At 43.1% G+C, this 72,089-nt stretch overlaps 1 protein-coding gene across 1 annotated transcript; it reads right to left on the reverse strand.

The window, feature by feature from the left end:
• Window positions 1–24,934: 24,934 nt before the first annotated feature.
• On the reverse strand, window positions 24,935–56,942 carry lrig3 (leucine-rich repeats and immunoglobulin-like domains 3; the record flags this gene model as incomplete). Its single annotated transcript, XM_083902411.1, has 20 exons — window positions 24,935–25,179; window positions 25,266–25,520; window positions 26,228–26,368; window positions 26,453–26,608; window positions 26,688–27,164; window positions 27,275–27,556; window positions 27,661–27,996; window positions 28,274–28,437; window positions 29,150–29,221; window positions 29,784–29,855; window positions 29,958–30,038; window positions 32,364–32,507; window positions 33,960–34,103; window positions 34,216–34,359; window positions 35,070–35,213; window positions 35,865–35,999; window positions 49,995–50,069; window positions 50,735–50,806; window positions 56,394–56,632; window positions 56,748–56,942. The coding sequence occupies 20 exons, from the start codon at window positions 56,940–56,942 to the stop codon at window positions 24,935–24,937; spliced, it is 3,573 nt and encodes a 1,190-aa protein (XP_083758537.1).
• Between the last annotated feature and the right edge of the window lie 15,147 nt (window positions 56,943–72,089).

The following is a 72,089-nucleotide window of genomic DNA, read 5'->3' on the forward strand; positions in this document are numbered from 1 at the left end:
TACACTAACAGACGGCATAGAAATAATGGAAATAATCTCTGGGTCCAGAAATGAAGCCACTGATGAAGTGCCTGAAACCTGAATTGTCTTCTTCCAGCCAATCAGAGGAGCAAGTCAACCAAGAGTTCTATTATGTTCTCCTCTATTGTATGTGAATTTACTTTGGACATTTGGACATGAATACAACTCCATCATGGTCATCTGGTGCCAGCATCAACATAAACAGACTCTGAAGTTTATAGGTCCATTCTTATTTTCACCTGTTGGTAAGGAAAGTCATTTCCTCTCATTTAGGTGCAGAAAGTAAATGCCCGAATACATTTATGTTACATGTGGTTTCATTAAACCAGGGTTTCTCACTCCTGGTCCTGAGGAGCCACTGTCCTGCATGTGTTAGATGTTTCCCTGCTCAAACACACCTGATTGAAATGGTCAGTTCGTCAGTCAGATCTGCTGAAGCCTGATAATCACCCATTTATTTGAATCAGGTGTGTTTGAGCAGGGAAACAGGAGATAGAGAAACCCTGCTCTTAGGGCACTTTCACACCAACAGCAGTTGGTGCGCACCAAACGATCCATTCCAACCAAAAACTCTAGTTAGTTTGGTTTTCGTTGGTGTGAAAGCATCAATCGCACTCAGGTCCGCACCAAATCAAGTGGTCTCGGTCCGCTTGACTCTGCACCAAATGTCAGACTCTGGTGCGGTCCCTCTGGTGAGAACGCCAACTCGGGTCCAAACCATATTCTGCAGTAAATGCCATGGACATAGTCTACCTTGTAGGTCTTTGGAGCAATCTTCGTCTCATAGTTAGCACGACCACATTCATGAAAATAGCGCGTCTCCTCTGCCTGAAATGACGCGCTATACGTCTTCGGCGACTCCAGTGCATCAGCAGATTGTTCTCCAGACGCAGCCGCGACTCATTCTCAAATTGGATATTTTGCCAAAAATGGCCAATACAGAGAATGTAATAAACGAAGATCAGAGCAAGTAGCAATGTGCGAACTAACATAACACAATGAACCTGTTATTATTCCAGTTCAGAGACGTGTTTTGAAGGACGGGCTTGACTCTGACAGCCTTTAATCCAAATCCTCTCCTGTCATTCAGAACTCCAAGGACGCTGTCGGATCACCTCGTCCTCTTCGCTCCACTTCAGAGATGTGACCTGGTCTTCTGGAAGCTGAGCAGCCAAGAGTCCAGAGGGACGTCTGCTGCAGTGTAGGGAGGAGCTGGAGAACGCCTGCAGGTTGTTCTCCTCTCTCTGGTGACACAATTTAGTTTGACCTCTCATCTGAGTCCAGATAACTGTCCTCCAATCTGACGGCTTTGTCACGGATGTGTGGTTGAGCTCGGGCAGCGGCAGCGGCAGCAGCAGCTGAACCTGAACATCCACAACCAGAGGGATTACTGTCCATGCTGAGGATCTGTGTGTGTGTGTGGAGGACGGACATCTACAGACAGGCCTGCTTACCCGTGACTGGAAGGACAATGGTTTTCGGTCCCTTATACTGACGTGGATGCAAAGACTTTGCCAACATTGCATCACGAATTAGGACAAGACAAGTGAGTCTCTTACAGCATTCTGTCTAATGAGTTGTTGTACTTATGTGTAATTGGTCTATTACACACAGAAGACGGCGTAGACGGAGACCAGAGAGCCTCAGCAGAGAAGCCACCTGAGAAAAAGAACAGCATTCTAATTATATGTTGTCAGCCAGTCCTTATGTTGTGTAGGATTAAACTTTCAAAGTACTGGCAACATGGTAAACAACAGAATATTGCGTACAGTAAAGGTCACATTATACTTCTCCGACTGCGTAACCACGGCGACCCCTCCAGCCTTCATACTTCTCCGTCGTGGTGCCAGATACGCACTGCAATTTCCCGCCCGAACAGTAGGGGTCGCTACGCAAGGTTGTTGTGCTTCTGGCTACAGTGAGAGAGAGACTGTTGTTGTTGTTGTTGTTGCAGCTGAATAACATTGAAACAGTGGCCGTTTCTCACCTGAAATAAATATTTTTCTGATCATTTGAGGTGATAAATTGTCCATTTAGAGTCTAAACATGTGCTGTGTGTGTTAAGATATGACATATTTATAGTTTGGCAGCGACAGAGTGACGGATACAAACTATTTCGTGCAGCCGGAAACGACACAGAGGGCATACAATACAGTATACATTGGGTTTAAGAATTTGATTGATACTTTTCAGGTGAGTTTCCTTAGACTCATGGTCTTTACTATCCCCATTAATATCAAAACCATGTGTAAATCCTGTTCCAGCTCTCTTGTCGTCCTCTTGAAATGGGCAACACCCTAAATCCTTCTTCTACTGCATCAAACAAAGTAGCGACCACGGAGAATGGCTCCAGTCGGACTATACCATCTGTAAATCAACGTGTCCACTCATATGTGACGTTCTTTATCGACTCTTTTCCTTTTTTAATTTCATTTACAAAATCCACACAATGTTCAATTGAAAAAGACATGAAACTATGGATCAGGACCATTAACTTGTCAGGAAAATGTTTACAGATGCTATTAATTAAAGTGAGAATTAGAAGCTCTTTCATCTGTATGCATCCATTTAAATTGATTTAGCAAATAGTGGAGTCGCCCCCTAGTGGCTCTTCAATATACTCTCATTTCCTGGTTGGCTTTAGATGGAACCCAGAGTCCATTTTTTATATATGATCTAAAACCTAAACAAGCCCTTAAAGCTAACTCTAGTGCAGCATGTTGTTTTTCATGTAGAGCAACATTCTACATGAAAAACAAGCAAAATATACACATATACATAAGCAGTATGATTAGGATGGTGGCATTAAAGCACATAAACACAAAGCATTAACAATAAAAAGAAAAAAAACAGATAAATAATGCAGTAACTTTAATTAAAATGTCTTATATCATCACTGAAAATATAATCTTTTCTCCTTTTTTTTGTAAATTGCATATTTATGTGGGCAACAGAAATGCATGATGACAGATATTTATAAATGTTTGAGTAAAATGATGCTTTTAAACGACAAAAACCTGAGAGAGAAACTAGAGCTTCTTTTTAAAAACTGGTGCAAAGAGAAGTTCTGTGTGAAAGTTAATGAGGTGATTGACAGGAGACAGGTGACAGGTGTGCAGGTGAGTCCATTAGCAGCTGAGTGTCGTTAGCTCGTCACATCCTGGCTCTTAAAAGCAGAAGTTCGGTTGTCTGTGGAGCAGACGTCATCTGATTTATGTAGAGCTGCTTAGACTTAAGGGTGTACTCAATAATCACTGTCTTTGGTTTGGTTGGTTATTTTGTTGTCAAACGCTTCTACAATTTACACCAGTAAAGATTTCTGCCGTGTAGTTTAGGGATTTCCTTAATTCCTTAATTTTCCGAGCAGAAGACGAGAGTTTGTGTTCATTTCTCGCCGTTTCCCTGTAATGAAGAGCAGTCGTGTGCTGGTTTGTGCTCGATAACCGTCAGTGGCAGGAGAGGGAAAAGAAATCTGGGCAAAGCTTTCACTGAGGTGCTGACAGAGGCGTGCACAGACATTTGGGGGGCCAACATTAAAAGTGGGCAGTCGACACCAGCATGAAACCAAAGACTTATTCTTATGTTTTGTCACCTTTTTAAAGTGCTGTGTCTTTCAAGATTTAAGATACTCCAATTAACTGTTTTTCTTAAGGTTTAATATATAACTCTTTTTTAATTATTATTAATTTTTTTTACTTGATGCATGAAGCAGCTGGACCCCCACACATTTTTACACGACCTAATCTGACCTCCAGTCAAAACCCTTGCTTGTGACTCAAGAGAACAGAGATTGTTTTTGTCCATTACGGCACCTAATGGATGCCCCTGGACACTGATTTGTGCTTTGTTTAGAGGCAAGGAGGGCGGCTACAGGGCTGAACACCTACATTTCATACTGAAATCACAATAGGAACACAAAAATCATAAAAGCTGCAATTAATTTACCCTATTTTTGGGGTAAATTAGGGTATTTTTTTGGCTTGAATTAGAAAACGTATTGCAAGTCAAACTGTAATCGCAGCATCTTTCAGAATACTACTCCCCCAAAGTAGAAGGCAGCAATGCTGCAGGATGTGGTTTTAATGTGAAATGAAGTGATTTATTTAAAATCCAAGTGTACTTGGCCGTACGGCCACTAGAGGTCACTCTGATGCTGCAGCCTGTTTCTCAAAAGAAACCTTCTGGGCAACATTTCACTGTACAATCACCTCTCGACCCAATTCACTTTCCTGCGAATTAACCGACAGTGAATTAAATCTTGTATTTACAAAGGCAGGTGTGTGTGTGTTTGTGTGTGTGTGTAGAGGAAGACCTTGCAAACCTCTGCTTGCATATTTAAATATGAACTTGAAGTCAGAACAAGACAAAACATTCCTTCCTAATAAAAAAAAATGTCACCTCCTTTTTAATTTGAGTTTGTGTGAATCACTTCATAATAAAACAGCCTCTTTTGTTCCCTTTTAGTCGTGATAATCTTGTTCAAGTTGCAGTAAATCTTTGTCTGCATGATTCAGAACTGTTGCTCATAAACAGTGTGTTGTATACACTGAGTATGAGGCGCATCTCACTTTTATCTGCAGCCCAGTCTCCCAATCCCCCCGATCCTGATCCTGGTCCTGATCCTGGTCCTGATCCTGTCACTCCCCTCTCCTCACTCAGGATGACGATGGGGGGAAAAAACCCACACATCATCCAGAAACCACTTCTGATGGAAAACGCAGCTGTTTGCAAGTTTTCTCGCTGAGAGAGAGAGAGAGAGAGAGAGAGAGAGAGAGCATGGAAAGGGCTTGTAAGGCACGCTCCTGCAGTCCTGCAGACTCCTGGCAGACTCACACGAGGGCACAGAGCTGTGGTTTCACATGGTTCAACGTGCTGCATGAGTCACTGACCAGAAACATGTCTGTGCCACACAGGCATGGTGAGACTCTGGGACTGACACTGTGGTGGCTGAGCACCAAAGACAATCAGCTGTGGGGACATAAGAGAACGATGAGCGTGCAACATATATATGAAAAAAGGCAAATCAAGACCATGTGAACGCCCAGAAAATGCTAAAATGCTAAAATGGAAACTGTATTAAAGGTTCGTTAAAGAAATTGCACAAATGGCTTTCAAAACCATTTTTTTCCTGAGTTGCAAAAAATTCCAATCCATGATTTTGTGATGGAAGCAGACTGCGCATTAAAAAAGGGACGCAATCTTTTGAACTCCTTGAGATTCGTGATTTGACAGCTGTCATGGCTCCTATTGGACGACACTGTCAATCACATGTCCACTTATACGTCGGGATGTACCATCTTTTTCAATCTAAATGGGAACATCATTTATAAAACTAACACGCGCTGTCACGTGACGATTTAACCATTGTGGTCGTAAACCATGGATGTATAATATGAACTGGATAGAGCTCCGCCCCCTCTGCCTTGAAGACAATTTTTACATGGTGGCCACTGTGGGTACTGCAACAGAAAACCCCATGGAGCCCAAAAAGCAATTTTCCCATTGACCGCAATAGTAAAAGAGACACCTGTAAAAGTGTCCACAGGACACCTGGAGACATGGACACAGGCTTTTATAGATCTTTATATGGTAGTGACACTACTGCACAGGCTCTATGGGCCCATAACCCGGAAATAAACGCGGAAGTCAAAAAACTTTTTTGGCATATGCGCTGGGTGAGCAGCTTCATAGGACTGAACGGAAGCGAAGGGGCGGAGCTCTATCCAGTTCATATAATACATCCATGTCGTAACCACTGCAGCACAAATCAACGTTAGCTCCTCCTGCTAAACTGTAGCTGCTACCAACTAAGAGTAAGTTTCATAACTGCTGATTTGCACGACACATCGGTCTCACTCAAACCTCCTCCTGCTTCTCACCGGTGTGGAAAATGTTTTTGTCCATGAGTTTGCGTTGTGGACAAGAAAACAGAGGCGTGTAAGCGATTAGCGCTACGTGCTTATAGCATAGCACAGTTCATCTCTGCATGCATCACAAGTCTGTGTATGTGTTATTCACATATCTCGTTTGACGATAAGTAATGTAAAAGATATGGTTAGATATATCTGTAAGAGAAGCATTAAGACATTGGCTCTACTGTAGCCACGCCCCCTCTCATTCACACAGCACTGGGCGACCTGAGAGGATAAGTGTGTGTGTGTGTGTGATTATTATGGTCTAACCTCAACAATAAAGACTCCCTGAATATAGTATACCTGCATTAAAATGAGTCAGCGGATTTTGCAACAACGCGCCAACAAACACAGATATGCAGTGGCTAAGGAACATCTGTGTGTGTGTGTGTGTGTGTGTGTGTGTGTGTGTGTGTGTGTGTGTGTGTGTGTGTGTGTTATTCGCATGTGTCTCAAACCAATGGTCCGATGTGATTTCAAACTTGACTAATGTCTTGCTACGGGCACCAGTAAGTGCGGTGCCGAGGGAGTGGCTACAGTCGAGCGGTGAAAGCCAATGTGTGCTTCAGTATTTGCTTTCTACCATACACAAATAAAAATGACTAAAAACACACACAAAAACTGATTTTGCACCAGTTATTTAAATATGACAACAAGGCCTTACTGTGGTTCATTGAAAACAAATGATGGACATGTAGAGAATCGAAATGGGAATTAAAAAATAAAGGAATCATGACATATTTTTCAAATTAAAAGCAGTGGTCCTAGGCTAAACTGGACCAGGGTTAGTCTATGGCTGGCAGAGTTCAGGCCATTAGCCTAATTAAAATATAAATTGGCAGGGATGAAATGAAGTGGACCTCACAGACATGTGGACATGACCAGTATCGACCCAGGTCTTAAAGGAGAAAACTCAAAGATCAGTCAAGCATTTGTGAATATGGCAAAATAAGTTGCTGCATTCTGTGCAGGTTAGCAGAGCATGCATGATTCTGTGAGTTAATAAAGTTTGTGTCCCGACTTTAGACTTTTGTGAGAAAGTGTCATCTTGACCAGGGTGAAGCACACTTCCTGCCCAATGTCAGCCATGGATTAGCTCCACTTCCTCCTCCTGTGCAACCTTTCAAAGATGAGTCGCCCGACTCTTTGGAGTGGAATGAATCAAAGCTAAGAGCCCGAATGCATCCTTGTGACCTTCAGCACGTCAGCAGAGTCTGATTCATGAATGTGGAACATGAACAAACACAACTGCATCACCTATGTAAACACAAACCTCATCAGCAGAACTGCCTATTTATATACGCTGCTGTTCACTCAAACTTCCATACAGCGCAGCTATGTGTAGCACATCTTTCTATCGCTCATCTTTCAAGCGTCTTGCCCAAGGACGGAGTCTGGAATCGTCCCCACAACCTTCAAGTTGAAAGACGACTCGCTGAGCTTAACGCGTGTTAAAAACGCTTTAATTTAAAGTCTTTATCATATGAAAATGTCCTTCTAAGTTATTCCTGGACAGGAGCTCTGAAATGAGACGCTTTAGGGCATTTTTAAACTCACCACAGGGATGAAGTGAAGTTATATTAATTTGAATATTGCTGGTGTCAAAAACAATGAAAGCTGCTTTTTCCCCTTTGAAAACGCCTGCTTTTTAATGTGCTGTTTTGTAGGTGTCAGAGCGATCACGTTGCTGAAACTCTGCAGCGTTGCCATGCGATTGATGCCGTGTGCAGCACACATGTGCGGCTTTCACGCTGGTAATTACAACACTTTCAGAAGATGTGGAATTGGCCTTTTGATGTATGTTTTGCCTGCGAGGACTTTAAAGATCTTAGCAAAGAACCATCTGGGACTGAAAGGAAAGTCGCTGATGGGATAAAAGAAAGAGGGCTGAGGGCTGGGGGGGGGGGGGGGGGGTAACGTCTGTCAGACTAATATCTGGAACTGGAATTCAACATATTCTTCAAAGATGTTTCTCTGATTAAAGTATTTAGATAAGGCTGTTATGGGTTTCTTCGCATGTGCTCCTATAGGACGGCAATAACGTTTCCACAATGCTTGGACCGTCAGCATTAATACATTTTAGAATGATTTCATAATTGTGTTCTATTGTGTTCTCTGAATCAATCCTCAAACGTTTCACAGCCAAGGATGAGATGAAAACCTCCTCATGTATTCTCCTCTGGATAATTGTTTGATTAGAAATATTTATTCTTTCAAAATGATCATTCATTTACTGTTACTCTAAAGCCTTAGGCCGACATATACATGGATATTTGAACAAAAGGTCTGTGACCCCTGACCCTTCACGTTCACACTGGAACATACACAATTGGAGGCATTACTGCGTTAGGGACTGGATAATATAGACCATTGGTTCTCAAAGTGCGGCCCGGGGGGCAAATGGCGCCCCGCAGAAACATTTCTGGCGGCCCCGCAATGAATTTACGGTTGATAGTTTTAATCCAGGAGCGACTAAGCTTGTTAAATGTTTATTGGACATGACTGGATACAGACCAATAAGTGTAAACAAAAATACTGGGTATTTACCTGGTTTCTATATGGTGAATTTTAGTGTATTATTGTGTTATAAGCTGGTAATAAGCAGGTAGCTACAGCCCCCAATTACTAGCTATTTACCCAGTAAATATATGGTAACAGAAATGTGTTACTTGGTATTAACCTGTAATTAGAAGGTAAGAACAATGGCCAAAATACTGGGTAATTACCCAGTAAATTATAAAGCGTTATTATATAAACGCATAAATGACATTATATTAACGCTTATATTACTTAACGCTAAACTGTAGAACTGCAATCTGGTCATTAAAATGATTACAAATGGGATTTCTTTCTGTTTTTTTTCCTGTGGCGGCCCTCAGTTCAAAGTTGGGTTCCTAAATTGGCCTCAGGTATCAGAACTTTGAGAACCCTGATATAGAGGAAACAATGAGGCCTATATGATTTATTTTTTTGTACGCTGTACTGCTAATGTATCAGACAGTCACCAAAACATTAGAAGTAGCTGTACATTTGCAGTATTTCTGGGATCAAATGTTTCAAACAACATCATCATGTTTTTGTGTCAGTATCAGGCTACATTCACATGACTCCATTCTCATTTTTCAAAAAAATGCATAAATTCTTCTCAGGATACGCCCACCGCCCACAACTCCCCCAACAACTCACAGCCCACAAAAATGTACAAGTTTGAAAAATATTGGAGTCTCTGTTTTAGCTTTAAAACTTTTAAAACAGGACAGCGTTTCAGTCTCGACGAGCAGACGTGGAAACTCTTTAGGAAACAATGTATTCATTATCTGGTTCTTATCAGTCGTGATTCAACTATCAGCTGCTATTAAAAAGCTCTGTTAATGCTCTGTTCCTTCACTTTGCTCATGTTACATGCAGCTGCAGCAGTAACACCCCCTTCCCCCCAAACTCTGAGTGTTAGCCAATCAGATCTTGTTAATGCGGTTTGTTTAAACACTACACGGCTCAGATGGAGCTCGAGGATGAAATTCTCTCCATTCCAGTTGTTTTTTGATGGACAAAGTGCATCCAGCAGTGGAGGAACATGGTGAACATCACATCACCATTTCATTAGCAAGCAAGTGTTGCTACGTAGGTTTGCTGCGTTCCATTTGTAGTCGAACCTGAATACTTGGAAGCAAATTGACTTGCTAACCTTTTATTTATGGCACACTTATGTCCAATATACACCAACATATCTATGTCAAGAGATATGGGGCTAATTCCAATTCCTATCTTAACCCTTAATCTTAACTGGCCTCAAAACCAAGTGTTGAGGGTTATTTTGTCACTTAGAAATGGGACACCCCTTAAATGCAGATACATCTTCAGACTGTAGGGGGCAGAATAACGCCAAAGCTGCGTCCAGTCTGTCAACTCCAAAAAAGAAGAAGAAGACATTTACGTCAGGATTATTTATTCTGATCCGTTTGTCATGTGAAGATATGGAGTAACTGTATTCTGCATTATAATACATGCAGATTACAAATTCTTGTAATATGTTGATCCAAAACCCCTGTTTTCAAATTTAAGCCATGTATAGATCTGTGTACATACAGCTATTGCAGAAAATATATACACTAAAATGATTTGGTATGTGCTTGGTGGAGTACATGAAGTACAGTGTCATGTTTTGTGACTTACGGCTCCTACACTGATGTGTCTGCTGTGAGAGCCTGTGATTATTTCCTCCTCCTACTCTTAAAACTGCTGAAAGCAACAAGTCCAGTCATGTTCCCTCGTGGGTCGTAGAAAAGCACTCTGGGAAATGTAGGAAGGCGTGTTGAGGACAATAAAACCATGACTTTATTAGGAACATGAGGTGAGTATTCTCCAACGCTGACTCCTGTGCTTTACCCAACAATTCAGTGAAGAGTTTTTTCCTCTCATTATTTCACTAATTATGTCAGTTTAATGAGATATAAATGGTTCATAATTATTTAAGAAGAAGAAGAAAATATACATCCTACGTGTCGTCTAACAAAAACAATCCTCTCATATCCGCAAAGCAATTTGCGTCACTTTTGCCAACGTCCTCGTCATGAAACCGCGTCGGAATCTCAGGCTAAAAGCAACATCTGGCTGGTTTTAAGAGTCATGGGCAGTTTACTGCAGGTGGTTGTGGGCGGGATTCATCTGAGTTATATGGACCGTGCAAGTTTAAAAGGGTCAGTGCATAGAAATACAACACAACCCAGGGTCACGAGGAACACTGGAAATAAGGAAAATGGCAGGAAAACTGTGTTTCTGCCATTTTCCTTTAAACAAAAGACCTTTATTTTATTTTTTAGTAATTGTAAGAGGGCTTATAAACTATTTTTGTTGTGTTTTGTGCATAAAAGCATTCATTTTGCATTTGCCACTGGTGAGACAGAGGGGAGGTGAAATCCTGTTTAAGTCCTGGACGGCGGAAATCATTATGTTTCCGTTGCTGTGGTGGAAATTTATGCTCTGCAGTAATTTGTCCACCTGCACCTCTGCACAGCAGGCTTGGTAACAATTACTGGCCCAGGAAAGAAAACATTACAAAGTCATTACAATAATGATAGTAATTCAGAGCAGGATAGACACGGCCTCTGCAGGCTTTCAGTCGCTCATCTCTGCCTCTGCCTTCACTTTCAATTTTCTAACCAATGGTAACTATTTTGTCCTCCTTTAAAATCATTAATTTGACTTTGAGAGTTTCTTTTTTACATACGCTGTCATCATATACACCTGTCAGACGACCCTTTTCATTGAACGTTTCATTAATGTGGTGATTTGAGTTTATAACTCACACATAAATCTTACACTTTACATCTGGAATATGAATATTGTGGTCAACAAGGCTTGGAAAATGATCAGTGTAAATGGTGCCAGACCTATCGTACACATACGTCAATAAACTTGCATAAATAATAATAATAAATCAGTTCATAGTGTGATGCATTCATATGTATATATAATGTCATTTGGACTTGATAAATGTGGCCGAATGATATCAAATTGAGGGAAGATGTTCAGAACTGAGGCAGTGGACATCAGATGTTCAAGACAGCTACAAATACCTTGGGGTCCAACCATGAAGAGGCCACAGCAAGAACTGCCACAACCAAATATCTGCACTACCAGTCAAAAGTTTCAGGACTCTTGACATTGTAGATTCTCACTGAAGGCATCAAAACTATGCATGAACATATATGGACTTATGTAGTAAACAAGAAAGTGTGAAATAACTCTAAATATGGTTCATATTTTAGATTCCTCAAAGAAGCCACCCTATGCTTTGATTACTGCTTTGCACTCTCTTGTGCGTCACTTACTCTGAAAGCTTTTCCAACAACAGTCGTGAAGGAGTTCCCACAGATGCACTTGTTGGCCCTTTGCCCTTCACTCTGCGGTGTGTCCAAACTTTTGACTGGCAGTGTACATCAAGTGAGATATTTCCTCAGTTCAAGATCCAAACCATCAATATCTATGCCCTGCTGGCATAAATGTTTGGCCAAAGGAAGAGACAGAGGAAGGACATGCATGGAGGGTTTCACCCTTAGTCCAGGACTCAGGAGTGTCAAAGCCACTATCCAGGGTGAAACAGCTAACTTCCAGAATACATCAGGGAGATGGCCCCTAATGATGACCTGCTAAGTGAATGCCTCGGGCGGCTGAAATCCAGCAGCAGAGAGGAGGAACCAGAGGGGCACAGATGGAAGGACAAGTCCTGACATGGCATGTGCTACCATCAAATTGAAGAGTGATATCGGGAAAAACAACAGTTTCTGAGACAACATCTGAGATCTCTGTCCAGAAGAGAGCAGTCCTAGGAACAGCTAAGATACCGTGCAGAACCCTCAGGCTACCAGGAGCTTGGGGAGACCCAAGACCGCCCAAGAGGGCGAGTGAGGATTTTCTTTTTTTTTTACGTATATATGCAGCTGGATCACTCAGTGGTTAACACTACTGACTTTGGCACAGGACAATTCCTAGTTAGGGCGTGGTCATCCAGTTGGATGGAAACCAGTGCAACCTGATGAGCAGTAGGCGACTGGAACACACCATGTGCAGAGAAAAGGCATCTGAGAAGGGGTATATGCAGAGATTGTGGGACCTATGGACTGGAGATCCCAGGGACAAGATAGAAGACAAGGGCTAAGACCCTATGGGACTTCCAGATCAAGACAAACTGGTGACGGCTAATCGACCAGACATAGTAGTGATAGATGTGGACGATCCAAAGCAACAGCAATATCAAGAGGAAGAAGGAACAGGAGAAGCTTGAGAAAGAGCAATGCCAGAGAGAGGAGCTTGATGTGGGGAGTGAAGGCAACTGTGGTCCCAGTGGTGAGCACTAGGAGCTGCAACCCCCAAACTGGGAGAGTGGATCCAACAGATTCCAGGAACAACATCTGAGATCTGTGTCCAGAAAAGCACAGTCATAGGAAGATACTGTGCAGAACTCCCAGGCCTCTGGTAGAACACCCGAGCTTGGAGGACAGACAAGTCCACCAAAGTGGGAGTGTACATAAATAGAGTAAACCTCTGCAGTTACAAGCTCTATGTGGATTATATTGGTATCAAAATTATGATAACACTTGTGAGATTCCACCAGAGGTGTAAGTTTCACTGTAGATGCCACTGTGTCAGAGTAAATGTACATGGAACACAGCATAACTGAAGGATGTTTTTCTCTCGCCTAAAAAAATATTGCATTTTAAAGCAAACATCACCTTTAAAATATGCAGTAGGAGCTTAAAAACACATGGAGGTCACGTAACAACATGTGGACATGAGCTGTGCAAAGTCTGATGCTGATGAAATGAAGCAGAGTGAAATTACAGAGGTTTTAGTAAAGAGATGTCTGGGCGTTCTCTCGTTTGGTGCAGCTTGGCACCATCTGTGCCATTTGAGATTTCTTAGGTACCAAATTATTAAAAACCCATATACTTTTATTTATATGCCACTACAGATCTAAAAAGAAGTTGTTTTGAAAAAAAAAATAAGTATGATAATTCGCTATAAATCGATCCTGTGCGGTGCGTAATAACAACTCTGTGACTCTGCAGCGTCTTCAGTTACGCAGCGCCATAGCTCTGGCTTACTCATTTGACCATGCTACACATTGCAGTTTTAACCATCTTTGTCATATTTTATATGGTACAATTCCTTGTATTTATAAATACACCATTTTTTGTAAAAGTGTGTATACCAGTATTTTTTTTGTACTTTTGTTTAACTTAAAAACTGCAAAGGAAACTTTTCAAAAAATGGTACAGGAGGCACAAAAAAATGCATCTGCTTGTAGCAAACAAAATCATATTAACGTCATATGGCTCCTCAAAGGGAGGAGGAGGCCTGCTGGAGCCCCCGTCTGCCAGCCCAGCACTTATTTATGTTTGAGAAACTGAAGTGACGGTGCCAAGACATTATCCAAGACGCTGATGGAGTCGGCTGCTGCTGCTGCTGCTGCTGCTGCTGCCATCCAGTCTGGAAAACATTTGAAAATCTTTGTTATGAAAAGAGCAGAAAAATGTCCATCACACGAGGAAAGATGGCTCCACTTTCCATCTGGAAGTCAGCGAGTCAGCGTGGGAGGAACGTGTGCACGTCTTCAGCACAGCACAGCGGATGATAGAATAGCTTATGAAAAAAGAAAAATGGCTGCCGTCACTCTTCTGGGTGGGCCCGCAAGCGTATGACATATTAGGCTTGTAAGGGATTTTTTCTTTTTTTATTCCTCAGCAGTTTTTTTTTGATATATGAGGCCATTAAATATGCTCTGCTTTGATATGAGCTTTTTCAACATTTGAATCTTTTATTACCGTATACATTTATTGGAACTGTTTTCAATGGAGTAAACTTCAGAAGGGCAGTAAATCCCAGAGATAAACAACTGGGAAGGTGTGTGTGTGTGTGTGTGTGTGTGTGTTCTCATGTTTGTTACCTCTGTAGGACGCTGACCTTGACAGAACCAGTCGTCCTCTTGGAGACCAAAGCCTGGTTCTAATGAGGCAGAACCTAATTTCTGAGGAACATATTTCTATGCCCTTGTAAAGCACTTTGAGTTGCCCTGTGTATGAATAGTGCTATACAAATACAGTTGTCGTGCCTTCTGAAGAACTGGTTAAATATAAGGCTATGATCTGGTTATGGTTAGAGTTAGTACTTTACTACTTTTGTCCAAATGAATGCAAGTCAATAAAAGGATCGCTGCTCGAACCGGTTGTGTTTCTCAGTTTTTTGTATTTTCTCATCAGAGCACTTGTTTTTAATCATGCAACGAAATAGTTCAGTGTTTTGTAGATTGAATAGTTATAACAGAAGGTTTTCGTAACTGTTTCTGATCAAATCTGGTGCAAAATTGATGATGTTTTGATGAGCTGTAAGCATAAATATCTGGGCACTCATTTGCCTTTGTCTACTGACTCTGGCCATTATCTGACAACTTTGAGTGGCAGTTAGGTGACGTAAGAAATTTTAGGCGAGCATTTCGTAACATGGGTTGAAAGCATAGTCCGTACATAAGAAACTTCCCTTCCCTTCTGAAGCCAACCAGGAAATGAGAATATATTGATTAGCCACAAGGGGGCAACACCACAGGTTGAAAAAAAGAATTCTGTTCACTAAAAATAACCCTAAGTCCATAGAAAACTTGCAGAATTTCCATTTCCACAGGAGTCTGAGGAGTTAATGATCTCAATCACTACTTTTTGGTCTTCTTCATTAAACATCGACATAGCAAAATCCTGATCCCGGAGGCTTCAGCACAGATGGTCAGATTTTTATGGGTCACATTTACTCGGTTGGATGCTCTAGGTCCTGATGGACAAACTACATTTCAAAACACCTGCACTGAACACCTGAATGAGTTGCTTCAAACCAAAAGTAGCCGATAGCAGGCCTGCTACAGGTACAGGTGCTACAGGTGCTACCTGTAACAGTCAACATTCAAAGAGAATCAGCCAAACGCCAAACTATCCATGATCACAGTGAGCAGTGGACAGACCTGTGTGATGATCAGGCTCAGACAGAGCTGGGCTGAAGGGAAAGTGGGAAATCCCCACCTCGCCTCCCTTCCCTTCCCCCTCCACGCTGACTGCTTTCTATGCCTTTGACTTATGTCGTAATTTCTCACTGAAACCTTAACCAAACAATAAATAATCGACAGCTCAGTAGTTCTAAAAAGCCACGGTGTTTGCTCAACACTGCCTGCCAGGACATGCTCGCAGAGCGGGGTTTTTCTTTTGTCAGACACCAGGTTTGAAACGCAGAAGCCTGCAACAATCATGTAACCGGGTAACTGGGTGGCCACTAAACACTAACTTTTGGTACGTGACCGTTTTCATTTCTCCGTCTGAGTTAAAATCCCCTCAATCCAGGAACTGTCTCCGGAAAAAGCACAAGCCTTTGAGCCAAGACTGAATCCACTGCATGTGCAGGGATTGGCCATATTGTTCTCATTTATGACTGGCACACAGCGAGAAAGCCGACTTAATTGCTTTGACATTCCAGCCAACGTATAAACCGTGGCGGTCCGAATGCGTCTCTCCAGGAAAGCTATTGAAAATTGAATCGGGATGTCGGCCAGTCGTCGGTACGAGATCAAACTTTTGCTTTGGACGTGTTAGCGACACAGTTTGGCACAGCGAGGTTTCACAAACACAGTTTGGCGGCGCTCGGTCTCAGCGAACAGTGGAGAGGTTGACTGGTGAAAACACTCACACCCTGTTATCAGATTAAGTCTCTACAAAGAGCTCTCAGCGTCAACAAAAGGGCCAGAGATATTTCTTCTTTTGAAAAGAAAGCGACTGGATTGGCGCTGTGTCATGTTGGTCTTTCTCCCCCCTCCTCTCATTCCTTCCTGTGCTTTCATTTGTTCAGGCTGTCGACAGTGGGCTTGCCCTGAAATTAAAAACCTTTAGTGTTTGTTTGCTCATTGTCAACACATGGCTTTTCCCATCATTCCCAGGGACAGCGTGTGTCATGCCTTTGGAATACTGCTTTTGATGGTGGGCACAGGGCAGAGCCACCAACTTTCTAATGAGTTAATAGAAGTTTATATTCCTTTAAATGTGACAAATAGTGTTTCTTTTGACTAAAAAGCTAACATTGTGTTATGGGTTATATGAACAGCACATATTGATGGACGAGCTTGTGTGTATTTGTATGTGTGTGTGTCTCTTGGCTCATGGTCCGGGGTCAAGCACACACTCAGTACCAGTGTGTTTGACCCAGGAGTGTTTTAAGTGTGGATTCTCTAAAAGGTCAAAGGTCAGGTACAGGCTGATGATTGAGGGACATAATAGTTTTGTTCACTAACTGGTTTTAAAACTCGTTTTTACATATTTGGGAGCTTTCGAATGTGAATAATAGTTTTTACATAGTTGTATCTGGTCCCCAAAAGGAAACACAATCTGTCAGAGATAGGTTGTGATCCTTCAGTCGACTTTGGTTTGTGTTTGTTGACACTTATTGTGTAACTTTCAAAGTTTTAGCCACTTAACAAATGGTTGATGTAATAAGATATAATTTATTTTTGCCTGCATAACTCTGCTGTATCTTTGCACCAAAGTCCATTAAAGAAAATCTGTGTTTTTAGCTCCCAGGGGCAGAGGAGCTGCTTTTCTACTGTTGTGTTGTTTGGTTTGTCGTTTGTGTCTGACGAGTAAAACCAAACAAGTTATTTCTAACACTGAAGTCACAAGACAACACATTTAAACTCACTGATGGAGGCAGAAGTGGATCAACAACTCCTGTGTGCCATGATGTGAAATCGCTGATTTTCTCCATAGACATTGGTGCAGGGACAAAGTGGTTGACAGAGGGGACTGTATCTATGTTCCCCGCTTTGTATGAGACCGGGGAACATAGGACCCATTCTCTAAAAAAGGGTTCTATGTTCCCCGCTGTTCACCCAAAAGGACCCGGGATCATCGGACCCTTACCCTTACCCTAACCCTTTACCCTGGAGCTCCACACCCAGGCTTCCACAAAGTGGGGAACATAGGACCCTTTTTTTAAAAAAAAGGTCCGCTGCTCCCCGATCGGGGAACATAGGACCCGGGGAACATAGGTACGACCCCTGCAGAAAAGAGTGCATAACGGCAGGAAAATGACAGCAAAGTGTTGATAACGCGTCTCGACCTCATACCGCAACACTTCATGAAAGTTGAACTATGCTTTTACTGCTATGATCTGGTATTTATCCCGACTATTATTACTATCATATTACTATTGAGGTAAAGGAGTGGCACCTGAGTCCAGCAGGCATTTGTCTGGAAATGTGAGAAAATTCTGCAAAGGTTCTGGAAAATGACTTCTGTGCAAATGTTAAAACTAACGAGTGAGTGTTTTTCATAGGAGACAGATCGATGGGTGGATGCACAGTTTGAGCCCACGTGTAAATAGTAAGATGTAGATTTGAGTCACAATACATGGTTAAGACATGTTGAGACACAACACTGTTTCTGTGAAAGTGAGTGAGTTTGTCGTTCACAGACTCTCGATCTCATCACCTGTGGTTTACTTCTGTACACTCGTCTTTCTGTTTTCATGCAGTTCTCACATATTTATTCTGTGAACATCCTGATCATCATCATCTGCTTTGCAGGGCTGTTTCTATCTATGTTCCCCGGGTCCTATGTTCCCCGCTTTGTATGTGAATGGGGAACATAGGACCCTTTCCCTAAAAAGGACTGTTGACCCAAAAGGACCCGGGGAACATAGGACCCTACCCCTTACCCTTATCCTTACCCTAACCCTAACCCTTACCCTAACCCTTTACCCTGGAGCTCCACACCCAGGCTTCCACAAAGTGGGGAACATAGGACCTTTTTTGGGAAAAACGGGGAACATAGGACCTGGGGAACATCGGTACGACCCCGTTTCCAGACACTGTCAGGAGGATCAAACAGGGCGGATGATTGCAGGCTGCCAGGAACAGCAGCCGGCAGCCACCGTGTCACAGCTCTGTTCGCACACAGTGCAGGAATGCAGTGAGGCTGCAGCGTCGGGTCGTGTTGACAGGATAAACGGAAACCACCTGGAGTTTTAACCAAACTTGCAAGGTCACCTTTCCTCATTTTTCCTCGTAAAAAGAAAATCCCTGTGGGTCAAAGCTTCACCAGCTTGGACTCATCCACGCCGGGTGTTTGACTGATGTTAAGCTGACAACAATATCCTCCTTATTGCTCATTTATTTGGGACTAAACCTGTGATGTTTGACACAGGAACCACAGCTTTGCTAAGTTTAATGTTATGTCCTAATGCTTCAAGCTCAGCTATCAGAATACATCATTTTAAATATTTCACACTGAGTGATAACGCCTTTAGACATAATAGTTAAAGCTGTACAATTCAAACAAAGATTGTTTCAGTGTCCCAGGTGCAGGGAAGCAGCTCAGCCTGCAGCAGTGAGTTGTCAGTGTCTCGCTCATAAATCTCCACTCTCATCATCTGCAAGCCCTCACACCTCACTATAACCCTTCAAAACACACACTACTAATTACCCCAAGGCTACATCCACTCTAATATATTTGAGTTTACATGCCTGGCGTGGCGTCTACACTGCTGCAGAGTTTTCAGGTCGTCTAAAACAGACTTTTGGAAATGCTCCTGGTTTGAGCTGGAAAACTTTGAGAGTGCATTGTAATCAGGAACAGACCTCAGCGCCTACATTAGTTTCCTGGGTCTTATCAGTCCAGATGTATAATTTCCTGATTTGTCCCACTCTCTTATCACTTGACCCTTTTTTACTGAAAGACAACAAATGGCAAAACAGTGAATGCAACGTGGATAACGTATTAGAGGCGTTGCTGATCTAGTTATTCACCGGCAGTTAGGTCATCTTAAAGCAATCCACAATATTTCCTAGGGGCAATTTATGTGAATGGTGATATGATTATGTGTTTTAAGACGTGTTGGTATTTGCAGACATGATTTGTGACACAGAGCTGAAAAAATGTACCTAGATGTCTATGAATATAAATCAAAATGTCTATGTCAGGGTCAATGTCCTCGCTCCCGTATCCCAGCTCTGAGTACGAGGCTGGTTTTTGGGGCTGATTTAGTGCTGGTTCGGTCACACAGACCTGGCAACCCTGGAGCGGCTACATGGTTTTAGCTGAGAAACATATGAGGGTCAAACAGCGCTGGAATTTATTACAGACTAAACAAACAGTTTCAGTTCATAATAATCTACAAGAAAAAGGCAAAATTGACATCAGCTGTCCAATCCCAGCAGTCCTTATTTGTTTTTAGCCATAAATTAAGTCTTTTACATGTACTTACGGCAAAGACATTGCTTTACAGAGGCCACCATCTTGCACCATGTTTTTACTGCAGCCTGAATAGACAAAGCTGCCAGAATGTACATTACATTTGAAGTGTAAACTTTTTTAGCAAACTAAGAGTTGCATCATTATGCCACTATGCTGTGCCATGTTTCCATCATGGTACGCTTTGGTTTGGAATGGTAAAGGCCTGGGTCAGGCTTGTGTTTCCACTGAGAACAGTACCTTTACGATGGCCACGTCAGCGGGATACGTAGCGTGACATCATACCGGTGCAACAACAACAAACAATGACGCCAAACGCAACACAACAGCTCTTTTTTCTGGTTTGTGGCTGTTTGTGTCAACAAGACGTCAATCTCTGTATGAGAAAAGACTGTGGCTGTTTCTATGACTCTCCTGGGATATTTACACTGATCACAAGGGAGAGACGTTTTACTCCCCACGGATCTTATTGTACCATTTTACTCTTTTAGCTACAGGGAAGGGTGCCAACAATTGAATGGTTGAGGCCGGTGTTGGGGCCGGTTATTTTGCTACTACTGTATTCATAATGGAAATGCAAAAAATGTGTACTGTACCAAACTGAATCGTTCTACAGTGGAAACATGGCTTAAGGCCACATTATACTTCTCCGACTGCGTAACCACGGAGACCCCTCCAGCCTTCATACTTCTTGGTGCCGGATACGCACTGATTTCCCGCCCGATCAGTAGGGGTCGCTACACAAGGTTGTTGTGCTTCTGGCTACAGTGAGCAATGGCGTCCGAGAGAGAAAGACTGTTGTTGTTGTTGAAACAGTGGCCGTTTCTCACTTTTCTGTGTCACTGAACGCAGTTTTAAGATAATTTGAGGCGAGAAATTGTCCATTTAGAGTCTAAACATGTGCTGTGTGTGTTAAGATATGACGTATTTATAGTTTGGCAGCGATGTTGTCGGCGGTGATCAGCTCCACCTCTGTGAGAGCAGCATTATCTCGGTCTGTCCTGAGGACCAATCACAGCCCTTGTCGTCTCCGTTGTCTCTTGACGGACACTATTTTGTGCAGACTCTCGATCGCATCACCTGTGGTTTACTTCAGTCCACCCATCTTTCTGTTTTCATGCAGTGCAGTTTCACATATTTTTGCGCACTTTACGCAGGAATATAAATTGGGCTTTAGCCTTAGGTGCTAATGTAGTTCCCTGCTGCACCTGGGAAATGAAGAGGTTAGCAGTCAAGCTGTACCTTTAACTGGATTCCTCCTCTCCAGTATCAGACTTAAACTTCCAAATAGCTCGATGGGGCTCAATATTAGAGTTTCCTACAAAAAGCATCCTCAAAGACTGTGATTCCCAGCTCTCCCTCTCAGCCACTATGGTTGCATCTTTTACAGGCGTGGGGGTGTCGGTTACTACCGTCCACAGACACACAGGCAGACCAACTGATTTAGCTTCTTAAGATTTGTGTGGAGTTAGTCACAGTGGAGGGTCTGGCCGGGACAGCGGGGAGTTTAAGACATTGTTGGGAAAGAGAAAGCCTGGAGTAGGAGGTCTTTTTTCTTCCTTTCTGCTTTTACGAGCCCTCAGGTTTCCACCTGTGCTGACATGGCTGAGAGTTTACAATAGTCCTGAAAGAGTTACAAGCAGCCGGGCAGGAATTCCAGACTCTTTCTCTTCTACCCTTTCTCTTTTTTTTCTTTTACTGGAAGGGTGGGGTGGGGGCTGCAGTTATTGTGGAACATTTGTCAGGCTGCCAGTCGCAGAGGCAAGGCCAACCGGTGATTTATGGCAACATCTGCAAGATGCAAAGCCCTTGTATACGCTTTTAATCATACAAAGACCCATGGCTGCATTACAGATTGAAAAGAGATGGTCTGATGGGGTGTCATGGAGTCCATGTTGTGAGTCACACTAAAGGCAACTCGCGTGAACATGATCTATGACCGTGGGATCTCTGCAGCTTTGGTGTTTTCAAGTCATACTTGGCCTCATTTGCAACAAGCCAGTGTTCTGTGATCCCGTGATCCGATGGTCAGAGGATTCTCACCAAGCGAGAAGATAATCTGTGAATTATCGATAGTAATTGATAGGTAACACCACACAAATCTCACTGGATTTGTCAGTCAACAGTCGGGAGGTTGAGTCACAGTGAGTGGAAACTCCCTTACAGAAGGCTGCAGTCACTTCATTTTTTAAATCTCCATTTTAGCACTGACAAAGCCTACCTCATGTTGAAATAAGCTCAGTGGCCATAAAACTCAGACAACAATCCCCCAGCAGATTTCCCCAGTTTCATGACAGAGGAATAATCTTTTCTGCAAGCCGCCTGTAGCCATTCGATATAATAAACATCTGTCTGCATGTCACCACATCTGCTAATAATGACGGCAAATTAGCTACAGAATTCAGATCGTCTGGCAGTGAGATAAAGCCGTGGCAGGCCAAATTCATTTCCTTGGCTCAGTCTGGTGGGTGTTGAGAGCAGAGCCGTCCTGATGAGCTGACCTCGGCTCAGCATGTGATTGTTAATGTGAACAAAGTGTGGTTCAGAGCATTCGGATCCAACACTGATCTGAGACCAGGGGGTTAGTGGACTCGCATCACATCGCTCGTCTGCCAGTCACTGGTGGTCTGGAGAAATAGTCAACTTCCTGTCTCGTTTCACTGGACACAGAATCAAAGAGGGGGGAAATTATCCTGCAATCTGGCTGGTGTTTTCTTCCCCCCCGGCTGGAAATGTGGAGGCTGACACTGACTGCAGCCTCGGCAGAGACGGAGCATCTTTTAAAAACGTGGAAACCGTCAGTGCCTCCGTCGATTGTTGGGCTACAAATAGTTTTCTTGGTTGCAGACTTTTCAAAAGGAGTTATTCATTCTGTGGGAAATTACACCCCCTCATAAATGTAACAGTTGCGTAATTGCGTAGTTTAGTGAAGTGTAAAACTGAGGGAATCACAGTTTTTTTTGGACTAGAAGGTTGAATCCACCAGACCTGATGTAGACTTTTTCCCACAATGGCCATTAAATGAACTTGAGCAAAGCAGTTGAAGGAAACAATTCCTCAGATACTTTTATGGTATTCTTTCGTTTTCTTTAACCCAATCATGAGTAATTTGGTAATGAAGCAATTTAGTGTAGTTGTAATTAACTGATTGTAACAATCACCAAAAAGAATTGCTTTGCCCGTCACTAGTGTATGTGTTTGTGTCCACCCTGACCACGTTGAGGAGGTACTATAGGAATGGAAAACGATGGGCCTGATACCAAAGTACAGTTGAGTTGTCAAGAGCCAAATAATGCTAGAAATGTATTTGAAGTACCATTGGAGTTTCTGTCCTTGAGAGATCACTGTGATCGTCTGTTGAGCACCAACTTTTCTCAGTCATCTTCGCCTTCCCAGACTCTTTCCAAATCTGTGTGTTTGTGTCATAGACGAGTGACAAGACAAACAAATGCATCAGTTTTTCAGCTCCTCAGGTTTTCCTTTTTAGAGCAAAGTCATTTCCCGTCATGCAGGCACAGAACATACGCGGCAGTTGCTTGTTCTTTTCCCCCCAACACGTTGCGGTTAGTCATTTTTCTTTGCAATTGGCCAGCTATAGCTCCAATATGTCATAGATCTTTGACATCAGCGGCTGATTTGATGTCCTGGAAATCCTGCCCACTGTGACTCATAGGCTGCAGCCTGTTTTTAATTTAGTAATCTGTGGGATTAAGGAAACTACATCAAGATAAAAACATGCTGATTGGCAAAAATCACTGGCTACTTTTCAGTGGAGCCCCAAACTTACGTCCACGGCTCCATGAAATGGACTCCTCTGTTCTGGTTTGACATCTGTTTATGTTGCCTGTGTCTCACATGTATCACCAGATCATTATACGTCATTTTACCTCCACTAAGGTTTGAAAATCTACTCTCAAGCAACGCGACATGTCAGCGCTATAAATATCAGCACACGGAACTCAGTGAGTTTATCATTTATCACTCCAGGACTCCATTTATCATCCAGAAGAGGCCTTTGTTAGACACGGTTTCTGACACCACAGAGATAAGGTCATTAGGGAAGAAGTGGACTGGTACTTGAACGTTGCCTCGGTGGCGGCAGAGGCAGCTGTTTCCCAGGTGTTTGGATGTGTGTGGCTCCACCATCTTGTCTTAATCGCAGCCTCCTCAAAGAACTGGCAAGACTTCCAACAAACCCCCCTCATTCCTTTACAGTGGGGTAAAGACATACAAACCAGCTCAGTGAAGCCAGCAGCCAGGTGTACTTAAACATTAGTCAGCCAGAAGGATGGGAGAGAAATCATCAGCATTTCCATACACAAACTGAGACCAGACAAATCCAAACATAGACCTTTTATGGAGCACATGCATCGAACAAAGCAAAGTCTACTTTTCACACTTCAGCTTGTTTCACGTCGTCAGATCGAATGTGACTGAAACTGTTGGCCTGGAATAGAGGAAGTGACTAAATCTCCCTGCGAAGAGCTGGCACCACCATCGCAGGTCTGCCATTTCATAAACACAGCTCCACTGTGGCAGACAGAGAGCCGCGCGACTCCTTCCAAGTGCAAGTTTCAACAACTCGCCTGGTGCACAAGCACAAGCACAAGCACACCTTATTCCCTCATGCTGGAGAGGAGAGGCCTGAAACAACAAACCACCAGGCGAGAAGAGCTGGGGGATCAGGGAGGAGGAGGCTGAGGAGTCTGAGGGTGAGTCACCCAGCAAACACTCACTCTAGTTTGTCTGAGTTCTATTGTACCACACTGTTCACAACAGTTAAGACACACAGTAACGTCAATGAAAACTCGTAGCACTTTGATTGAATGCAAGCAGCACACGTTTAGGTGTCCTCTTTTATTGTTTACATATATGTGCAAAATAATGCTTCATTCAAAGCTGGGATAACTGAAAAGGTAGGGGCACAAAATCATCATACACAAAATGTAGGCAAAAATAATGGAATCTGTTTATATACAATTTACAAAATATAATAAAATTTATATAAAAATGTATGTGTTCATCTATATTATTAAACAGAGGCTGTTAACATGCTCCTTGCTGCTTCCTCGAGGAACATCAAATTGTCCGTTACATTCACTCTTTGCACATTTCAGGAGTCCTTTATTGCAAAACTGTCCATTTTCTGAGGTAGAAGTGTCTTTTATTTTTTGGTCATCCTCTTCATGAAAACCAAGAGCAAATCGGAGCTTAGTCCCTCAGCTAAGAGCTCGATCTGCACTCTGGCAAAGGGTCAGTTCTGCTGCCGTCAAACGACTGTTCGTAAACGCTGCAGATTTGCTCCGGCGTCGGTTCCTTGGTGAGAAAGCTCTCCTTGTGTTCTGAATCGATGTCCGCGGCAATGTAAGGATTCTCATATGGAGCTATTGGGTGATGCGTCACTGACGGGGGCCCAAAGCCTGCGTAGTGCTCCTGCTGAGGCCTCCAGGGAGTTTTCCCGAATGTACCTGAACAGGAGAGGAGGAGAGTTCAGAGCCGAGCACGGACGAAATGTGGAAACGGTTTGTAAAAAACGGATTCATTGAAAACTTACCCATGAAGTTGTTGCAAGGAGAAAGGCACTCATGAAGTCGACCGTAGTCCTTCGCGTCTCCCTCCTCCACAGACGGTCGGCGGTCGCTCTGCTGGTGGGAGGAGCCTGAGTGGAGACCGGCATTGGGGAGCTGCATCAAGACTGTGGAGGAGCAGAGGTCAAAATGCTCTGGGAGCAAATAGTCCCTTCTTCTAGAGCCGGTCAAGCTGCCGCTGTACGAGTCGACACAAACGGGCTTTTGGTCGATGGGACAGCCTGGAGAAAAAAAAGCATAACATTATTTACAGAACTTATTCAAAATGGGAAGGTAGAGATCTGTTACTTTGATACTACACACTACTTTTTACACTCGAAATGCCAATACTTGCAAAATGTACCAAACTGAACTAAAGTTTTTCATTTACAAGAGTAGGGATGGGGCCGATCCGATCCAGTATCGGTATCGGGTTACGATACAGACGTAATTGACGCCAAAAAGTCTCCTCAAATGATTCCCTGACTGCTCTGCTTGCTGCAAAAAGTGGAATGGATTTCCTGAACTGAGGTGTGTCTCGATGAGACGCGGAGTAATAGCGCACAACTCCGCTCAGGAAATCCATTCCACAGTTTACAGCCAGCTAGCAGGCGAGCATGATTGACCAGGAGTTAACCAGGAAGTTCAGCTCCGCAACCTGCAGCCGACGTAATCCCAGAGAGACTCTCTGCCCGTACTCTCCGTAAATAAAGTTAGCTGGATCTCACTCTGTGCAACAGAATTGTAAACATGAAAAAAAATCGCCAGGGGTCTATAAAGTCGCTGAGCATCCTGTTCTGATATGAACAGAGCATCCATATCAGAATAGTATCGCTATCGGCAGATATCCAAATTCAGAGATCGGATCAGAATTGAAAAAAGTGGATCAGTTCATCCCTAAACAAGAGTCATGATCGGGGAACATTGAGACAAAAGCAGTGGTACAGACCTGTGAAGACCTCTGACGGGTCGCTGGAGTACACGTTGTCCCGGCAAAGCAGCGAGCCTATTGGACCTTGATAATGACAGAGCAGAGGGTCGATGGCTGCCTCCATGTCCGCTTCACTCCCAGTATCCAGGTTGCAAAGTCCTGTGTGAGCGAGTACACTGTTAGACATGTGAAACTGCAGAGGGAGTCGATGTTCGGCCAATGAAATAAGGACATCTGCGTTACCGTTCATGTCTTTCGGCTGCAGGTAGAAGCCACCGACCGACGGCAGCATGTACTGATGACTGCCGCTCTCTGACGGGATGTAGCCATCCTGTCGATCGGCCAACGTGCCCTGGGATGAGAGGTAGCTGGGAATGTCGGCGGGAAGGTTGGTCTCATCTGAAGCACACGGACAACACGTTAAATCGCGTGTTTATTTAGCAGAACTCCAAACACAGAAAGGGCATCAGGAACTCACCTGTGTTGGTGACGCTGCAGTCTTCGTTCCGTCGCCTGGTGTGGTAGATGATGACCACCCAGACTAAAGAAGTGCCCACCACGCAGCACACCACTGCAATGATTACGATTCCCACCGTGGTCCAGCCATCGTCATCTGACCCCGCAGCGCCGACTCCTCCCACCCCCGCGGCGCCCTGTGCACCAGGGTCGCAGTTGGGGTTGGATATGACCAACAGTCGGACGTTGCCCCTCTCTGTGCCCAGCGCGTTGGACATCTCGCAGGTGTATTTCCCGGCGTCTGCCTCTGCCGCGTCAACGATGATGAGGAGCTGGTTAGCGGCGGCGAAGAAGTGGCGCTCGGTCACCACCAGGGGGCTGTCGTCTTTGGTCCAGTTGAGCCGCGGGGGAGGGCTGCCGCCGGCGATGCACTGGAGGACGGCGGTCTCGCCTTTGGCCACAGTGCGATCCATGAGGGGGCGCAGGAAGGAGGGCGTTTCTGTGATAGAGATGGAAGGGATATGAAATTAGGTCTTGTGACAAGAACAGGAGTAATTGCTATTTTTAGTTGTACCCTTGACGTTCTTTTACGACGGAGACTTTTCTCACCGAGAACTGTCAGCGTAGCATTCGCAGAGATCGCTCCCGCCGTGTTTTGAGCTGTGCAGCTGTAAACGCCGATATCCTCCGTCTTGACGTCCACTATGAAAAAGACGTCGTCCTCCGGCATGACGTGCATGCGGCGTTCACGGGCGGCGGGGAAATCCGTGCCGCCATCTTTCTGCCAGGCGATCTGAGGAGAAGGATGACCCACGGCGGCGCATTCCAGTCTGGCCGTTGCCCCGGCCCGGATGCTCAGGTCCATGGGCATCTTGGTAAAGGAAGGCATCACTGGAAATTGGAAAGATGGTTTAAGAATCAATCAAGACTTTTACCAACCACTTTAAGGAGCTCAGAGAGGTCGACACAGTTGTTTTATCCCATCCCAAACTTACTGTTGACAGTGAGCCTGGCCTTAGTGGAATAGGATGATCCAAAATGGTTGGAGATGACACACTGGTATTTCCCCTCGCTGGAGAACTCCACAGTACGGAGCTGCAGGGTGGTCGTGTACTCCGTCACTTCCGTCTCCCCTCCTGCTCCTCCTTGCACTCGCAGGTGGGCCTGGTTGTGGATCTCCACGTCGGTCAGGACCTCGTTGTCTTTCTTCCAAGCGAAGGTCATGGGTGAGTCGCTGGAGCTGGCCGCTGAGCAGACAAACGTCACGTTGGTGCCTTTGAGCGCCGACTGGGTCTCTGGCTGGACGGTGATCTGAGGCTTTGGGAAATCGTCTGTACGAAGAAGACAGTGAACATAAACAAACTGCCATAGACGAAGAAAAATCTCTTTTGTTTTGTTCTGACACATAAGTTTGATTCATTAGAAAAATTTCCGTAACGCTCCCTCAGTGAGGCTCATTAGTTCCTCCAGGAGTCAGGAAGGAAAATACTGAACAATCTGGGTCAGTTTGTTAATGGAAAAAAAGGTCTTGGATAAATGTCTGTTTTTGAGGCTTCACAGTGTGTGTGTGTGTGTAAAGGTGTTACACCAAGTGAATGCATCACTCACCGCACACAAACTCGTCCTGGCCGACGGCAAACACACTCCTGCCCTTGAGCATCTGTGGGTGGGCGCAGCTGGCGTTGATGCAGGGCAGGAAGGTTTGCTCTGCCACCCAGACGGGAAGCCACTTCAGCTGGCAGTCGCACAGCAGGCTGGACGTGTTCAGGCGTCTGCAGGGAGAGGAGATACCAGAGACGTCTCATTCACTCTGCGGTAATAATCATCTCAGATTCCAAGATCTGTCCATGTTGATTAAAGTGTAGCTCAAACATTTTAGAATGAATCAGAGCAAAACTAAATTGCAAATAGACCAAATGTTTTTTTTTACTGTCAGGCAATAAAGTTGCTGCCAGTGAAATCCTTCAGTAAATATATATATTATACAACTATATTCCATCTGTTCAAGTTTTTCAAAGGTTTTACCAATGCACCTTTTGGAGTAGGTGACACTGAACAAACCATTCTTTCTGAATTTAATGTCTTCAGACATACTTCAGGGATAAGTAGTCAGAATTTTTCAAAGTAAGTTTGTTACTGTAAACTGTCCTACAATGGAAATTCAACCCATGAACAAAGGGTGAATTCCAATTCCTTGCTTGTCCCGATTCTCAGAAAAATTAAGTTAATATATGGAGATTTTCCGAGACCTCGCGTTATTCTGCCCCCTACAGTCTGAAGACGTATCTGCATTTAAGGGGTGTCCCATTTCTAAGTGACAAAATAACCCTCAACACTTAGTTTTGAGGCCAGTTAAGATTAAGGGATGAGTTTGAGGGTTAAGATAGGAATTGGAATTGTCCCTTTGACTTCCCCAACAGGACTTTCATCTGTGTTCTGTTCCACATCAGCACTAAAACACCAAGTTAACATGATCACACTTACAGCTCCTGCAGGTTCTTCATCTGCGAGAAGGCGTTTGCTTGGATGGACATGATGGCGTTATTACTCAGATCTCTGTGGAGCAAAAAGAGAAAAAAAGACGTTCAGGGACTGGATTGAGATTCTGAGAGACGAAGATGAGGCTTTTTTTTTTTTTATTTCTGCCAACATCAGCAGTCGTACGGAGTGAAGGCTACAAAAAAAAAAAAAACTTCAATGGGGAGAAGAAAAAGAAGGATCTGGGCTCCAGAACAATAAAAGTCTGGGCAGCAGCGTGCTGCGTTAATCAAGAGAGGGTTTGCTGCTTTGAGTTCTGGCAGCGGCTGGGAACAAAAAACTCTAATTAGAATCAAATGCAGCTGTTGGACACGCACACACACACACACACACACACACACACACACACACACACACACACACACACACACACGATCCACTCCACTTGCCGTGGTGATCGATATAGTCTGGCACACATGTAAAGATTCTAACTGCAGGAGTTTTTTTTTGTCCTGATTCCACATGAAAGCGACGGTGTGAGAGCACGGCTCTGACAAACAGCCTCAGCGTGAATCACTCTGCTGAGTTCACAGCTCACACACAGTTAGGAAACAGTCAGAGAAACAGGAGGTCGACTCACAGCTGCTGCAGAGCGTCCAGCCCAGAGAAAGACTTCTTGGTCACTGAGCGGATCTGGTTCCCCTGCAGAAATCTGTTTGATAAAAAAAACAACAAAACGTCGAAATGGTGTTCAAACATCACGTCTGTTCATGTGTTGCGTGACGTCAAACGCGACAGCGGATCGCCAACTCACAGTTTTTGCAGATGGTCCAAAGCAGAGAACGGTCCGTTCATGTCCTCGATGGTCCACGAGATTTCATTATTCTGAAGGTCCCTGTGAGAGAAGACACAAATACAATTCACACCAAGGAAACAACTACGTCTGCAAGGTTAATAAAAGCAGATGCAGATTTACGTTCTCTGTAGAGGGGGGGGACTTTGAGACTTTAAAATGATATTACATATATATATATATATATATATATGTAAGGCGGCTCCATGCCAGACAGGAAGTTCCTTCCCAGCCTTTGTGGCACTTTTAAAAGTCTGCAATGGCTAAAAAAAAAAATAAAGGTTTTACAAGAACATGCTGCCATAAAACATGTGCTGCATTTTAAACTCAGTCTGTACATGGAGCTCAAACTGAGAGATTGATTTGTTTATTCAAGTGTCAAACACCATGTTGCCCAGCTCTCATAGGCTTATTAGACACTACAATCATTTCTCAGTTATTTCCAGATAGTCACGTGACGTGACGTAACACATGACCCAACATAACATCACAACAACAACAAATAAGTACACATACTACAAATAGAGATGACTTGTCATATGGGATACAAAATACTTTGCCGCAGATACCAGATGCCTTTTCTATACATTTATTCTAAATCTCTCCTTCATATTTCCACAATATATCAGGATTTTTTTTAACTGAATTGATTCAAAAAGAGAGTTCCTTAAATCACAATATAAAGGACAATGAAAAACAAAGTGAAATTCGTCTTCCACAACGTGGAGATCACAGAATTCACACAAACGTAGATATTCAGGTGAACCTTTAAATCCACACACTTTAAATAGTGAGCTTCTATTATTCTTTTATTGTTTATTGACTGTATTGTGGGTTTTATTTATGTGTGTGTGTGTGTGTACATATATATTTCTATAGCAGAACCCTGCCTTTATAATCTTAGAACATCAGGACAAACAAAGCCATTGCTCCTGAATCTGAACCAAACACTGATGATAACTATGTTCAATTCATGCTCCTCTCTGTAGGAACACAAATACACAGAATCACAATAAAATCAGATTAAAAAAGAGCTTTTCTTTGATTGTTATCTGCTCTAATGCCTTAAAAGACTTCATTCCCTACTCTCGCTGTGTCTGGTCATGTTCTGCCTGAGATTGAGGAAGTGTGTGTGTGTGTGTGTGTGAAAGTGTGTGTGTCTGCAACAGATTTGAAGCCCTGAAGCACTCTGTGTCCACACCTGCCCTACACTGACCTCAGCAGTGGAGCTCACATGTGGATCCAGTTAAAACAACCAGAGCAAAAGTGATGAAGCCTTTCTGTGGGAAAGGGGGGGGGGGGTGAATGTGTGTGTGTGTGTGTGTGAGTTTGATGATGGGGGTCGTAGAGCTTCTGTCACACAGGGTTTTATTTTATTCCTTTATGTGTGTGTGTGTGGAGAGACCTCAACACACTCATCTATTTTCACATTAGTCAGGATATTTCCACTCAGCCGCAGGATTTGTTGGTGAAGGTGAGATTTAAGAGGACAAACGAGCAGTTTAGGGCTCAGCTTTGTAAAGTTATTACTAGGTCACATCCATACTATTGTTTTTAATTTAAAAAGGCATGGATTCATTCTGCTGTGGAAACCTCAGTCGTTCTCACTACTCTGGTGTTTTTGAGCGGCGTAAATGGAAAGTTTTCAAACTTTTTTTGTTTAGTCTCGATGGGCCTGGACTGCACCGTCTGACTGCTCTACCGTCCATGTTTATAGTTATTGAGGCTCTTCGTCTCTGGTTTAGCGTGCAGCTAGTTGTTAGCATGTCGTGCACTGTTCCAAGTCTTCCTACCATCCACGAAGTAAGGATATCCAATTATTTGTGTCAATGTACCAGCTTCTACGATTATATTCCATAATTCTTCTATTATGTTATGGGTATAACTTGGTAACTGGAGTATATATATGAAGTAGTGGCTTAATTCCCAATCACAATATCTGAGTGGGTTAGTCCAACTTTGAAAAATTTATTTTAGTGTCATTTTAATCATACATACATATATAAAGTCTGGATTTAGTCAGACTAACACAATAACTCCTGAATGGCACAGTTATCTCCTGATGCATTTCTATCTTAACAATTTGAATAAACTACACCCAAGTATGTTTTGTATACATTTAAAATAAAAATTGTCTTTCTTTGCTTGCTTTATGGAGGCTGCCAACAAAACCAAAGTGCATGTTTCGTGTCAGAAAATGGACGATTTCCTCTGATATAATATCAAATAAAAGGTAAAAAAAGACTCTCTGGCACATGAGGAGAATACAAAGACTTCAGCAGCTTCAATCCCCCGACAAAGAGCAGTCACCAGGCAAAGTTTTAATGTTTCATATCACATAGTGAAGAAGAAAAGCCCACAACTTACAGCATTTGCAGGTTGGAGAGTCCGCGGAAAGCTCCGTCTGCGATGAAGCTCACGCGGTTGTTGCCGATGTGGAGCTCGTCCAGCAGACTGAGGCCCACGAAGCTGGATTCCTCCAGTCTGGACAGATGGTTGGACGAGAGGTTTCTGTCGGACAAACACAGACACAAACAACAGCATGAGCTTTGTGGCTGAGGAGGCCTGGAGAGCAGTAAATGAACTGCAGAGATGGACACGCAGATTCACATCTTACATTTATGAATTCAGCAAACCAAAATGTCTGGAAACTAAAACCCTTTTTTAGTATTTCAAGACTTGAATTGTCAACAATCTTGCTTTTCTGATTCAATCCTTTCTATTTTTAAGTTGGAGGAGATCACAACAAAAGTCACAAAATTGTGAAACTCCTCTGAACAGATGTTCTTTTAAAGTAAACTCAGATGAGAGCACATCTGATAGCACGGCGGCTTGTTTACGCTCAGGTTCACGTGATAAGAACCAGGAAAAAAAACCAAACAAAGAACAACAAACTATCTGTGAAAAACAGTCCAGACGACACACAGCGAGACGACCGCTGCAGTCAACAACAGCCACAACAAAGGGAATCTGCTTCCAGGATTGTGTGTGTGTGTGTGTGTGTGTGTGTGTGTGTGTGTTTGGATGGGAGGGGAAATCAAGAACTCAGTGTGACGCTGACATAGTTTTGATGGAATTGAAAGAAAATGCAACAAATAATAATGGATTTTTCCACAATCAAAAAAAAAATGTTCCCGGGGTCGTTGTTTTGGCTCAAGCGTCATCAGAGCAGAAAAGAAAAGAGGCAAAAGGGTGTGTAATGGTTTGGCAGGGCTTTAATGTTGGCACTGGTGTGTGCGTGTGTGTGTGTGTTCTTGTACTTGCAGCATACTGAGGATCAGTGAGGGTTTTTAACCAACAAAGTGAGGTCATTTTCACGGAGTGAGGACATTTTGGCCGGTCCTCACTTTGTTTTCATTCAAATCACTTCCTTAGGTTGTAAACATTATATACTCAATTTGTAAAAAAAAATATTTTTTAATTTTGGACTTTTTTGTCAAAATTTGGACCAAAGTGTTTTTTCCCCCCCCAAAAAAGTCAAGTTTTTTTTCAACTTTTGGATGAGATAGTATAGTATGACGTTTTTGTCCAATTTTGGACCATAAATAAAATTTTAAAATTTAAAAAAATCGAAAATGTTTTGCAGCTCTTTTTGCTCTGGGGCTCCACCTGCAGACATTTTATGGTACTGCAACCAGTAGTTCTTTATAGATGTCATTCATGAAGTAGATATTTGTGATTGTGTTGATTTATAAAGTGGAAATGATGGTCCTCAGTATGCAGCAAGTACAAGAATGTGTGTGTGTGTGTGTGTGGGGCTTGGTGACAGGAGGAAGTCGAGTGTGAGAAAGGCCGGTGCGACAGTGCCAGAGAGGAGGTGAGGGTGACACAGAGAAGTGTCGGGAGTTCAGAGTGTGAATGGAAAGTGAGGTGGGAATAACAAAGAAAGAAAGAAAGAAAGAGGGTGCAGAGGACGGGGGGAGGGAGAGAAAAGAGAAAAAGAGAAAAAAAAGGTGGACTCACAGCTCGCTGAGTTTCTGGCAGAACTCCCAGGCTTCAGGTCGGATCCTGCTGATGGCGTTGTGGCCGAGGTGGAGCTGCTGCAGAGTCAGCAGGCCGTACAGCCAACCCTTACTCACCTCTGTCAGGTTGTTGTAGTCCAGTTGCCTGCAGACACACACACAAACACACACACACACAAACACACATATATGAGACTCGCTTCTACATGCAGAGGAACAGACGTAGCTCGTGCACGTAGCTCGCGTGTTTTCCTTACAGGACTTCCATGTTGCTGAGGCCCCAGAAGGCTCCGTCCATCAGGCGAGCGAGGCCGTTTCTCTGCATCCTGAGGGAGCGGAGACCGTGGAGACCGTGGAACGTGAGGCCCTCGACACGGCGAACACGGTTCCTGCTCAGCTCACTGCAACACACACACACATGAATTAATGATGAAGCTTCACAGATTCATGTGGTTCTGAAGCAGCAAGTATGTCGGACTTTAGGCAGATGTTTTGGCCGTATTTTAAAGGTTAAAAGGACCAGTGTGTAGGATTTAGTGACACCTAGATGTAGGGTTGCTCCCCATCCAATATAAAAAACATGTAATGGACTCTATATGTTGTATTAAAGCTATAGTTTGTAACTTTTAAACATTAAAAAAATACATCTTGCGACACATTTTTCATCATGACTGAGCAGGCGATGCGGAAGAAGCACACAGCGTGAGTAAAGCTTTCGGTTGCAAGGCTGTTTTGGTAATTACTCAGTAAATCAAAACTCAATAGCAGAAACTCTATCGCCCCATTGATGAGTTACTCTAAATTCTATATACTGATCCTTTAAATAGGAGCATATTACCAATAAAAATGTAGTTTAAATGATGTCACACAACAACAACGGGTCGTTTTTGTGCCAAACTGCTGCTGATATACTATATTAACATCATTTAATTTCAAGTTAAAAATGCTTACTACTTACAATTAAAATTTAGGATCAGTAAATAGACGTATTCCTGTGTTTTTGTCGCTAGAAATACTGCACATCCCTATCGTTGTTGCTTTAATTTATCGATAAAGCATGAGGACAATAGCACAACAAAACCAATCATCGTGATGTTCGCAGCAGACTCACAGATGCTGGAGGTTTGGGAGCTGGAAGATCTTGGGTGGGATGGTGGAGAGGCGGTTGCGGTTGAGCCGGAGAAGCTGCAGGCTGCTGGACAGGTTGGTGAAACAGCCGGTCTCCATGGACGAGATCTTATTGTTGTTGAGGAACCTGGAAGGGAAAGGGTTTGATGGAAAGGTTGGTTTTAAAATGCTGGATGGAAAAAACACTGGGTTTCGGCTTCAGGAAGTGGTGATTTAAAACATACGTATCAGGAATAATGCCTTTTGGGTAGGAATTGTATAATAATAATGGCTTATAATGACTTTATTTTTTATATTAAATAAACAGTTCTCACAGACTGATATGGTCAAACTATTTGGCAAGATTTGGTTACTGTTTACCATCAATTGATCTCCCTAAAGGGGAATTCTGTGATTTTTAAACCTGAACTTTGTTTTTTTGGTTGTGCAGGAAACTTTGCAGAAACACGGGGACATTTTCAAAGTGACAGTTCAATAACATTAGTGTCACTAATCTCTTACTCAAGTCTGCTCTTTAATGGAATGAACACAATTGCAAAACATAGCCTTTTGGTGTACGTTGACTAGCACGGTGAAAATATTGTGATTTATGATTTGTTGAGCCAGGTATAAATGGTGGCTAATGAAAAGAACATACGTGTCAATCAATGACCTAATTATAAACCATTTATTACACCTTAGTCTAATCGAAACATGGTCCATTATTTTATTTTTTGCACAAAATGCAAAATTAAAAGGTGCACAGAGGTGGTGTGCAAACAGAGCCGTGGACACTCACAGGTTCCTGAGGGGCAGAGCGGGGAATGATCCGGCCTTTATGTCCACCATGTTGTTGTAGCTGAGGTCGAGCGTTTCCAGAGCGCTGAAGGGCAGGAGCTGCTCCACAGAGATCCTGCTGATCCTGTTGTTTGCTCTGAAAACACAGACAGCATCGCTCCAATAAATGACAGAAATACTGTGTGTTTGACCAGCAGCACGCTCCGGGCTTCACGTTCCCAGATACGCAAACAGTCGAGTCGCTCAATTAGCCTGTGGTGTTAAAAAATGACAAACTCTCTAAGTCTCACCACCCAGTGTGAAGCTGTGTCATCATTTTTATTTATTTTATCCCACAGATTGTTAGGTCATGATCAATGCTGCTGCTGCTCCTCACACCGAGTCCAAACAATCTTTGGTTTAGAAATGTGTTATTTGGTTTATAAGGTAATTACTAACAAGGTATTTAAAAAAGCAACCTGCCAATTACTCTGCTGATGAATACCATTCCCTCAGTGAAAGCATGCCTCGGCAGAGGCCAGCAATTTCCTGAACTGCACGCCTCCTAAATTGCAGTGCAGGGACTGCTTGGTTATAAACAGAGTTTGTACAGTGCTCTCTTTGTGTATAAGACTCAGCAGTGGATGGAGAGTGAGTGGGGGGGGGGGGGGGCAGGAATTCCCTCCAATGCACCAGACGACAGAGCTGGTTTTCAGTATTCATGCCGACGATCGCCGTCCCCCTGCAGCTGCACCTCACTGACCACAGAGATGCTAAATTTTCTCTTTCATATTCCTATGAAGCTGAAATTTAAAATAAATAAAAAAAGAACCATGGACACGGAGAGTTTTCTGATGCTTTAGTTTGGGCTGATGTGGCGTCATTAATATTTAACTGTTGGACAAGTTAATGGACACAAACAGTCACTGACACCAGCTGAAACAACACAAATCAATCACATCTGTTGTTTTACTTAAGTGCACAGAAATTAGAGATAGTGAATTAGAACTCTTTTTCAGTGAACACACACAACAGGGCCCAATGTGGGTGGCTGCCTTGCTCAGGGGCACTCCAGCCCAGGAGTTGAACCACAAACCTTCCCGTTACAAGCCAAATTTCAAATTTCATTCCTCTTGCAAGTTAAATGAAGGCAATTTCCTTAAAGGTGCATTATGTAATAAATGATAAAATCCTCCTAATATGTCACAGAGACTCAGGAATAATGTTCATATAACAAACTGAACTCACTTTAAAATCTCAAATAAACTTCGCATTTTTTTGAGTTTGTCAGCCATTTTTCTTTATTTGAGTGCATGATTATATTCAATAATTCAATGACAATAATTATTGCCATAATAAAATTTAGTTTTTTTCTGTCCATGAAGAATTTCAAATTCACAATTAATTGGTTTCTTTTCTAATTTCACTTTAATCGTTAATTATCCGGCATTTAATGATAATGATCAATAGTAATTGATATATAAAAAAAACATTTTATCTTGATAAACTACTGAATGTGGCCTTGTTTTCTTGGGGTTATTTGAAGTTGAGATAATCTTAGTCACAAATAGTTGACAATGAGAATGACTGACAATGAAAATGCCCAAATAATGATTGTACAAACTTCTAAATGATTGTGTTAAAGAAGAAATAGTCTGTAAAAGAGCTTCTAACTGTGTTGTAAGGCAATAAAAATGCATATCACATAGGGGGAACAATTGTTTTTGAACGCTCTGGATACAGATCAGATAAAATGACCTGTCTTTTCACAGCCGGCAACACCTCTGTGGTTTAGTCTCATCTTGATCTAACATTTGATATTCCCTCGGTCCACCTGAGGCAGATAGACAGCGTGGCACCACACTGCTGTGAAATCAAGATGTCTCACCTATTCAAAAACACTGTGCGGTAACACCCAGAGTCCGTTTTCCACATGCACTGTGTTTGTTGTGCTTGGAGACGTCTATCTGTGGAAACTCTGGAGAGTGTTTGGGGGAATCTTTGTGACTCAAACACTCTCACAAGACGAGATTCAAAATGATACACAGATCTAAAATGGAAGCCAGGCCTCAGAGTTTTGTGGGATTGTGGGGCAACACTGGAGTAAAAAACCCGCCAGAGCATGTCTCTGTGCACGGAGATCCAGTCAGACTTGGTGATGTGCCAGGAGCAGACAGTCGATGCAGTGGAACAGCTCAACATAAACGTGTTGGTTCATTTCTGACTTGTTTTACACAGAGTTTGGCGTGTGAAACGTCCACTGAGCAAACCAATTTCCCCTTAAACGGCTAAAAGTCCTTACGTTTCCACAACTATGTTTGTTTCTTCACCATCCTGAAAACATGCCACATTGTGCACTTGTCTCTCGCAACTTAAAGCTCACATAGAGTCGTCCTGTTGCACATATATGTTAGTTATGGAGGTCTACTTACATACATTAACTTGTTTTTATGGTCAAAAACCTCCTAGTTGCTGTAAACGAGCCGATAGAAATCCTCTTCTCTGACGCTGTTTCCCAGCCGCGATATTTCAGACTCAACTCTCTCACCCAGAAGACAGAGTCTTGTGATTGGCCAGTACCCGGAAGTGACATATTCAGCACACCCGCTCTCAGAAGCACAGCTCCCCCCTCTGGAACGGTGGATGCACTGCTCCTCATTATCAAAACATTGTTTTAACAGTGTTTAAAAATAGCTTCTTCACGACTCCCCGCCTCAGTCCCTTTGACGACCTTTGACCCAGAGTCAGACCCAGAGTCAGAAGACACTGTCGCTCGTGAAACACCTCCACAACGGACGTTATTCTTCTTCTGCGGTTTAATGTACGCAACCGGATGTGCCCGGACTAGTGCCCGGAGCAGGAGGATCTGCTGTTCAGGAGAACCGCTGTTTACGTAACCGGACCGGGTTTTTTCAGAGATCTCGCTGAGCCTGAGATTACAATAAAACACAGCGTTCAACTGTTTGTTTAGAACCTTCAGGGCTTCATAAACAAGGTAATGACGCAGATACACACTAAAAAACAGCGTTAATAGGAACTTCCGGTCTAGGTCCACTTTAAAACGCCACTGACAGAATGTGTTTAAGAACAAATGACACTAACCCTGTCGTTTAATAATAAGAATGTAAAGAAAAAACGGCACAGGCAGTTCTTTTGTTTGGAGATTTGCAGCCGGCGTTCCACACACCACAGCCTCCAGCTCCCAAACAAAAGCACCGCACTCCACCTGTATCTCAGTTTTCATGTTCGCTCGACTGTTTCGCTGAGAGACGACCAGTCTGTCCAGTTTCTCTCAGGGGGAAACTGCAGTGGGGGGAGGGGACGAGAACGAGGAGCTTGACCAGTGGAGAGTTCTAATCATTCTGCAAGCAGCTATATATATATGTTGTGTAGTGCAGCTTCAACTTAATATTGCATTCCCACTGGTCAGAAACATCCATTTAATCCTGGGGTTTTGGATGGATTTATGTATAGTGGCCGTGTTTTAATTGGCAACTACAGAGTGTATATTCAAATGGGCTTTTTTAAGTCTTCCAGTTAAAAAAAGAAGTGTCTAACATTTTTACCATTCGCCAGTGAATTTTTAGATTTTGGAACTGGAAAATTTGCCAACGTCACAAACAACCAGGCGATGACTTTGGGTGAATTCCTATTCCTTAACCCTCAATCTCAAAGATATGCATCAAAAATAAGTGCTGTCCCGATTCTCAGAAAAATTAAGTTGAGGCCAAGTTTAAGGGCTGTATCGCCCTCAATATTGAGATTGAGGATCTAACCCTAACCCTAACCCTACCCAGAATGCATTGCGTGTTTTGACGGAACTAAGATGGTGCCAAAAGCAGTGAAACGAGTACGCTACAAATGAAGTATTTTCTTTGTTAATAGAGATATAAAAATGATCTTAGTTTAGGCCCATATTATGGATTACTGACGTCATTGTTGCGTAACATTTATTTTTATTTTACCATCTTTTGTCAACTTGACGGATGACGTAAATGTGTTCTTCTTCTTCTTCTTTTTTGGAGTTGACAGACTGGACGCAGCTTTGGCGTTATTCTGCCCCCTACAGTCTGAAGACGTATGTTACGATTCCACCTGCACCTTCTCCTCAATTTTATTATTAGTGTTGTTTTTTGTGGCTGCTGCTCTTTCCCTCTCCTCTGACTCTGCAGGGGGCGTGGCTGACCCAGTTCCCAGACACCGGTGATCATTTGCACCTGCGCGGCTCCTCCTCACCTGCACCAGATGTGTAATCAGCGGGGCTTAAAGGCGGAGCCATTTCTCCTCACCGGTGTCAGATCGTTTTCAAACTTACATGGGTAAAGACATGCTGCTAGCTCTCTCGTTGTACTTACCTTACAAAGTTACTTACCCGTTCGTCTCCGCTCCAGGTCGTCACGTCTCCTGCTGGTCTTCAACTCCTTGGCTGTTCCGGTCTCCCTATTCTCCTGGGATCTCCTGTGCCACGTTCGTGAGTTGTTTCCACTCTGGATTTCCGCCGACCTGCCGAGTCACCCCCGCAGTAGCTGCAAGGACAATTTTCCTCCTATTCCTCTATCTATCCCCTATCGCTTCCTACTTTTGGGAAGTCGTTTTATGTTACACATTTTTGTAAATAAATTTATATTGTTTTGAAATAGCTTTCCGTCTCCGTCTGCTTTCGGGTCCACGCCACTAAATCATTACATAACGATCTGACCAACATGGACCCGGCGGACTTTGACGCGTGTAAGCAGGCTATTTCCGCCCAGGGCGTACTCATCGGGCGCCATAGTCAGATGCTTTCGAAGGTCTCCCTTTCACTCCGCGAACTCATGGCTAATGCTGCTAGGTCGGCTAACCCTCCCGTAGCCTCCGCCACTTCCGTGTCCGCTAGCGCGGAGCGGGTAGTTGCGGCTAGTAGCGCTAGCTTATCCACTTCCACTAGTTCGCCGCGGGAACCTTTTGTTCCCATCCCCGAACGATTCTCCGGGGAGATTGGTAAATGCACAAGCTTCCTTTTTCAATGTTCGCTAGTTTTTAGCTTACAACCACGCACCTACCCCGATGACAACGCCAGAATTGCCTTCGTGGTAAACCTATTGTCGGGGCGAGCCGCTCAGTGGGCAACGGCCACGCTATCCAACGCAGCCCCCGCTTCAGTTAGTTACTCGTCGTTCACCAGCCAGTTGTGCAAAGTTTTCGATCACTCTCTTCAGGAGTCCGATATTTCCTCAAAACTAATCAACACCAGACAGGGTAATTCATCGGTGGCTGATTTTTCTATTCAGTTCCGCATTCACGCTGCGGAGAGTTCGTGGAACGACGCGGCGCTGCGCGCTATGTTCGTTAGAAATCTGAATAGAGAAATACGCGATGAACTAGCAACACGGAACGACGCCCACGATTTAGATTCACTCATTGCCTTGTGTATCATGCTCGATAATCGCATCCGGGAGAGGGATCGAGAGAGAACGGCGAGTAGCCGGCGTGTCACTAGCCACTCACGTCCTCTCAATCCGGCTCCCATTTCTCTGCCTCCTTTTCCTACCTTTCCTGGTTCACCTGAACCGATGCAGCTGGGGCGTACTCGACTCACCTCCGCGGAGCGGATGGTGAGGGTGAGAAGCGGGACCTGTCTCTACTGCGGCGAACTGGGCCATCAACGGGCAAACTGTCCAGTACGCCCAAAAGGACTAAGCCCTCCAACACACGCAGGAGTGTTGGCAGGCGGTGCCGTTTCCCGTGCCACAAAGAGACGTGTGATCCTCCCAGGTCAACTCCGGTGGGATCAGAAGTCGATCACGCTCCCCTGTCTGGTCGATTCTGGCGCAGACGACTGTTTCCTGGACTTGGACACTGCCCTCCAGGCCGGGATCCCCACGATCCCGCTCGAGACTCCGAAGGAGATCCACGACCTCGACGGCAAGATCCTGGCCACAGTCACTCATCGCACCAGACCCATCGCCCTGGTCCTGTCCGGCAACCACCATGAGCTGCTTCAATTGTTCCTGATTCCGTCGTCTTCCTCCCCGATCGTGCTGGGTCTGCCCTGGTTGGCGCTCCACAATCCTCGGTTCGACTGGTCGTCTGGGCAACTCTCCAGCTGGAGCGTTCCATGTCACTCCCGCTGCCTCCGCTCAGCACTGCCCGCTCCTTCGACCACTCCGATTCCGGTTCCCAAGCCACCAGATCTTTCCACGATTCCGGCGGCGTACCACGACCTCGGGGAGGTGTTCTCCAAGGACCTGGCTCTCTCTCTTCCTCCCCATCGACCATACGACTGCGGCATTGACCTGCTTCCGGGGTCCACATTACCTTCCCGACGGCTGTATAATCTCTCCCAGACCGAACGCTCATGCATGGAAGAATATGTCAACCAGTCTCTGGCCGCTGGTCTCATTCGTCCCTCTTCATCCCCTGTCGGAGCCGGTTTTTTCTTTGTGCAGAAGAAGGATGGTACTCTGCGCCCTTGTATCGACTATCGTGGTCTCAATGAGATCACGGTCCATAACAAATACGCGCTGCCGCTCATGGACGCTGCCTTCAGCCCTCTGTGCAAGGCTAAAGTATTCTCCAAACTCGACCTTCGCAACGCGTACCATCTGGTTCGCATCAGAGAGGGCGATGAATGGAAGACCGCCTTCAACACGCCAATGGGACATTTTGAATACCTCGTCATGCCTTTTGGATTAACGAACGCTCCAGCAGTCTTTCAGCACCTAGTCAACGACATTCTGCGTGACATGCTGGACAAATTCCTGTTCGTGTATTTGGATGACATCCTCATCTTCTCGGAGTCCGAGCAGGAACACGTCCAGCATGTCCGCATGGTGCTGCAAAGACTGCTGGAGAACAAGCTGTATGCCAAGGCAGAGAAGTGCGTCTTCCACGCTTCATCAGTTCCTTTCCTTGGCTTCATTATCGACCAGGGTAAGCTGTCTCCAGATCCGGCCAAGATCAGCGCGGTGAGGGACTGGCCGACCCCCTCCAACCGAAAGCAGCTGCAGCGATTCCTTGGATTCGCGAACTTCTACCGGCGATTCATCCGGGACTACAGCAAGGTGGCTGGACCCCTCACTCGACTCACCTCTCCGCTGCAACCATTCTGCTGGTCCGATGACGCCGAGAATTCCTTCCAGAGACTCAAGGTACTGTTCACATCTGCACCTATCCTCTCCCACCCTGACCCTTCCCTACAGTTTGTTGTCGAGGTCGACGCCTCCGACACTGGAGTTGGGGCCGTCCTCTCGCAACGCTCGCCTGCCGACCAAAAGCTGCACCCATGCGCTTTCTTCAGCCGACGCCTTTCCCCGGCCGAGGCGAACTATGACGTGGGGAACAGGGAGCTGTTGGCGGTCGTGCTGGCACTCCAAGAGTGGCGACATTGGTTGGAAGGTGCGTCTTTTCCTTTTATCGTTTGGACAGACCATAAAAACTTATCTTATTTACGAGACGCTAAACGTCTCAACTCCAGGCAGGCACGTTGGGCCCTGTTCCTGGGGAGATTTGTTTTTACCCTTACCTTCCGACCTGGGTCAAGGAACGTTAAACCGGACGCACTATCACGACTATTCTCACCTGATCCACCTTCTCTGTCTCCCGAGCCGATCATTCCCCCAGCTTGCATCGTGGGAGCCGCTTCCTGGCCGGTGGAGGAGAGGGTTCGTCTGGCCCAAAGAGAGGAACCAGACCCAGGGGACGGTCCTCCCAATCGGCTCTTCGTCCCGGGCGCGGCACGTTCGGAGGTGTTACAGTGGGCACATGGCTCTAAGCTCACATGTCATCCCGGCCTCAATCGCACTCTCCGGTTCCTCCGCCAGCGATTTTGGTGGTCCTCCATGCCTCAGGACACTGCCGAGTTCGTCCGAGCCTGTCCCGTCTGTGCCCGAGGGAAGACCTCGAACCGCCCTCCAGCTGGTCTCCTGCAGCCACTCTCCATCCCACGTCGTCCCTGGTCCCACATTGCGGTGGACTTCGTTACCGGTCTACCACCGTCTCGCCTAAACACCACGGTCCTGACGGTGGTGGACCGGTTTTCGAAGTCCGTCCACTATATACCGCTCACCAAGCTCCCAACTGCCATCGAGACGGGGGACCTACTAGTCGAACACGTCTTCAGACTCCACGGGTTCCCGCAGGACATCGTCTCGGACAGAGGGCCTCAGTTCACCTCCCAGGTCTGGAAGGCGTTCTGCTCGGCGCTGGGGGCGTCCACCAGCCTCACGTCGGGCTATCACCCCCAGTCCAACGGCCAAACAGAACGGGCCAACCAGAGCATGGAGAGTGCCCTTCGTTGTGTCGCCGCCCGCCACCCCGCCTCCTGGAGTTCCATGCTTCCATGGGTGGAATACGCGCACAATTCTCTGGTCTCCGCATCTACCGGCATCTCTCCATTCATGGCGACCCTGGGCTACCAACCACCCCTCTTCGACTTCCAGGAGGAGGAGGTCGCCGTTCCTTCTGTCCAGACCTACCTTCGCCGGTGCCACGCGGTGTGGAGACAGGTCCGGTCATCCCTTCAACGATCTTCCATCCAGAGCCAGAGGCAGGCCAATCGCCACCGCATCCCGGCTCCAGACTATCGCCCGGGACAAAAGGTATGGCTGTCCTCTAAAGACCTTCCCCTACAGGTCGAGTCCCGGAAGTTGGCGCCTCGGTTCATTGGGCCGTTCATCATCGAGCGGATGGTCAACAAGTCCGCCGCCCGCCTGAAGCTTCCTAGAGCTCTACGAGTCCACCCGACCTTCCACGTCTCACTTCTTAAACCAGTGGAGGAGTCGGACCTGGTCCCACCCTCCAACCCTCCTCCTCCACCCAGGTTTATCGACGGGGGGGAGGCCTACACAGCCAGGCGTATCCTGGACAGCCGACGCAGGGGCCGGGGTCACCAGTACCTCGTCGACTGGAAGGGGTACGGCCCGGAGGAGAGATCTTGGGTACCACGCCATTTCATCCTGGACAAAGATTTGCTGAGGGACTTCCATCGGTCCCATCCGGATAAGCCTGGCCTAGCGCCAGGAGGCGCTCTTTGAGGGGGAGGTACTGTTACGATTCCACCTGCACCTTCTCCTCAATTTTATTATTAGTGTTGTTTTTTGTGGCTGCTGCTCTTTCCCTCTCCTCTGACTCTGCAGGGGGCGTGGCTGACCCAGTTCCCAGACACCGGTGATCATTTGCACCTGCGCGGCTCCTCCTCACCTGCACCAGATGTGTAATCAGCGGGGCTTAAAGGCGGAGCCATTTCTCCTCACCGGTGTCAGATCGTTTTCAAACTTACATGGGTAAAGACATGCTGCTAGCTCTCTCGTTGTACTTACCTTACAAAGTTACTTACCCGTTCGTCTCCGCTCCAGGTCGTCACGTCTCCTGCTGGTCTTCAACTCCTTGGCTGTTCCGGTCTCCCTATTCTCCTGGGATCTCCTGTGCCACGTTCGTGAGTTGTTTCCACTCTGGATTTCCGCCGACCTGCCGAGTCACCCCCGCAGTAGCTGCAAGGACAATTTTCCTCCTATTCCTCTATCTATCCCCTATCGCTTCCTACTTTTGGGAAGTCGTTTTATGTTACACATTTTTGTAAATAAATTTATATTGTTTTGAAATAGCTTTCCGTCTCCGTCTGCTTTCGGGTCCACGCCACTAAATCATTACAACGTATCTGCATTTAAGGGGTGTCCCATTTCTAAGTGACAAAATAACCCTCAACACTTGGTTTTGAGGCCAGTTAAGATTAAGGGTTGAGCTTGAGGGTTAAGATAGGAATTGGAATTGGCCCTTAGACCATTATCGCTAAGACGTGAGAAGAATAAGCTAATTCTCTGGCGGCTAACAGCTACTTCCATACTGCATGTGTGTGTGGTGACTACATGCTAATTCTGGCGTCATTCCTGGCAAAACACTAAGATGCGCATTCATTGTCCAGCTGTTACCGTTAGCATTAGCCTTTAATGTTTTTAGCAAACCTTACGTAGCTGACTTTACTTTTTTACAACTTTGGGCAGTGCTCAATATTTTTTATTTTAACTTACTGATCAAATTGAATCTCTTTGTCGGTCCAAAATTGAGTCTTTTGGAGTAGTTCCTGAAGTATTCTCCTACTCCTACGATATATAAGTTTATATATGAGTCAGACTATGAATTATCCAGGTAACTAGTCTGACTAACTCGACTTTAGCGGGTTTACATGATATGAAGAAAACCAAATGATTGTAGCTGTAGGTGTCCAAATAGCTAGAACAGTATAGACAACTGTTCTCCTTCTCCCTCATCATCATCATTCACTGCACCAGACTACATGTCCACTCACGGCTTATTCCTCTGTCTTTTCACTGCACACAAACAAACCCACCATTGTACACTTTAATTGCATACACTTCAAATTTGTTCATCCCGTTTGCTATCAGATAACATGATTATGGAGCCATTACTACTATGAGTGCAGGGCTTTTCCTGTTGTTAGTGGAAGTAATAGAGAGGCCAAGCATGTGTCAATAGCAGCCTGAGGCACTGATAAAATATGCAGTCGTTATTAAACCGAGGCAAGTGGCGGCGAGACTGTGAAGAAAAGCTGCCGAGCCAAAGTCAAAGAAATGGAAACTGCTTTCTCTGCATGGAGAGTCGGCATCGAAGGAATAAAAAAGAAGTTTCCAACCTCTTCGTCAGACATGTTGAAACTTCCATGAGCTCGAGAGCAGAAAATGTGAGCGTAATAAATGCTGATTGAGCTGTTTTTTTTTTATCACGGGCCTATTACACCAACATGATGAGGGTTTCACACAAGCACGTACAGAGCAGCTGTTCTCGACCACCATCAAAACGACCGCATTTACACGCCGAAAAAGTTATGCACTTATGTCAAATCCTGGCATCCACTGTTGTTGTGTTTGTTGTTGTTCTTCTTATTCTTTTAATGGAGACGCTCTTTAAATGGTAAGATGCTTTTTATAAAGCGGCCATAGTCGTAGTGTGTGTTAGCGCACGCACATGTGTGGTGTGTGTGTGTGTGTGTGTGTGTGTGTGTGGTATTTCCTATTGGAAAAAGAGAAGAGTTTTGAGAAGCCATCTGACGACTCCCCCTCTATGCAGTGGCGCCTGTAATAAAACCCAGGGCTGCGTTTGCAGTTGAGACGCCGTATTAAACTCTGCACATATCAACCCTCAAATGGACGATCATCTTAGCACGTCGACTCTCCAGAGGAGGAGCATGGATCGTACACACGACTGAGCTCAGCTGGAAGTGCAGCGAACCAATAAAAGTCTTCATAAATTTAGAGTTTTGCGTTTGCCTGAAATACTAAAAATGTCAAACGTTGGCGTGTCGTTTCAGTTTAAAAATGCATTTGCATTCTTTAACATCTAATTTAACTGTAAGGAAGTTAAAGTGTTGTGATGTCACTGCAGCAACATGAGGTCTAATCACATATTAAGTGGTGCTGGTGGCTTTTCTATCACACTCAACCATTTTCTTTATTCTCACTGTTAAAACATGGACCGTTATATGAACAACAACGCTGAAATAATTCATTCCAATTCATGGATCGAGTGAAAATTGGTTAGAATATAAATGTATATAAAAACTTGTATATAAAGTATATAAAGTTGTAATCAATAAATCAATTTCCAGGTTCTTAAATGTATAATTTTTGCTGCTTGGAGAAAAAAGTGACATCAACAAATGACCTTGGATTTCCAGGAAAAAAAGAACGATTAAGCAAAAATAACCTTTTATTATATGCTTATTTTAGGAGCATTTATTGCTTGTAATTCTTATAAAGATGTCATGAATAAGTACTTTTATCACTAGGTTTACATCCTTATAAAACCCAATCAGACCTGGAATCTCCAGGTCATCTGTTGAGCCCCTGAACCCTGAACACTGACAGAAGGCTTTAGCAGCGCTGGGATTTACCTCCTCTATAAATTCCAGGGAAATTGTTCAATTAATTAGGATGATCACGACTTAATTAGCACCAGCTGCAGGGTTACTGCCGTTTGTTTTTACTTGGAGCTGCAAGGTCAAAGAAGTCGTGGAGAGCTGCCGCTCTGTCTGACTGACTGTTTGAATAAGTGCTATTCGATACCCTGAGGTCTTTTTTTCTCTCTTTTACTGCCCTCACAGCTCAGAGAAACTGAGCGAGGGAGAGAAATTCTGGAAAAATGTTCCACTGAGGAAAAAAAAAAAAAGAATCTCACCACAGCAACTAATATGAAGACAGGAGGCAGCAGCCAACAGCAGCAGAGTGAACAAGTGTGAAATTCACTCTCCTCTACTCTGTTTATACACAGTTTTTAGCATATTTGAAACTCAGTGTGTTTCTTGGTCAGCAGATGCACTATATTGTACTTTTGGCCAATATCCCATATATTGTGAAATTTACATAGTATGTTGCCTACTTGTGTTACAGCAGATGTAAATATACTAAGCCAATATCTAGCGTTAATATCGTACGTCCCTACCCACAATCCTTAATGTTCCATTAATGTGGAAACATGAGTTTGGGCTTCAGGAAGGTTATTCAACCGTAAATGAGCTATGACGAGAACCGCTTTGACTGTTGCCTTTTACTCGTCAAACAAATGCAAACAAATCCTACAAATCTGTACATTTATTTTCAGGGGCTTTTATTACGTCACAATAGTTCATAATCTAAATAATGATGGTTGAGTTCCATTTAGTTTTTAAATATAAATATATATATATATAAATAATAAATAAATATTATTATTATTAATTAATAATTATAATAATAGCATAATTCTTTATTATTTATTTCCTTCAGAAAACATTAGCTTTAGTACAAGGTCAGACGCCAAAGACGGCCACTGCTAATAGCAGCGTTAGCAATGTTTGCTAAAGCTAGTAAATGTCTGTGTGACATTACTGAAGCACTTTTCTTTATAATTAGCCTACTTGTGCTTTTGTTACCAAACGACACCAAAAACACCATCGGCTATCTTCACCGTCGCATTTGAATTGTAGTCATTTGCTCTTGATTTACATTGATATAATGTCACAGTTAAGGCAGCTAATGCTAATTAGCATGGCTATGGGACAAACCGTATACGTCCTGGTTTGTTTTATCATAACAATAACATAACATCAATAATGTATCATTGCATTAAACTTATTCTGTGACTTCATTCTCTGCACACTAACAATCCAACCTGGAGCGCATTAGCTTTTAAACTAAACACCATCCTAACATCAAATCAAGAAAATACTGGAACTCTTCATTTTATTACTTGGACACTTTGCAGATGTGAAAGATGAGCATGCAACAATGAACAAGGCAGCCATTCACACAGGTGTTTTTATATATATATAATACAAATAATCTGCAGTCGGATCATTTGCATCCTCCACTAATGCAGCATGAAGCTGAGGTGTTGACTTAAATAAAGAGGCCACCCTGTGTCTGTCTCCCTCTGATGACACTCGTAGCTGGAGGTGACAGCCGAGCACGAAAAGTGCAAACAAACAGTGGATGAGCGCTGACTGCAGGCTCTGTGGCTGCCTCACAGTGATCGTGTCAGGGCTTGACACCAGGAATACACCTCACCTCGCCAGGAGAACCACTCATTCTTCCACAACAGCTTCGCGTTGCTTGGTTTTGGAGAGCGCCACGGAAAACAAACAACATTTCTGAGGCTTCACTCACTAATATTCTCGAGAAGCGCGTTGCACAACGATGTTTGCACGACGAAAGATTGGGATTAAATATCACGTGGAATTCCTCAAACTCAGAGAACATCTGGCTTCTTTGAAGTTATAGCTTTCAAACGTCTCAGTTCAGCCACAAACAAAAACTGGACTATGAAATCCTTCCATTACAGCGTACGAATCAACAAATATGGACTTTTGTCACTTTTACATGACATGATTTTTTTTCTTCTCTGCAGCATCACGTCACTGCTTTTAGTTTAAAAATACACCAACGGCAGCAAAAGCTTTTCCATTTCTGTTGATGGCGTTTGTCTGTGTGCACGTGACCCGTCTGGGGCTTTCTGCCATGTCTCTGACTGCTGCCCCGTCTGGGAACCAGCTCAGCTAAAAGAGTCGCTTTCTCTCTCTCGAGGGAATGACGGGGGAGGAACAACCTCCCAGCTCACAACGACAGAGGATTAGCATCCAGAGCCGGCCCAGACTCTCAGGAGAAATAAAGGTTTTACTCACAGTATGAGCGTGGTGATGTTTGAAGCATTAGGGCCCAGGTCAGGTATCGCCTCCAGTTCATTGTGGTTCAGCTTTCTGTGAACAATTAGATAAAAAGAAATGATTAAAAAAAATAAAAACATTTAAGATGCTGTCATTGCTGTAGAGCAGGGGTTCTCAAAGTTGTGATACCTGAGGTCCAATTTAGGAACCCAACATTGGACTGAGGGCCTACTATACTATTGTCTTTCAAAATTTTACAATTTTTGGGGAAAAGTTTTTGGTCCAAAATTTGACAAAAGGTTGTACAACGTCGTCCCAAATTTGACAATTTTTTTCATAAAAGAACTTGGTCCAAAATTTGACAAAAATGACATATATGCTGTCCCAAATTTGGTCCAAAATTTGGTCCAAAATTTGACAAAAACGTCATACTATACTATGTCGTTCAAAATTGTACAATTTTTGGGGAAAAATTTAAATGCCAAAATTTGACAAAAAAGTCATACTATATTGTCTCACTATGTCATCCAAAATTTGATGACAGTAAATACAGTTGTACAGTTTACACTTATTGGTCTGTATCCAGTAACGTCCAATAAACATTTAATAAGCTTAGTCGCTCCTGGATTAAAACTATCAACTGTAATTCATTGCGGGGCCGCCAGAAATGTCTCTGCGGGCCGCCATTGGCCCCCGGGCCGCACTTTGAGAACCAATGCTCTAGAGAAAGTGCCGAGAACACAGAAGAACACACTTACACTTCAGTTAAATGTTGTAGTTTGGAAAACAAACTGCTGTGGAGCACCTGCAATTTGTTATGGCTCAGGTCCCTGTGAGAGGAAAAAAAAACAGAAAAACACGCTGAAATAAGGGAAAAGTATACGCTCTGCACTGTGTTTGCTTCACTCGCTGCACAACTTCCACTGAGGTTTGCACAGCAAACATAATTACACACAAATTCTCAGTGTTACTTTGCCTAAGTTCACACTGTGGATCAAAGAAACTCTGCTGTCATTAAACTGCAAAAACGTTATCAAGGCGGGGGGTGATGAGATGAAATGGTCTGTTCTGTATAATATAAACAAAGATAAGATTTATTAGTTACATCAAAGACGACTTGAGAATAAGACTAAAAGCTTCAGATTACGTCGAGTCACCATGACGTCTAAACAGGGTTTTTAAACTACACATAACTCCATTATCAACCTCTGAAAACAGCATTTCCAGATTCTTCAATGCCTTCCTGAGAAGCACCAGAGCTGCTCTTTCTGAACTATAACGTGGAAGCAACAGAAACAGAATCCAAAACAAACTGCGTTCACATTCAAGACCAAAAAAGGCTATTTTAGGGTCTGGAGTTAAAGGTCTGGTGTTGGTTTTTCATGACACGACGGTGCCAAAACAGCTAAGCTTCATATCCAGGGCCTGAGCTGAGGAGGAGCAGGGCCAAAGCAGACAAGCTGATAAGTTATTGAGCGCTGGAATTTGTTTGTGTAGAAACGAGGCTGAAACCTGACGAAGGAGCTGGATCAAAAAGTGCTTCGGTGGAGCTTTCAACTGCATGAGGCTCCATCCAGACCTCACAGCTAAAACTATTAAAATATGCCTTTTTTTACATAGTTGAACGCATCATCTTCATGCTCTATGTGCATTTTTTAGTATTTTACAGATCAATTAAAGGGATAGTTCAGGGTTTTGAAGTGAGGGATTGACATGTTGATGTCTGCTGTGTCTGTGGGAACCAACTTAAAGGTGCATTATGTAATAAATGATAAAATCCTCCTAATATGTCACAGAGACTCAGGAATAATGTTCATATAACAAACTGAACTCACCAACAACAACAGTACAGACAAAATATTTGCATTAAAACATTTATTTTGCAGACTGTAAATCATGTTTATGTTTTGAAATCATGTTTTGGCGTCATGTGGCGCCACCTACCGCCGTCTACCAATCATTGCAGTCAGTAGAGTCTCAGCTGCCGAGCAACCACGGGTTGAACCAGTTACATCATAAAACCAAACCTAAAAGACCTCGGTATTTTGAATTTGAATGTAGTAACTGTTTTTGTCCACATTCTTACATATGGCGCCTTTAAGTCTACAGTATCTTGTGAACATGTTCTGCTTCATCTCTGTATCATCAGCATATTTCGCCTAGAAACTGACATTTGTAAATATGCTCACTCTCGTGCACCAAAGTCCACAGAGAAAATCAACTTTCTTGGCGCACAGTGACACGGGAATTGCTTTATAAACTTTTATCACTTAGGTCATATGTGTAAAATGTTGTGATGTGTAAAACCTCACATTTTCTCTATGGACTTTGTTGCAGAACCAGAGCATTTGACAAACTAATACGGAGAAAAAGCAGCAAACTCTCACTTTAAAGGGTTTGAATCAGCATAAAATCAACATTATTTTGTACACAAGGGTGTTTTTGTTATGTTTTGGACAGTATGCAATTAGCTTTGGTCTAGAGCTGAAACGATTAATCGATTATTAATCGATGACTAAATTAATCGCCAACTATTTTGATAATCCATAATCGGTTTGAAGCTTTTTTTCATGATTAAAACAAGATTTCTGATTGTTTCAGCTTCTTAAATGTGAATATTTTCTTGCTCCATAAAACAAAGAAATCATTAAAAATTAATCATTTTGGTTTGTGGACAAATGAAGACTTTGGAGAACATCATAATTCAGCTTTGACAAACACTGATCAACGTTTTTTAACATTTTCTGACATTTTCTGAACCAAACGAAAATGTCGATTAATCGTTTATGAAAATAAGCGTTAGCTGCAGCTCTACTTTGGTCTCTGTGTCTGACAGAGGTCGTCCTGACTGCAGCTCACTGAGGGCGAGCGTCTCATTTCTGCCTGTTTTTTGAAAATGAGCCTGAAAACTCTCTGGCAAACAGAGCCTTGTGCTCCATAAAGTGTTGGAGTTATTGACGCTGCTGTGCACGATCAACGCTGTGGTGCCAGACACTTTTTTTTCCCCTCCCTTTCTTTACACCCCTTACTCCCCCTCCCCTCCTCCTTACCTCCCTCATCTGGAATCCATCAAGGAGCTCTGGGAAGAGGGGAAGAACCTAACAACTGCTAATGCATTCACAATGCCAGGAAAAGCGAGAGGGACGCCTTTCATATATCTGAAACACCCCTGTCCAATGTTCTGGGGCCTGTTTTTGTTCTTCGGTGGAAAGTTTCATGAAACACTCGAGCAGAGTTTTACTCGACTTGCTGAAGCTCAGCAGCCACTTTCTCCTCCTCCTCTTCCCAGGTCCTCTGTGATGATGTTGTTGTTGTTGTAGTTCCAGCACTAGGGGCCATAGGGGAGAGGTATCCTATCATACGCGCTAGATAAACCCTGAGTAGCCCCGACACTTCCACTTCCCTCACAAAGCAGCGGCAGATAACGCAGCGTTCTGCTGCAGACAGACTTCAGCCTCTATCTGCTGCTGCTGCTGCTGTGAGAAGGTTCTCTGCACCACGTTCTTATCAGACACTGAAAAGTGAATGAATGACCTTCCTCTTAAGGTTATGAGAGCTGTCACCGATGCTTTAGATGATGATAACAATGGAAACGGCACCATTTCTTTCACACATTTACATTAAAACAGATGGATTCACTTGTTTCTGCGTGTTTCCCAAAGAGTGTCGCTTTTGAAAGGAAGAATTTGAAACTGTTGCATCCTATTCAGGACTATGAGCTCAAAGTCAAGGCCCGGGGGCCAGATGTGGTCCGCCACGTCATTTTATGTGGCCTGCGAGTGATTAATTGGTCTTAAAAATCTGTGTTAAAATAGGTCTATGCTTACTTTAAGGCGTGCGTTGACCATAAACTATATTTCCCACAATGTATGGCGATTGCGTTACCCGCAAAGTAACGGCACCGCCACTAGATCGCAGTGTATCATTGTATATGCATCATGCAACGAGTGAAATAAGTAATACATCCAGAAAGTTATTTATCAATATGTTACAGAGTAGTTACCTTTATTTTGCATTATATTTAGTTACATTTATTCCGTATGACGGTTACATCTGGACCTTTGAGTTTAACCATGATGCTGATGTGACCCTCAGTGAAAATGAGCTAAAACATACATTTCCTTGCATCATTTTTATAACGGATTAGCCAAAATGATCCTCATACAGACAGATGAAAATGTAAAATCCGTTGCAATGCAGAAATCCTATACAAAGTCAATGTATACTAAAAATATAAATACAAATCAGAGTCATGTTGTTTATTTCCTCTTTATGGGAGAAGAATATGTAACTTTTAATATTTATTAAAAAGGTCTAAAATGAGAGTATCGCACTGATATCGTGCCAACCCTACATTTTGTACATCTTAGCATTTCCTGGTCAAATACATGTAATGTACATGTCACATGTATTTAAGTTTTAAAACAAGCTACTTTACAAAAGCTCCTAAATGACTGCTGGAGTCTTTTTAACTGAGTTTAGTGAGTGAACAAAACAAAAATCCCTCCAAAATGGTTTTACAATAAAGAAAGTCAGATCTGTCATTAATGCACATAAAGTGTTTAAGTTAAAAAGAGGGCGAGCATTTAATCTTAATCCTGTTTCTCCCTCCAACAACTTCCTTGATATTCCCGGTTTAATCCGTCTCCTTTGTGCTCCTCTCTCTCTTTCTTTCTCCTTCCCCCCCTCTTTTTTCCTTTTTTTTCCCCTCTGCGAGTTTGTTTCAAACTAATCCTCCACGCTCCTCCTTAATCAGGACCATCTCTGGCTCCGCAGTTGCTAATTCAGCAGAAATAATGGGGTGCTGGAAAACAAAGAGTCGGGTGGTTTGAGGGGTTTAAGATGTGCTGGAGAGCAACTCGTAAAAATTACCATGCCAGAGTGAAAAGAATGTTTTCCCCCATGTGGAACTATTTCTTTTTCCCTTTTTTTAAAGGGGGGGGTTTGAATATGAGGCTGAGTCTATTTTCTCTGGCAGCGTTGAGTTTCCAGAGCAGCACATTTTACAGTCTAAACTCAAACGTCTTCAAGCAGACACAGAGTGTCGAGCACCACGAGATCCTAACACAGGACGATAAAAATCAAGTGCTCCTGCTTAACGCGAGCCAATAAAACCAGAGTAACAATAATGATCTGCAAAGTAGAACACACAGAAGAACATGTTTGGTTCGTCTGCTTCTGGACAAACTCAGCCGTGGAGTCGTAGAGATTAGAGTGATTAGGAAATCACAATTTGACCAAGTGGAATGTCCAAATTCAAAGACACACGCAATTATTCGATTACAATAAAAATGCAGAAATGGTGCAGCTCTGATGTCGGCGTTCAGTGAGGAAACATTCCTACGTCTGATTTACGCGTTTACGGCTGTGAAGGCCTCCAGGTTGTTGACATTTAAATCTAAACACACACCACGTCCATATTGTTGTAACCACACTGTCAAACCATTATTATGCTAACAATATGGCTAACGGTGTTGTAATAACTACTACAAATACTCCAAATACACCTCATTTCAGTGTAATACCTGCAGAGGGAGACTTCAGTATGACTGACACATCTCAAAGGCTGAATTCTTGAATTGCTTTATGTCAACGTTAGATAGAACTCTTGCTTTGTTATCGTTGCAAATGTTTTCTGGTTTTTTTTTTCATAGTAAAACTCTTGTTTTGAATCTATAACACGTCAATTACAGTAGTTTTCCCTCGACTGTTCAGGCCTCACACTGATTCTCAAACTGTTTATACCAAGAAGCACCTGAGAAAACACTGAGCTCTCACAGTAACTCTGTCATCACCCACGTTAAAATACAGCCCTGTAAACAGGCCGAGCAAAGAACCTTGCGTACCACTGGAGGCACACAAACCACAGTTTGAGAACCATGTTTGCAGCACAACAGTGAGTGGCCTTTTTGTTCATGCTGCTGCAGGAAACTATGACATTATAAGATGTTTAAGGACACATTTGGCTAATTAATGCCAAGGTGTTCAGGAGGAAATGTGAGGTTGTTTTTAAGACAAGTGGGAAAAGTTAGAAGATTTCTTGGTCTTGGTTCAGTTCAAGTGAAGCAGAGAAACTCAAACTGCGCAGTTTGAGTTTCCAGGCTGATCCAGATGCGCCAAAATCCCCATGAAATCAAAGCAAAGGCGAACCAAGTGTTTTTACGCGAGTAATAATAACACAGGCGTCTGTGTGTGTGTGTGTGTGTGTGTGTGTGTGTGTGTGTGTGCGCGTGTGTGTGTGTGGTTTACGAGCCATTCCCGTTTTCACTAGGACAGGAATGTGGATCATCCCATCCGTGCTGAGCGAGATCAGATCCACTGGGAAAAACCAAGTTTAGTGGAACTGATCCACATGCGCATCTTCCATTCAACAATATTAATAATAATAATATTAATAATAAAGAATAAAGGACTCACAGCTGAACCGTCCACTCCGGGATCGCGTCTGGAATGTGGCCCCTTCTGATCCGGCTGCAGTCCACGAGCTCCCCGAAACACGCGCATGGAGCGGGACACGTCCGTGGATCAGTGGCTCCACATCCACGCTGCTGCGTCCAAACGAGCAGGAAAAACGCGCACAACTTTGCGCCAACGCCGCTGAGCTTCGTGGAGGGACGCATCGTCCTCTCCTCTGAGAGGGAGATTCTGGAGCTGATCTTTCAATCCAAACACAGAGAAATCCTGATTCTGTTGCGTCTGAGGGGAAAATAAAATCACCTCAGCAGATCCTTAAATCCACTCCCGAGTGTCGGTGATGATGGAAACAAAAACCTCCTTCTGGAATTCGCCCATTCTGTGGAGGAACTTTAGCGCCGCGTTCTGTTTCTGCTTCTTCTTCTTCTTCTTCTTCTTCTTGTTGGAGAAACTTGTGCTGTGGAGACTCCGCGCACAGCAGCGTGAGCGCACAGCAGAGGTATGTGGGGGAGGAGACACGTGCAGCAGGGGCTCATGGGAAATGGAGTTCATGTTATTAACACACTGGTGCTTTAACATTAGGAGAATAAAGTCATAACTTTACGAGATCTTAACTTTAGAATCAAATTTCGCGATAAAATCGTAACATTAGGAGAATAAATTTGTAAAATTGCGAGAATAAAGTTGTAACATTAGGAGAATAAAGTCGTAAAGTTACAAGAATAAAGTTGTAAAGTTAGGAGAATAAAGTCGCAATGTTACGAGGTCGTAACATTAGAATAAAGTCGTAATAAAGTCGTAACATTAGGAGAATAAAGTTATAATATTGTGGGAATAAAGTTGTAAAAATTGCATGAATAAAGTCGTAACGTTAGGAGAATAAAGTCGTAACTTTAGAATCAATTTGCAATAAAATCGTAACATTAGGGGAATAAAGTCGTAAGATTAGGAGAGTAAAGTTGTAACGTTACAAGATCGTAACATTAGAAAAAAGTCGTAATAAAGTCGTAACATTAGGAGAATAAAGTCGTTATATTATGGGAATAAAGTCGTAGAATTGCGTGAATAAAGTTGTAATGTTAGGGGAACAAAGTTGTAATCTATCTACCGACGAAACTACACTTTTTAATGCTAACGACTAAATGAGGATAGAGCTGCTGCTGTATACACACAAACGCTCCCTCTGTCAGGCCTGATAGTTTTCAACATATTGAGAAATATTTTTCTTTTTTTTTTTGTTCCAGAACACTTAACAGAGTGATGACATCAACAAAAATCAATAACACACGAACTTTAAATATGACACGTTTGTGTGGTCGCTCTCAACACAACACTTTTATTTGTGCTTCATCAGAAGTTAAATAAAGAAGCTGTTTCATCACCACGATTCATGAATCACTGTCATTTTATATGAAAAAGCCAAAGATATTCCCTCTGTTATAATGTTATATAGACAGTTAGAGCTGGAATCAGCATATATTTGCTCTGTTGGCTGAATCTAGTTGTTCTCATTAATAGCCAGTAAACCATTGTGTGTTTGTGCTTTTTATTGTTTTTCTGTTAGTAATCAGCTCTGCTCTGCTTTTACATCAACACTTTGAGTTATTTCAATATATATATATATATATATGTTATATATATATACATATATAACACATTAGACTAAAGTTTCACTGTGTGTTAAAGGACACTTAACAACCCCATTTACCTTTTATGTAAGATCCATTATAGAGGTTTTCATTGACTTTCTGCTCTTGAAAGCCAACAGATATTTCCCTCATTTGCAATTTAAGAGGCTCCATCTTCATTTGCACACTAAAGGGTGAGCGTTCTTCATGGGTTTAGCATGTTGTGTGTCAGATGTGTCACATGTGTGAGTCTCCCCTCAGGCAAAATGTTCATCCGTTTCCTGTTGACCAAGGTCATACTTTCACTGTCCAGCGGCAATTCCTCTTCTCAATGAGGACACAAGCTCAGTCACTGTTCACATGCAGATGAGAGTCAGGCCGACCCGTATAAATAATTAATTATTAAAATAAATAAATGGCAAAGACTCGCTCTGTAGGTTCAGTTTGAACGATGCAAAAACACTGAGACGGGGTTTCATGAACGATGAGATGTTACATTTGTACGTTCTGTTCAGAAAACACTGAAAAACACTTTTTTTTACTCTTAACATCATTGAACTCATTTCAAACAAACTACGGTTAAAGGCGCCATATGTAAGAATGTGGCCAAAAACAGTTACTACATTCAAATTCAAAATACAGAGGTCTTTTAGGTTTCGTTTTTTTTTTACGTAACTGGCAACCCGTGGTTGCCCGGCAGCTGAGACTCTACCGACTGCAATGATTGGTAGACGGCGGTAGGTGGCTCCACATGACGCCAAAACAAAAAATATTTTTTTAATGCAAATATTTTGTCTGTACTGTTGTTGTTGGTGAGTTCAGTTTGTTATATGAACATTATTCCTGAGTCTCTGTGACATATTAGGAGGATTTTATCATTTATTACATAATGCACCTTTAAATATGACGTTTAATTGAACTACTGTCCTGCAGAATTGATTTATTTAAGTGTGCGTTGGCCTCTGCTGCACTACTTGGCGATAAGACCTCCTTGTTTAGCTCAGTGTGAAGTGGTTTCCGGTTTAGCATGTTGCTAGTTGTTAGCAAGTAGAACCCGTTTCTAATTAGTTAAAAAGTTAAAAATCTTCTCATCAATCCAACAAATGTTTTGTGTATGTATTGTGTGCTGTCTTCTTCATGTGTGACGCCCAGTCAGACAATTGTGTTTAGAACAAATTTAATTCAAATCTACATGTTAGCATGTTTTTATTTATTTTTAAATCCAGTTTAAGTTGGACTTTAAGTTGCACTTTTCTAAAATGTTACATATTTAATCTCATATTAAAGTCCTTTGTATGTTTGCAGCAGTGATTTATTAAACCTGACTTCACACAGTAAACACTTTAATTGTGTATTTTTACACACTAATCACAGTCTAAAGTGGATGAACCACTTGCACTCGGATCTTTTGACCTTGCAGTGTTGTATCAATACACACTGAGGATCACGTAAAGCTCCAGACATCTTTAGCAGATGTCAGTTCGGGGCAAATATGCATCAGGTGTGAGGAAGTTTATGTCCTTGATCTTAGGACGCGAGTGATTGATGATCAGCGATTCCATTGTTTTCTGAAAGGAACCCAGTGAATGGTTTATTGCGTCTGTAACAGCTGCCCCACAGCTCTGCAGCCAGGTGTGAGACCTGTGCTCTGCTCACGTGACAACTCATTTATGTGCAAAAAGAGACAAATGGGGCAGAAGAAGAACCCCCATAATGCTTTAGACTGTTGGTTTTTATTGACACGTTTATTAACAGCTCACTTAAGCCTCTTTCAAACTAAAAATAGTGGCTAAAAAAAGGTGATTAATAATATTAACTGTGCATGAAAACCATGGACAAGATTAATGCAGAGGTTTCTTTGTATTGATCCAAGATTCAAGATTTTTAGTACAGAATTGACATTGCAAAACAAGCCCCTCTGTGCAACTGTGAAGCACTAATAAAATAAAATAAAATAAAATAAAATAAAATAAAATAAAATAAAATAAAATAAAATAAAATAAAATAAAATAAAATAAAATAAAATAAAATAAATAAAATACAATAAAATAAAATGAAATGAAATGAAAATAAAAAATAAAATAAAAATAAATAAAATTTAACTTAAATTTAAAATAATTAAAATAATTGCGTACTTCACTCAATCGATTTATTCAATTGATGAAATGAAAATATATTGAGTGCTGTCCAAAGTTGTGAAAAGTAGGCCTCGCCACAAACATTTGTTTGGCTGGAACATTCATGCCTGACATATACTGTATTGGAGACGCCACAGGAATCCACGTCGCTTTGCCACAAATGAACCAAACAAACAAGAAATGAGCACGTTCACCTGAGTCGACTGTGCGTCGCAAAGTCATCTGACCTGGGAGTGAAAGCCTGTCAGAGACCCATTTAAACCCAGGTTAAAAAATTGGAATGAATGACTTTCATTGGACACACAGCAATTAGTAAAAGGGAATTTGACCTCTGCATTTTAGTCGTGAACAATGGCAGCAATGATGGTGTGGGTACCTTGCTCAGGGGCACCGCAGCCCTTGACCTGTCCTGGGAGTGGAAACAGCAACCCTCCATTTACAAGCACACTTCCCGTCCAGATGCTCGTGGGTTGCCTAAAGCGTCCTGAACGAATGGGGGTAGTCGGCTACATCCACATTACTCTGGTTTTGTTTAGAAGGTTAGAAACATAAGTTTCACCAAAGCTTTTCACAATTCTAGTTTGTGTTCGTGAGGATACAGAATCGCTTTTTACCTGAAATCAAAATGAAATGTTATGACACACAACTGTTTTGTTCTGTTCCGTCAGCTCGTCTGTGATTTGTAATATTTTCCTGTTGCTCCGTTTGCTCCTCTATTAGGTCATATATGTGAGTAAAAGTTAAAAGTAAAAGTCAATAGAACAAGTGAATTGTGCCAGAGAGAAAATGTCCCAGTGAACAGTGAAGTGATTCTAAACTTCTGGGACAGAATGTAGAGAAAGGTGATTCAATTTAGTTTCCTGCCCAAAATTAAAACACACTTTATTTCCACTTATAGTTTATGACATCATCCATGAAAAAGACTCTGAGCGAGCAGCAGCTCGGTTGAATTTGAGTCGTGTGATGTCATTCCAATTGGCTCATCGACGACAGAGCGGCTAAAACATTATAAAAATGAAATTCTCCCTCTTGACTCAGCTGATCAACATCAGAGATAATAACTTCAGGGAGTAGTTTTCTCAGCGGGGAAGAACAAACAGAACAAACAGGAAAACACAAACTCAGCAGCAGAAATGTGGGGCAGGAATGGCTCGCCCGGGTGTTTCTGCCTGCTCGCCGTGATTGATTATCTCCCTGAGGACTTGTGCAGATGTGGGGGATCACACCGTCCCCACAGGGCCACTCATCGATGGGCTGATTGCTTCCTCATGGCCTCCCCTCCTCTCTCTGCCGAGGCCTCACGCTGGAAAACGTTTACCTCCGAGAGAAGTCATTCCATCTGGAGCCCGAACGGAAAACTACGCCCCTCCATGTAAAAACGCACTTTTGATATTTGTGACTTTTCGTTTTCATTCCTTGAACGACCAAAAGCCGAAGGCAGCGATCCCGTCCCGTCTTCCCCGCGCAGCATTCCTCTACCGCTGAAATCATCATTTCTAGCCGCGGCCGATTTGTTCGGTCACAGCGGCGCCTGAGTGATAGATGTTTCTCTGGCTGTGAAACGCCTCCCGAGCCCCTCGCTGCACCACCCTCCCCCCCTCAGTTTGGAAGATATCGTGGAGGTATGCGGAGCTACGAGTCCGTCTGTCAGCTGAGTAACCAGCACCAGAGCCTCTGCCGTCTCCATGAGGCACAGATGTTGGCAGCGAGCTCGCCGAGCCGCTAATGCTGCACATGGCAGGCCGCCAATCATTATACTCAGAATAGCAACGGTGCCGTAAAAAGGCTACCCAGCATGCTTTGCTCAAGGTACGGCGCCCTGCCAATGACAACAGCACAGAGGAGCGGTGAAGTGGCCTGGTATGTCTTAATGTACTGTGTGTTTGCAGCTTATGGAACTTATATAAAGTGACGCACAATATGCATCTGATTAAAAGAACGTTGGTTTTGTTTAGAGCTGCAACTAACGATTATTTACATAATTGATTAATCTGTCGATTATTTTCTCGATGAATCGTTTGGTCCAGAAAATGTCAGAAAATGTTAAAAAACGTTGATCGGTGTTCAAAGCTGGAAATGACGATGATCTTGAACGTCTTTGTTTTGTCCACAAACCAAAATGATTCAGTTTGAATGATTTCTTTGTTTTTATGGAGCAAAGAAACGAAAATATGTTTATGTTTATGTTCATATTTATTTCAGACAAAGTGCAGTCACAATTCCAAACAGAAAGAACATATAACAAAATTAAAGAAATATATATATAAAAAGCGACAAAAACATAGATCTGTCAGTAACTGTGCCTGAAAAGGAGCAGGGTGACGTTTACACTTAAATATTCACATTTAAGAAGCTAAAACAATCAGAATTCTTGTTTTAATCATGAAAAAAAGCTTCAAACCTATTAACCATTATCAAAATAGTTGGCGATTAATTTAGTAATCGATTAATAATCAATATTTGTTCGACTATAGTGCTTCCCTCATACACTTTGAAGCAACACTGTTCGCCAGTGCAAGCAGCTTACGTCGTTGTGTGCTTTTATGACAGTAAGGTTTGGTTTGGAGAGGTAAAGGTTTGCATTTCCAACCGAGAACAGGACATTAACTTGGCAGGAGGGTCGTGGGCTGTGCCACATCAGCGTGATACCATTTTACTTTGGTGCCCAAGGGTCGTGTGCCAAAAATGTAACGGTTGGGGTTGATTATGTTGGTACCATGTCTAATGGAAACACACACAAATACATATAGTAGCACACAAACCCAACTGTTCCACTCAGTGGAAACACGGCTTAAATCGCTTGTTGAGCAGAGAGAAGGAATGTGAGGTGGGAGATATTGAGTGAGTGGGTTGTTGGCAGAAATCTCCCTCAAAAAGCAGCTGTCAGTGGCCTCTTTCCTCACAGAAATGTTGAAATACTTGTAGACCTAATTCTGTCTTGGTCCTAATGAGGTTGAGTTTGCATGTTCTCACCACAGACTCATGTCCACATCTACAGTGTGTGCAGATTGCTGTGTTGCCCCAAGTGGCCAAAAACCAACAAACAACCAATTTGTTTTGCTGCCCATTTCTAATGATTCTTAGTGCACAGACTGTATCTCTGTCACTATCTGACAGAAGGGAGGTTTGTACGGAAGCGTATTGCATTCACTTGAAAAAACGAACAAACAGCTTTTCTCAGTAATTAATTTTCAGTTTGATTTTTTAATAATCTTTTTTCTGTTTATCGTGCAAATTTTTATTCCCCTGTTTTTCAGAGTAATTTTTTTTTTGAATTATCGAGAACTCTCGCTATGAAACTAATGATAATACCATCTATCTGACTTAAAGACAGGACTATCTCCCAGTGTCTTAAACCCAGATCAAAGTAAAATTTGATTAAACTAAACTAAACAAGCCGTCCATGTTAAATAAATCAAACTCTCAATAAAGGAGTGAATGTGTTTATTATTTTAAATGCTCTCTAAACTCAGAAAAAAAATAATCTGGAAAACAGAAAGAAAATTACTCAGAGAAACAGAAAAAAATAAATTACTCAGAAAAACAGGAAGAAAATTAGAAAGAAAAACAGGAAAAAAATTATTTAAAAAATCAAACCGAAAATTAATTACTGAGAAAAACAGTTTATTTATTTTTTTTCAAGTGAATGGAATACGCGTCCGTAGGTGTGAGTATGAATCACAAAGAAACTGGAACATGCTGCGGTTTGAAGAGAAAAACTTTCAGTTTCCAGAGCTGAAAAAGATTGATCATCAGTGTCACATTTGCAGCACTAAGTCATTTATTCACATCAACTCATTCCTTGCTCTAAGCACATGTGCATCATGTTGAAGTTGTGGATCTTTGGAGCGTGTTGCATTACGGCTCGTTCCAGGTGTGGAGCCACATTCAGGTCCTCGGTGCCCAACACAGGAGCATTTAGACGTCAGAACAGTGCGTGTGTTGTCAGTGCCGCGCCTGTGTGAGGTTGATGTTGACGGCTGGTTGAGAGGCTCCAAAGTGGCCAGTGTTAGGGTCTGCGTTTGTGTGGCCGCTGCCAATTACAAGACGCGGAGCTCGAAACAAAATGTCTGCTGTGTGAACCGGTCAGTGGGGATAAACGAGGCAGTGTGTGCAGCCCGGTCAGGACTCCTGCCTCTCATAATTAATGGCGTGGAGTGTGGTGGCTCAGACTGACGGCCGTACGGTTTGTCAACACGCGTCTTTTCACCCCGTAACACCCCCACACATTCAGCTGACACTATACTGACTTCCATTCATTTGGAAACCCTAACCATAACCAGTTAATGCTTCACTCTAACCCTAACCCAACCAATTTTAGCCCAAAATCCTCAGAAATGAGCTTCTGCTTCGTTAAGGACCAGGTTTGGGTCTCCAGGACGACTGCTGGTCCTGACAAGGTCAGTGTTTATGTCAGACCAGGTCCTGAAGAGTTGTCAAATACACAGCCTCAAAGACCCCATTCAGACCTGCTGTTAACATCCCTCCTCAGTGATTTGATTCGATGCTCCCGATCCATCTTGAATGGGTCTTCAGATCTGATCACAGAAACCACATTCAGAGGTGGTTTGAGCCGCATTCCTGAGCTGCACCAACCATCTGTCCCCCAGACGGCTGATATCATCCCAGTTTATACACAACATTAACAGTAATCATCACATACATAAAACTAGTCCAATGCACCAACATCTCTTTTATTATGTATGATTAAGTTATTTCTTATGCAAACAAAGTCTGACCCTTTAGCAAGTCACCTATCAAGTTTGAATCCTGTCAAATGAACCACTCAACACTTAGCTGATGAATAGACAGACCTTGCATTACAAAAAACACAAAAATTAATCATAATAATAAAGTTCTGCTTAGTTTATACCAAAAAAGATTCTGTTCTTCTTCATTTGCAGAGTAAGGTATTAAATGAAAGAGGAAATGTAAACTAAGGTCCATAAAACAACTTATTTTAAAGCTGCAAAAAGCAAAAGATTTTCATTTTAAAGTGATCATACAAACATATTTAAGGGTAGTTTAGTCAGTTTATGCCACAAACTCTCCTAAATCTTACACTCTAGGCCTGCATGACCACTTTCTCCCCTTTTGCCTCAACAGCTTCACATTTGAGCAGGTTCTTATTCAGGATAATCTTGCTCTTGACACCAGCGTGAAGGCAAATTCCACTCCTAATGTGGAAATCATTACCGATATCAATGTCAGTTATCTGAAAGTAAAAAAAAATACAGCACATGCTTTCAACTTTGGTGTCAAGGTCAGAGTCTATAGAACTTTAGCTGGAGGTTTGAGTATTGATTGTAATTATCTCTCACCCTGAGGTGAAATTGCTTCTCATTTGAGACCCAATTGTCCTGTTTTTCTTTTGCTCCAATTAGACGACCGTGCTTTCTATCCAACGATCACCCTGATGCACGACGACCCGCCGAGCAACATGCAGACGAATCAGCTCAATATCTCATTTGGAGTCTTAATCAACTCTTTTGCACTTTAGCACTCTGACATTTACTCTGCGGCTCACACACTTATGTCAAACTGAACTAGTGCCAACGTCACTGTGTGGAAAATAAGGAAAATGGCACACTCCGTCTCTTAGGCTACGTTTACACGAGCACGGGTATTTTTAAAAATGGAGACTTTCCCTGGGTTTGTGCCAAACGGCGATTTCGCCTCTGAAAACGATTCTTTCTAAAAACTCTGGCAAAAGTGGAGATTTTGGAAAACTCAGTGTTTCGCGTTTGCATGTAAAAACAGAGTTTTTTTTAGCATCGCCGGTTTTGGGTCCGTCCTGGGTGGATTGCTGTCAGGTGGTAGAACTTTGAGAATGAGGTTATTGACCTGGAGGAGTGGTGTGAGGATTTAAGGATACATCCATACATCGAGGGTCAGAGGTCAGTCGTTATTGTTGTTGTCGATGAGGATTTCTCCTTCTTCCTACACTGCCGCCCACGGGCTTGGCGTAGGTATGACGGCTCTGGACAGCTCATTTGTGCAGGTTAATTCACTTTTTTGAAAACGATGAGGTGTGCACAAAGTTATTTTGCAAAACGGAGGGAAGAAAATGTCAGTTTTTTAAAAACATCCAGCTAGTGTAAACGTAGCCTTGTTGAAAAGGTAAATGGTTCACGGGGGCTTTTCTTGTACGAATGAAACAGAAGTGTATGTGACGATTGAAAACGTGCATCCATCATGGTACGGTACAGTTTGGTACTACAACAAAAATACATACATGCTATACTGTACCAAACAAAACTCTGATTCCTGAACCTCCTTGAAACACAGAAACCTACATTAATGTTATTTTTCAACAATAATAACATCATTTTTACTCTTGTTATCATTAAGACAAGGTCTTGTGAGCTATGGGATAAAATGTCTCTTTCATGACTGTGGCTGCAGCTCTGCCAAACTCCTTCCTGCTGAGAGCCTCTGACTCCGGGACCCCCCACCTTCACACAGATTCACCTCACTTACCCCTCCCACCAGGGAGAATCAGTGGTGGGTCTACAGCAGTGATAAAGAAAGCCCAGCTGTTCAAACAGTTGGGAGGAACACAGTGGGGGTGGATGTGTGTGTGTGGGGGGGGGGGGGGACATCTGCATATTCAACCTCCATGCACTTCAACAGATCACTGAAGGACCAGAACAAAAAAAAAAGCTGATTAATAATGAAAGAGTTTCTCTCGCTTCACCACTTCAAGGACTTATGATTTTTAGAGGCACATATTGAAATTCATAAATATTGATGTGGGTTTGATTTACACAATCACACTAAAGTGAAAAGTGACGCATACCTGCTGTGAAGGAGAAACCAGGAGAAAGTAAAGGTTCACTGTGTAATAATGAGTCACATCTACTGTTGGGACTGCAGATGTGACTATGGTGACATTTACATAGCAAAACATATGAGTTGTGCTGTGACTATTATAGCCCATTCTGACTGGACTGGGTTCAAACTGGGTTTTTCACCAGTGAGAATGTATTGGGTCAGCCTGCACTCCCATCTCAAATGACTCTGCAATGTTTTTATTGGCTCTAGCTCCGATTGGCATCACTGGGAACATATTAGAACATGCAACTTTCTTTAGACAATGCTAGAACACTCATACATCTCCCAGCCTTTAGCATAGCCATTAACGTCTGTACCGATCTTTGGTTCTAACATGTGGGACAGAGCTCAGTATCTGTTATTCCATCAATCACATGATCTAAACCAGTGGTTATCAAAGTTCCTTTGCTTGGCTCGAGCCAAACCACCTGGTGGTCATTCAAGAGAATACAGGTGTCAAGCATTAGATTCACTGTGTGGTACAGTAAGTGGAATAGCATTAGCAGCTGTGCTATTAAGGATTACTTAAGTCAGTGGTTCTCAAATGTTTAATACCAAGAACCACCTGACAAAATATGGAGCTGTATTCAACGTTAAAATACAGCGGCGTAAATAGGTCGAGCAAATTCCACTCTGATCACATACCCTGGTATATAAACAACAGTAGTTCTGATATTCCTAAGTACCACCATAAGAAGCTTGACACAGTTTGAGAACCATAGATCCAAACGATTGACTCCAAGTCAAAGATGCAAAATAGCAACAACCACTTTAGCATTATCACTTAAGGTTATAGTGTTGTTTTGCTTCCTGCTATGGTGTTTTTTTTGCTTGTTTCTGGCATCAAAATTCATGCACATGAAAAGGCAGAACTGGGTTCAACCATTTTTTTTTTTTTTTAGAAATTATACCCACTAATTTCAGTGTGAAAGAGGTTTGTACATGTGGGGCTGCTGCAGAAACTTGGCGGCACAAAATGGTGGACGGACGGCAAAACCTTTGCCTAAAATACACATAACAAGCTTTTTCTCAGGCTATGAAAACCAAACACATTTATGAGATTTATATTCAGTTTCTGCCAATAAACACTTTTAAATGTTTCACACTGGACCTGTGCCTTAACTGTCAAATAAACACCGTATGTTTGTATGAAGTGATGATTGGAGACTTTAACACAGAAATGTGTATCTCCCATTGTGATGTGATGCATCCTAACTGGGTCACGTTTGCATGTTCTCCGCATGGCGCTCTGCCACATCACATGTACAGATTGCTGTGTTGACCCAAGTGTCAAAAACCCTCAACCTCTTTCTTCTTTTGTTCATTTCTAATGAGACTGCGTCGCTGTCACTAGTTAATGAGCAGGAGGAGGTTTGTGATTCCAACATGGACAACACGGTTCATACTTCGAAACATGTATCCATGATTTTCTCCTTTATCCTCCTCTTACTTTGCTTGGTCCAGCTGACCAAACCTTAACTTCACGGCCAGACGGGTTAATGGCAACAGCATCACAGGCTTTATTGATGCTTGTGATGACAGAAACTGTTAAAAGCAGCAGAGATGTGTGTTCTTAAATGCCACACACCCACTCCTGCATTCTTACTCTGTGTGCTGCTCACTGTTCTGTGGTCACGTATAATGAAACCGTGCTGTAGGGTTCTCTGATACAAAGCCTGGAAACAGCAGTTTGACTTCATGCCCTAAATATATTATATATTTGTTCATTAACCACAAACGTAATCCAGGTCAATGACAGTAGCTGACCATCGGTGACCAGGCTTGTGCTGTCACTTTACTAAATTCTAAGCTAAAGGCCTGAACTGTCAGAGTTTAGTCTACGATTCTAAATTATACTGAAGACTGTACCATTCTTTCTGCAGAGAAATCACAACCAGAATCATCTTTATTGGCCAAGTATGACACATACAAGGAGTTTGACTCACAAGGACTCAGAAACTGACAATTACGTCCTGATGTGTGTGATCTTCTCATAAATACTTGCCTGTTATACTAAGGGCATAAATGGCCCTAGTGGATCTAACGTTACATGCATGTGAAGCTTCATCCCATGTTTCATTCCCTTCCAACATATTGTCTTATACCAGGAGCATGTCTCACTGATTGATGCATATGGTCAACTGTATAGAGTCCATACCACTGCAGACATAGACATCAGCCTTTCAGTGCAGTGTGTGTGCACCATTCTATTCCACTCCATCGCAGTAGGTGGCGCAATACAGTTGTACGCCAACCACCATGGGTTGGACTAATGGGGTTACTTTAAGAACTCCAGAGCCTCCCCTTTAAAAACAGCTAGGTCTGTCAATCTAAGATTGTAGCTGGACTAAGCCATTCGATTGAACTACTATATTTGTCCCAGTTTATATACTGGTGTTATTTAGTATTTAGTTGAACTATGACCTCACAACTCCAGCTGCTGGCAAGTAGGTACCACGTCTAACACGATTCTATGTCATGCAACCAAACATTTCAAAATGTTTGTTTCTTTAAGCTGACAGAACGTAATTGAAATCTCCTAATTCAAAAAACACACACACACACGCGCACACACACACACACACACACACACACACACACACACACACACACACACACACACACACACACACACACACACACACACACACACACACACACACACACACACACACACACACACACACACACACCTGTCTGGACTTCTGCATGTTTTTGTTTTCTTCTTTTGGATTCTTCAGTTATTTCCAGGTCAAAGCCTGGGGGTGGGAACCGTGGAAAATGTTGTTTTTGGTGACTTGGAAATGTTTTTATTGTTGTTACATGTCTTTTAAAAGTCCAGTTTTAGTCAGACTCACACAAACAATAAGTTAATCCTGTTTTTAACCCTTCTATTGTCGGCACATTGAGAACAGGACTGAAACAGTGAAATATGTAATGCTTTGGCTCAGTCAACCAGCCACAGACATTTGGCTGCACGAGCACTGCCTGTGCAGCCCAGTGCGTATGTGTGGATGATGAAATGTACATCATGCATATACACTGTGGCTCGTATGGACTGGGCTGAAAAACACAGGCCTCTTTCATACAGAGATCCCACTATATTATTGTAGCAGAGAGGACCTCTCACTCTGCTGCCTTTGCTCGTTTTGTTCACTGAGCCGAGTAAGACATGCACTTTGCCAGATTCACCAAATCATCTTCATCAAATCCATCATCCTCTCTGCTGTTTGAACAGTAAACCAGTGTTTCCTCTGCAAGACACATGCACACAAAACTGCTCTTTTGGACATGAGTTACCATTTTACTTCTGCACATGTATGGAACAAATTGGAGAATATATTGTCTAAAATGACGTGGTGTGTGTGTGTGGGTACGTCAAAACAGATGTAAGCTTTAAGGCCACATTATTCTTCTCCGACTGCGTATGCGTTATCCGTCTGCGTAACCACGTAGACCACTCGAGCCTTCATACTTCTGCGTCGTGGTGACGGATAGGCGCTGCAATTTCCCGCCCGATCAGTAGGGGTCGCTGCGCAAGGTTGTTGTGCTTTTGGCTACAGTGAGCGATGGCGTCCGAGGGCGAAAGACTGTTGTTGTTGAAACAGTGGCCGTTTCTCACTTTTCTGTGTGACGGAACGCAGTTTTAAGATAATTTGAGGCGAGAAATTGGCCATTTTGAGTCTAAACATGTGCTGTGTGTGTTAAGATATGACTTATTTATAGTTCGGCAGCGACGAAGTCGGCGGTGATCAGCTCCGCCCTCTGTGGACGCTTGGTGCTCACTGTGAGCCGGCACAGAGCAGCTTCGCTTGGCCTGTCCTGAGGACCAATCACAGCTCATGCCGTCTCCGTTGTCCCTTGACAGAGTGACAGACACTTAAAAAATATTCCGTGCACCCGGAGACGACGCAGAGGCTCTTCGACAGGTTCTGCGTCGACGCAGAGGACTCTGCGTAGCCTACGCAGAGCACTTTATGCAGGAGTAAAAATTGGGCTTTAGTGTGTTTGTCGTAATTGTGCCACGACTGTTTGCGCAAGTGTGTGTGGATCATTAAATCAGCATCTTAAAGAAACCTTGTGAGGGTGAGCTGTGCAGCAGTTAGCCTGGTGATGGTTTAAAGAGGTAATTGCTGAAAACAATGTCGTGTTAATAGGTTACTCATTTTGAATAGAGTAGAGGAAGTGCACGTATCTGATGAGAGATAACTGTTTAAAGCGCCTGCAGGGCCAGTGAGTTACTGCAAACAGAAACAGGAAGTTTGGCCGTAAAATAATGTAAAGTTAATATTAACTTTTAAAAACAACACAAGCAACAGTTAGTTGAGATTATCTGCTTATCAGGGTCATGTGATTATTTGCATTTTGGAGTGGGCAGAGCACTCTGAGCACCACAGGAACACTCAGCACTCGTCACACCCCCCACTAAACTCCCCCCGTCTCCACCTCAGCCTTTTCTTTGGTGACTGACGATGCAGAGAATTCAGGCTCAGCTTGAGTTTTCAGTTTCTGCATAGTGAGGAGATACCTGCCCATTCATCTTCATTTAGTCAAGTTTCTTTCATTATTGTATCAGCACATCCCCATTTTTACCGTTTTTACCCTAACGTATTTAACCTGATTACCTCTAAACACAAACCTTTGTAGAGGTAAATTCCCCACAGTGACGTTGACGGTGAGTTTCTGCAGCCAGCGTGAGGCGGCCATGTTCCTGCACAAACTGACTCACCACATAATCAGTGACTCTGCACTTTTCTTTTCGCAAAATTATCCATAGTTCATTTATAAATTAGTGAGTGGTAAAGTGCCTGGAAGGTTCCATTTTGTTGCCTTTGGAGAAAGACGCTGCAGCTCTTTCAAATTATTTTCCAGTCTTTGTGCCAAGCTAAGCTAAGCAGCTGCTGGGGGGGGGGGGGCTTCTCTCTCTAAAAACTGGATTTAAGCAGTTTTATGACAAGTAGGAATGGCTTTAAAGTGTGACTGAAGTGACAGCGTTGTAATTAAAGTTAATTATAGAATTAAAGAATGACATATTCACTCTTAGTTATTCTCTATTAGGGCCGGGTCATACTTTCTGCATCCACGGGCGTGCAGACGTC

The sequence above is a fragment of the Microchirus variegatus genome (genome assembly GCF_963457635.1).
Source record: "Microchirus variegatus genome assembly, chromosome: 16".
Lineage (NCBI taxonomy): Eukaryota > Metazoa > Chordata > Actinopteri > Pleuronectiformes > Soleidae > Microchirus > Microchirus variegatus.